A 72,089-nucleotide genomic window follows, 5' to 3' on the forward strand; every position below is an offset into this window, starting at 1 on the left:
TCTTTGGTGGATTATCGCAGTACCCGTAGTCTTTCTGAAATTCCTTCTACTTCGAAACCTAAGAAAAGGGTGGAGAAGAAAGGGGAATGGAGGAAGGAAATTCGAAAAGAAGTTGTGGAAAAGGGCAAGGCTGTTGAAGGACCTGCTAGAAACAAAGGCATCGCAAACAAAAAGAGCGATGGGTGCTGGACGTGCGGAGGACCTCATCTTGCCAAAAACTGTCCGAATCGAGAAAGGGTCAATGCATTGCTTGCTACAGAAAATAATCGGGATGGAGAAGGTCAAGAAGTTGCTGCTGCCTTAGTAAATCCTTTGCAATTGTTGAATGTTATCTCGTTGGTGAATTCCACAAGCAACGAGACTAATCCTCATTCCTTACTGATTCACATTGAAATGAGAATTGGCGACAAAAGTGTAATAGCTATGGTAGATACTGGCGCTACTCACACCTTTGTTTCAGCCAATTTGGTGCATAAGTATGGATTGAAAGTGACTAAATGCCCCTCTTACATGAGGACTGTTAATGCCAAAGCACAAGCCATTGTGGGTATGGCTTATGATGTTCCTATGTCTGTTGGGAACTGGAAAGGGAAAGTTAATCTGATGGTGATTCCTCTCAAAGAATTTGAGATGATTCTTGGGATTGACTTTATGCGGAAACATCGCTTCTTTCCAATGCCTCACTTGGACGGGGTGATGATCATGAATGAAATGTCTCCTGGTTTTGTGAAGGCTGTTCATCCTTATGGAAGAGAAGAAACTCAACGGAAGGCTTCATTGATTTCTGCCATGATGGTCGAAAAAGGGTTGAAAAGGGGAGATGATACTTTCTTGCTGCTATGGTTGAGGTGAAGCCAGATGTGAAGGTTGAAATGTCGGACTGTGTTGCTCAAATTTTGAGTGACTTTGCTGATGTGATGCCATCGGAGTTGCCTAAAAATCTGCCACCACGGAGAAATATTGACCACAAGATAGAACTGATGCCGGGTTCGATGCCTCCTGCTCAACCTCCTTATCGTATGGCGCCGAAAGAGTTAGCTGAATTGCGGAAAAAATTGAACAAGTTACTTGATGCAGGACTGGTTCAGCCATCAAAAGCTCCATTTGGTGCACCTGTTTTATTTCAAAAGAAACAGGATGGAACGCTTAGGATGTGTGTTGATTATAGGGCATTGAACAAGGTGATTGTGAAAAACAAATATCCGGTTCCGTTGGTGCAAGACTTGATGGACAAATTGAACAAGGCTTGTTGGTTCACAAAGCTTGATTTACGGTCTGGTTATTGGCAGGTACAGATAGCTGAAGGTGATGAGTCTAAAACTACTTGTGTTACGAGGTATGGCTCATATGAATTCCTTGTTATGCCGTTCGGATTGACAAATGCCCCTGCTACGTTTTGCAACCTGATGAATGATGTGCTGTATGAATACTTAGATGACTTTGTCATTGTCTATTTAGACGACATTGTTATCTATAGTCGGACATTGGATGAACACATGTTTCACTTGATAAAGGTACTGTCTCGTTTGAGGGAGTACAAGCTTTATGTGAAGATGAAAAAAATGTGAATTTGCTAAACAGGAGATCAAATTTCTTGGGCATTTGGTCAGCAAAAATCAAGTGCGAATGGACCCGAACAAGGTGCAAGTCATTGTGGAGTGGCAAGCACCTAATTGTGTGAACGAATTGAGGTCTTTCCTCGGGTTGGCTAACTATTACAGGAAATTCATTGCGGGTTACTCAAAGAAAGCTGCTCCTTTGACGGATTTGTTGAAGAAGAATGTTAGGTGGGATTGGTTAGAAAAATGCAGTGTTGCATTTGATGTGTTGAAAGAAGCCATTGCCTCAGAACCTATCTTGCGGCTTGCTGATTTTTGAGTTGCCCTTTGAAATTCATATTGATGCATCCGACAAGGCTGTCGGAGGCGTGTTGGTTCAAGAAGGCCATCCTGTGGCCTTTGAAAGTAGAAAGCTGAATGAAGCGGAGCAGAGATATTCGACTCATGAAAAAGAGATGGTTGCTGTTGTTCATTGCTTACAAATCTGGCGTGTTTACTTGCTAGGAACAAAATTTGTCGTGAGAACGGATAATGTGGCTAATACTTTTTTCAAAACACAGAAAAATTTGAGTCCAAAGCAAGCACGTTGGCAGGAATTTCTAGCAGAATATGATTTTGTGTGGGAGCATAAGCCAGGAAAACACAACCAGGTTGCGGATGCATTGAGTCGGAAGGAAGTCTTTGCTGCTGTTTATTCCATTACACGACTTGAGTCTGATTTTCTTGATAAGATCAAGTCAGTTGCTGTGAATGATCCATTGTACATAAAACAATGAATCATGTGAAAGAAGGTACTGTGAGGAGGTACTGGATCGAGGATGATCTTCTCCATTTCAAAGGGGGGAGAATCGGTGTACCACTTGGTGATGGACTGTGTCGTGAATTACTGGATGAGATGCATGATAAACTTTGGGCTGGTCATCCAGGCATTAAGAGGATGATGGCGCTGTTGTCGCGATATTATTTCTGACCAAAGATAGAACAAGAAGTAGAAGCTTATGTGAAAAGCTGTCTTATATGTCAACTTGATAAAACCGAACGGAAGAAAGAGGCAGGTTTGTTGCAACCTCTGCCAATTCCTGAAGAAACATGGCAATCTGTTTCAATGTATTTTATTAGTGGATTCCCTAAAGTCAATGGGTTGGCTTCGATTATGGTAGTGGTTGACAAATTCTCCAAATATGCTGTTTTTATTGCTGCTCCAACGGAATGTCCCTCTAAAGTCGCTGCAGAATTATTCTTCAAAAATGTGGTGAAGCATTTCGGGATGCCAGAGGATGTTGTTAGTGATAGGGATGCACGGTTCACAGGCAAATTCTGGACTTACTTGTTCAATTTGCTGGGCACAATCTTGAAGTTTTCAACGGCGAACCATCCCCAAGCTGATGGCCAAACCGAAAGAATTAACCACTTGCTAGAAGAGTACTTGAGGCATTTCGTGACTGCGAGTCAACGAAATTGGACTGATTTGTTAGACTGTGCACAATTCTCTTACAATTTGCATAAGTCTTCGGCTACAGAGAAGAGTCCATTTGAGATCGTTTTGGGAAAGCAGCCAAGGCTGCCAACGAAGATAGTGCAACAGAAGACTGGTGGGAAATGTCCAGCTGCATACCGTTATGGGTTTGATAGGCAGACTATGATGGATGAAGCAGCAGACAGTTTGAAAGTGGCTCAGAAACGCATGAAAAAATATGCTGATCAGAACACGCGTCCATTGGAGTTCAAAGTGGGCGACAAAGTGTTGTTGAAGCTTACTCCTCAAATCTGGAAGAAGATTGATAGTAGGGTAAGGCATAGAGCATTGGTTTCAAGATATGATGGTCCCTTTGAAGTTATTGAAAAGGTGGGTGAAGTTGCTTACCGTTTGAAGTTGCCGGAAAGAATGAAAATACACCCAACTTTCCATGTGAGTTATTTGAGGCCTTATGTGGAAGATCCTGAAGATCCGGATAAGCATAAAATCAAGAAAGCTCCTCCTGAAGTGCGCAATCAGATTGAGGACGAGATTGGAAAGATTCTAGACCACCGGGTACTTGGGATGCACAAAAGAATAGGCGGACAGAATTTTTAATTCAATGGAAAGGCAAGCCCGAGGCTGATGCAACTTAGTATAAGGGTAATTCATTATGGCAATTCCAAGATCAAATTGAGGACTATCTGAAATCAACCTCGACGACGGCGTCGAGTTCAACAAGTGGGGGTGGTTTGTTAGCCCCTAATAATGAGACTTGACGATTGCTGGGCAGAATTCGTGTCAAGGGCTTGTACATTGCCCCTTGACATGGGTTTGTGGGAATGTTGACAAAGCAATGTGCAAAGCTGGGTGTGTGTCTAAGTTGGTGATGGACTTAGACAAGTTAGCTAGGCAAGGCACCTTGAGTGTTGGCAAGACAGCCTTGGTTCGTGGGCATCGGCAAAGGCAACGAAGGCGCATGGCACTTGACAAAGGCATGCATGGATCAGTGGGACGACTAAGTTTGTGGCAAGGCATGGCTATGAACTATGGGCGAGGCATGGTCCAAAATGATGCAAGGCAGAAGTCTAAGTATGGGCAAAAGCTGGAAGACAAGTGTGCAAAGCATGTGACGGAAGAGGTGTGCAAGACATGTGCTCTGAAAGTTAAAGACATGTGCAAAGCACATGTGCAGCTGACTCAAATGCTGAAGACAAGTCCAATTTCGTGGGAAGAGTTTGAATTTGAATTCAAACAGATTGGTTATACTTGTTTGTAGGAATGTCATGTGCATGACACATTGTTTTAACTGCCCCAACTTCCCCTTTGTAAAACTGCCATTGGCAGGCCCCTTTTTGTATGTGTATTCGTTTTGGGAAGAAGGCAAGTAGCATATTGTGAGCCTTTCCTAACGTGAGTCCTTTTTGTATTCTGCGAGAATAATAAAGGTTGGGTGATTTTACCCGTAATACTGTGTGTTGTTAGATTGGCTAAGTCTGAATAATTCTAAGTGTCAGGCTCTGTGTGTGTGCGAAAAAGTAAGGCTGAGTGGCTGTGTGATTAGCTACTGCCGTGCAGTGTCAATAGTGCGAAAAATTGGCCCTGTAACAATACCCATAATACATATTTCGGAATAAGAATATTTATTAACTGCACTAGAAAATGTAATAGGTTAACAATCTAGCTACATCCAGTTAATTACAACATAATACAATAATTACAACAAGAAGCTAGTCCAGCTAGATCTATTTCCTTTCATCGTAGCCATGTCATTGAGAGGGGTGATATATAGTAATGCCTATGAAGATGCAAAATAGAGTAATAACACAAAACACTGTGCTTAACACAAAATTAGGTTATTAATTTCTTTCAGATAGAGGGCTACAAGATTCTGAAGAAGGGGCAGATACACCTAGTCTCAAGCGGTATCAAGTGACACAACTTTGTCGAATTTTTTATTATATATATATATGTATATATATTGTCACGACCTGGTTTTCCTACTATTGGGATCGTGATGGCGCCTAACTCTTGAATGCCATGTTCATGTGTCAAGATTTATTAAATTCTTATATCCTTTTCGAATTTGAAGTGGTATTTCAACAATCTAAAATTAAATAGAACATATCATTAATTAGATATCATATTGATTTTTATGTTTAGTTGTTAAATTCGTTTAACTTTGAAAGAACACATCGAAGAAAAATTATTATCAGTCTAAAAAGTAACTATCATGTGTTATTAATAAAATTCTCCCATAAAATTATTTTAATAGATCATATGTTTATCAATTTTTTTAATTTTTACTAAACATATATTTACTTATAAAAAATTCAACAAAGTAAGAGTGAAATAATATTCATGTAATAAAAAAAAATCGAAAAACCCGACAAAATCGAACCATTCCAAATTCCAAACCTATATTGTAACAACCCGGCCAGTTGTTTTGGGCTCTAACGCGTCGTTCGACTTTGAGGCAATGAGCAGCTTCACTTCAGGTATTATGACTTGTACGCGTGGTCGGACTTGAAATTCAGAGTGGATTTGGAAAGAGAATTCTCATTTCGGAAGCTTTAAGTTAGTTGGAAGAATCTGACTAAAGGTTCATTTTGAGTAAACGACATCGGAATCGGGATTTGAAGGTTTCAACAGGTTCGTATGATTATTTTGGACTTGGGCGTATGTCCAGATCGGGTTTTGGATGGCCCGAGAGCGTTTCAACGCCTATTGTGAAGGTTGGTATTTTGAAGGAATTTCATAAATTTGGGTTGAAGTGCATTTCAAAGTTATCGATGTCCGTTTGGGATTCCGAGTCTGGGAATAACTCCGTATCGTGATTCTGATGTTGGGAGCGCGTCCAGAAGTGGATTTGGAGGTCCATAGATTATTTTGGGGTCATTTGGAGAAAGTTAGAAATTTGAATGTTTTTGAGAAGTTTGACCGGAAGTGAATTTTTTGATATCGGGGTCGGATTCCGATTCCGGAAGTTGGAGTAGGTCCGTAATGTTGAATGTGACTTGTGTGCAAAATTTGAGGCCAATCGAACGTGATTTGATAGGTTCGACATCGAATGTAGAAGTTTGAAGTTCTAAAGTTCATTATGCTTGAATTGAGGTGCGATCAATGCCGGCTCTAGGACCAAGCGACTGAAGCCGGCGCTTTAGGCCTCCCAATCTTTTAGGCCCCTCTAATTATTAAAGGTAGGTCTTTTGTGTATTTAATAATTTAATGAAAAATATAAAATCTAAAGAACTACTATTTGTTATGTAATTGATGATGACTATATATACATTTCTGGTAATGTACATATATAATCCAAATTATTTTTATTCTCTTTTTCATTCTTATAAAAATACCTTATATTTTAGGTTTTCTATTCTTTTTCCTCCTAAGCTATCTATTTTCATAAAAACAAGTGTTGAAGGGCATTGAAATAAATCAAATTGCACAGTTTTATTCATTCTTTCTCGAGTTGTTAGGCATGGCAGGCAAACCAACAATGAAATTTTGTTTTAATATCAAGTTACAACTTCTAGAATCAATTTTATTAGATTGTTCTAACTTGTTATTCTCTTTTTTTTTTTTTTTTTTTAATTCGAAATTTTTATTATCTTTTTATATTTTACTTCACAGGTCTATATTGCTTTTACATGATTAATTATAAATATATCAACTAGAAAATATGAATCAGGTAATTACTCAAAATTCATGAAAAAGGAAAAATAATTGAATCTTTAATGCAACCTCATAATGGAGCTCTTGATAAATTTTTAATTGACAATAAAAAAGAAATTACGAAATAATTAGAGTGCTCTTTAGAATATGAACAAGTCACTAAGTTGGTAGCAAGTGCATATAGGAAAGGAAAAAATAAAATATTCTAAAACTATTACAAAATATAAACTTTATATAATGTACGAACTTTTGTAAAATATTAAGGCATCTGATTAAAGTTTGGCTTTAGGCCACCTAGTAACTTTAGCCGCCACTAGGTGTGATTCATGATTTCAACGCTGTTTGATGTGATTTGAGGCTTCGAGCGAGTTCGTATCATATTTTGGGACATATTGGTATAATTGGTTAAGGTCCCGAGGGCCTCGGATGGATTTCGGAAGGTTAACGGAATGGATTTCGGACAAAGGGAGCGGCTGGAACTTCTGTTGCAGAAGCTGTTTGCCAGAAATTTCTGATGTGTGGAGCCGATTTTGGAAGCTTATATCTCGTAATCTATATGGAATTTGAAAATTTTCAAAACATTAAAGTTATAGCCCTTTGATTATAGTTTCTATAAAGTTAAACTATTCATCATTTGGACATTTTTACAGAAAGTTATGGTCGATTTAATGAAGGTTGTTAAAGCAGTTTTTGGCTCGAACATTTCGAGACAAGTCGTATCTCACATATGCGACTTATGGGACAGAATATATCTCCAGAGTCCGACATTTTTATTCACGGTTTTGGTCGATTTCAGAGGCATTTTTCACGAGTTTGAGTTGGGTGAAGATTGTGTGTGATTCACCACTGACCAACCACTCATTTTTTATCGAGCTTGAGGGTCAGATTTTAACAAATCAGCTGCATCAATGTTAGCTGCAACAGACCTGCCTGGAGATTTGAGAGACTGCTCCTGAGTTTCACGTTGCACACCTGCTCCAATTCCCTCCTCCTTAGAGATCTGCTGCCCAGTTCCCTTAGTGTCTCGACCAACATCTGTAGCTTTGGTAGCCTTAGGTATATATATTAACTGGAGTCATCATACCTATTGCAGCAACCAAATCATGCTGCTCAACATCTTTACGTGCCCTACTTCCCTCACCAACAGTATACCATTATCCATTTGTGTACTTGTGCCCAAAGCTGAGTACATCCTTGCCAACACTGTAGAAGCAGCTTCCCTACGCGACAGAAACCAAAGCAGTAGTAGAAACAGCTCCTACATGTGATGTCTTGATCAAATTTTCAGCGTGTTCATGAGCCCCTTGAGGAGCTTTTAAAACCTGTGTAGCATCTGTAGGATTAATGTGTTCTCCAGCAGTTCGATCACCATCATTCAAAGCCCTCCTCTCATTCAAAAACTGACACAAACCCTTGTATTTCACACCAGTAATTTGTTCTTGACGTTGAATTTGGTTGCAGAGCGAGGTAAGTCTCTTTTCTGACCTTGTAACAGGGAATTAACCTCATAGGTGAACTAAATTAATATATGCTTCTATTGTGAGACTACGTACGCACGAGGTGACGAGAGTCCCTACGTAGCTACTAGCTATGCTTACGTCCGGGTAGTTTTAGATTTACACCATGCCTTGTTGATATTGTTATTTGACTTATGTTTATTATTTGTCTTGAGAAGAAGCGAGGTTGAGTTTACTTATTAATTGCCTTGAAAAGAGTAGGAATGGAGGAATTTGAGATTTTTAAAGCTTTCATTTGAATTTCTTATTTTTTTTGAAAAAGAATTGAGAAATATTATAATAACTTGAGAAAATCTATGTTCAATCGCGTCGCAACTATGTTTCGCGAGCGGGTAAATTTTCACTACTCTCATGGGAGCGGGCTGTTCGCCTCGGCAGATTTAATAGATGCATCTATGGTTCGCGCCATTCGACCCTTGACAGTGCACAATTTACATTTATATGTTGGATCGGGCCTTACGACCTCGACATGAATTGCACATGATTGAATTGATTGCTTTGAAATTTATAATAAATGATATTGCCTCAATGACCCGAGATAAATTGTTAAATGATGAGAAATAAAGTTGGAGATTTCTTAATTAAAAAAAAAATTGCTTACTACTTCATAATATTGAGCTTACAGCCGTCATATATAATCATATTTAAATTATATTATTGGCATTTTATTTATAACTCATAGTAAGTGTCGAAGTCGACCCCTCGTCATTACTTCTTCGAGATTAGACTGGATACTTACTGGGTACGTGTTATTTACGTACTCATACTACAGTTGCTGCACATTTTATTGTGCAGACACGCACACACACGCGCGCGCGCGCACACACACACACACACACACACACACACACACATATATATATATATATATATATATATATATATATATATACACACAACTTTCGTTTTTGAATCATCTCAAAATTTCTTGTAGATCAAAAGATATGAGCTTCCGAAGTTGACCGACGACCTGCGGATCTTCATGACCGCGGACCGCGGACCATTTTCTGCGCCCAGCACTAAACCACCGCGCCCAGCACTAAAACTTCTGCCCCCATCCATTTTCTAAGTTCAGGAATGTCCGGACTCGCTCAAAACTCACCCGAAACACACCCGAGGCCCTCAAACCTCAACCCAAACATACCAACACCTCGCATAACATCATTAACACCTTGTCGAGCTTTCGAATCACTCAAAACAACATCAAAACACCAAATCAACTTCGGATTCAAGCTTAAGAACTTAGAAATTTCAAATTCCACAAACAACGCCGAAACATATCAAATCAGGTCCGATTGACCCCAAATTTTGCACACAAGTCATAAATGACATAACAAAGCTACTGCAACTCCGACCTTTATAATGGGTCGGGCCTTATGACCTCGGCATGAATTGCACATGATTGAATTGATTATTTTGAAATTTATAATAAATGATATTGCCTCAATGGCCCGAGATAAATTGTTAAATGATGAGAAATAAAGTTGGAAATTTCTTAATTAAAAAAAAGAATTGCTTACTACTTCATAATATTGAGCTTACAACCGTCCTATATAATCATATTTAAATTATATTATTGGCATTTTATTTATAGCTCATAGTAAGTGTCGAAGTCGACCCCCCGTCACTACTTCTTCGAGGTTAGACTGGATACTTACTGGATACGTGTTATTTACGTACTCATACTACACTTGCTGCATATTTTATTGTGCAAACACATATATATATATATTTAGTGGCCTTGTGGGTGCACAACGTGGTTATTACAGGGACTTATGTGAGCTGAATTCCATAGTACGATCCGTAGCCAGCAGAGTCTCCTTCAGAGTATTTATATTTTCTTTCCTGTCCAAATTTGTATTCCGGACAGATGCTGTATCTTATTTTATTTCCTAGTCGATGCTCATGCACTTGTGACACCGGGCTCTGAGGTGATTATGGGTTATTCAGTATTGAAATTTGTAAAAACGTTATTATTTACTTTGTAATTTCCGTCTTCTACTATTTAACTGAAGGAACAAAAATATTAAATAAGAACCAAATTAATTATTTGTTGTTGGCTTGCCTGACAGCGATGTCCGGCGCTATCACGACCTTTTAAGAATTTTGGGTCGTGACATGTATAGTTGGTTTGGTTTGGTTTTAATAAAAATCGAACTAATCCGGTATATACACCCTTAATTACACTTGTCAATCAGAGGAAAGAAAGAACTTCATTTCCTCTTAATAATATCATTCTCTTAATATTATAAGTTTTAAATAATTACTTTGCTCTTCCAATATTACTTTTATTATATAACATGTTATTAGCATGAGACTCTAATTAACTGAGTTTGATTGTTTGCTTAGCCATGTCTAATTTTCTCTCTTGAAGAGATGGATTTTTCTATATAATTAACGAGTTGTTGTTTGACTCTCTCTCTCTCTCTCTCTCTCTATCTATCTATATATATATATATGGCGGATATAGACGTGGCAATAGATGAAATAACTACCATAATTGTTACGGATATAACAAGAAATATTAAGGGCTCTCAAAATAATTTTTCAAGCGATAAAAATAAATAAAAATCATCAATTTGGTATGAAAGGCCGGCATTGAGCACCTCCAGATAATGACTATGGATTGAATGCGACAATGTGTGATAAATATGAATATATACCCATTATATTCCTAAAATTCAATAATTTTCTAATAAAAGAGAGATATAAGTGATATTTGAAAAAAGTTCCCGCTAAATTGAGTGTCTTAGAATCCATGCAATAAATTAATAAAAGTTGATTACAAAAGATCTAATTAAGTCAAATTAAAGGCAAGAGATTGGCTATTAATTAATAAGTAGTTATAATATTTGCCATTTTTTTTGCTATAAAAACCCATATCCTAGAACACTCTTCTTCGTACAAATTATTGAATGTTTTACTTCGTAGAGAGGATGAGAAGTGTTATTCCATATATGAGATACGTTATTAACATGATATCATATCTTATTATTTCCATGCTTAAATACCGTAGTTTTTTTTCTTTCTTCTCCTTAATCTTGATTTCTTGACTTAGATCTGAGTAATTAATTATCTGAAATCTTTATTTTCCAGACATCAAGCTATGTCAAAGGAGGAGAAAGTTAATAACGATGACAATTTTGGGATTCATCTAAATTGAATCAAAGAGTCACCAAGTTTCTCGTGATTACAGAATTCATGTAGGATTAAATTTGAGGCAAAACAATTAATCTTAAGGCTTGCAATTCCCTCATATTCAATCCTAAGTGGATTTCTGTGATAAATAACTTGGTGACTTATTAATTCAATTTAGATTTTGAAAGAAGCACCTTGATCTATTATTGAATCAATGAGTCACCAAGTTTTTCATGATAACGGAAATCCACTTATGGGTGAATTTGAGGTAAAACAATTAATCTTAAGGCTTGTTAATTCCCTCATATTCAATCCGAAGCGGATTTCCGTAATTAATAACTGGATGCCTTATTAATTCAATTTTGATTTTGGAAGAAGCGTGCTGATCTATGATTGATAAAATTCTATGAGCAACATCTGCTGTGTTAACATTCCTCTCAATGACTTGACTGTAATAATAGTGTAGGGAAAATAGATCTAGCTCGATTACTTTTTTGCCCTTTGTTTTTACGTTGTTGTTAACCTATTGTAGAAAACCTTGTCATAGGGCAGCTCATTTTGTCAAAGACTATGTTTTTATGTCAAATCTCATTTTTATGTTAAATCTCAATCTCTCTCTCTATATATTTGTGTGGTTACTATCAGTCAATTGGGGTCCCTTTTTATACGTTAGACGAGATTGTCAGTGACGTACGGAAAAAGTAATGCCAAAAGAAATTAAGAGAACATAAAAAAGAATAAGAATAAAAGAAAGTTTGATTGCATTAATAAAAATGGTTGCAGAAAGACAATATATGAGCTAATTAAAGGAAACGGGTCTTTAAATGAAGCTTCCCTCATTTGTCCTTCTCGAAGATATATCTGTACTTGTTTATAATATTTCATCAATTACTTTAAATTTGAAGGCATACAAAGGAAAAACGGACTTCAATATAGTTCTTGATTTTAGTTAGTTTTGGTTCTTATCAGCTTCTGCTGATCCTAACTTATTTGGGCCTGAGGGTTAATTATATTCTTGTGTTGGTGGTTCTGCATAGCTTTATGATGTACGAATAGACCCCCGGCATCCTTCCCTCCAAAAACTTCCCACCTTGCTCTTGGGGAGACTCGAACTCACAACCTCTTGGTTGGAAGTGGGGGTTGCTTACCATCAGAGCAACCCCTCTTGTCATTGATTCAGTTGTTGCTGCTAATAATTTATCTTTTTTGATTTTCCATCTGGGGTCTCGTATTCATATTGAGATCCGATTAAATTTGGATTTATGCTGAAAAGTTCTACATTGAGGGTAAAGAGCTCCCTAACGAAGAAGATTCCACATTCAAACACCATCTTAGTAGTTTTTCTATTTTCTTCTTTTACTTATTTGGTTGAGAAAGGCTCGGGGGAAGGAAATGGTCCGATGAGAATTGAAGCTTGGAACGTTGAAGATATAATTAAATAAATTTTATGTTCTCTCTAATAATTTTAAATTTTAGATATAATAGAAACAAAATTCAAAATACTATCCAAAGAAGGAAAAGGTAATTCTAAAATCATTGCCTAAGAATTTCCATCTACTTGGCCGATGCAAAGAAAAAAAAACACCTGGCATGTGCAGGAAAAGTTAAACATGCGTATTTAATACGTGTTCTCTATATAATTAAAGTCGAATGTTGTTATTTAGGGTGAACAAATTGTGTCTAGCATTACACACACACGCCCCCCTTTAACATACCCGTGAAAGCTACGCGCCTCCCTCATGGGACCACATGTCGGTGGTGAACTAGCGTGTCTGGACCACCATTCTGACCCCCTCTTGGGATGACTTACGATGATGAAGTATCGCTACAACACCTAGCTAATAATCCACCAAAGCAGCAACAAAATACTCCGACTACTGTAGCTCCTATCGCCATTGATGCTTAATGACAAGAGCTAGCAATTCCAACCAAGTCCTCAGGAAACAACCTCAGCCACTAATAAAACTAAGTTGAGGTCTGAAAACAAAAATCATAGTTCCAACAACACCAGCATTCCACTCCCCATTGAAGATTTCGTCGAACTTTGATAAACCAAGTCGACCCATAGGAACTTCAATTACTGAGCATCAAACACAGATTATCCAAAATGCAATTGTACCTCCTGCCGGTCTAATCAATTCAGTCTACAATCAAAAATAAGATACAACAATCCCTTCATCATCAACTGGTAAGACCCTTGTAATTTCCAAGCCGTCCTTTTTGGCTATTGTACAAACTAGTTTGCCTAACCATTAAGAATGCTCCACCAGTGGAAATTAAGCATGGTACACACTTAGGCAAACCTGCTATATTCTTCAGTGCACAAGACTATTTCGTCAGTCTTGCTCAAGACTGTAAACTAACTATCATTGGGAAATTTCTTAAAACAAAGCCTACTATGGAGGAAATCAGAAAGATCTTTGTCAATCAGTTCCACCTAAAAGCTCCAGTCAAAATTGCATATTTTGATCACAAGTATGTATATCTTAACTTTCCAAACGAGGTGGATTACAATCACATTGCTCCAAAACCGTCATACAATATGGTGACTGCCCAATGAAGATCCTGAAATGGACCCTGGACTTCAAACCTGAAGTTGAGACACCAGTTGTTCTTGTCTGGATTCTAATTCATCAGTTGCGATGACACCTGTTTAGGTGGGATATTATTTCTAGAATGGTGGAAGCTGTGGGCATTGTCATTGCTTCTGATCAAGCCACCTATTCTAAATCTAGAGGTAATGTAGCAAAAGTCAAGGTGGAGATCAATCTTCTAAAACCTAAGATGGATCAACTATAGCTAGACTTCTCGAGATTAGATGGCACTACTGATGATAAGCGGTTGGACATTGAATATGAAGGGGCACCAACTTATTGTTCTTACTGTCAACTACAAGGTCATATTGAGAGCCAATATAGAACCAAAGTAAGAAATTAAAGGACGGGGATTCAAAAAGAGGGAGCTCAGAAGGAAATAATCCTTAAGACAAAGGAGGTGATATATGATGATGGTTTTCTGGAAGATACAAGAAAGAAGAGCAGAAAATTGAACAAGAAGAAGACAACTATGGTAACTAAAGAACCTGTACCTTTACAGAATAATAAATCCACTTACCATGTTAATACAAAAAATCAAGAAACATTCAAATGAGACACATATCAATCCATAGCTCCAAAGACAGAGATACAGGAAACCAACAAAGAAGTTTAGTAGCTAAGGGTGCACAGCCAACAAGCAAAGGAAGTCAAGGAAAGAATAGAGGAAACTAGGGCATCTACAGGACCATAAAAGGAGAAGAGGATAGTCACTGAGATTGAAAATATCCAGGTGGATCTATCCAGATATGATATGTAGAAGGTGAAGCCAAAACTAAAGACAAAGAAAAGCAAACAGAAAGGAAATAGTGATGACAATATAATAGATGGTAAACAAAGTAGCAAAGTGACACCAATCTAAAAAGACAGGATACACGTCCAACAACATGCCCCTAATGCTACAATCCACAATGTAAGCCACAAATATTAACACTAGTCATTGAGCGCCAAGATCCAACACTGTCACCAGCCTCAAACCAGAATCCACCTTCAACAGTCCCTGAATCACCACAGAACAATGATGGAGTTGATAAACCTGTCATAAAGAAGTCTAGAAACCAAATTCCTCATGAAGAGTATCATGATCCAATGGGTCTGCATACTGAGAGTGACGAAGAATCAATAGAGGAAGATGAAGAAGAGAATGAGAGTATAGAAGATGATTCTTCTAATGAAGAAGATGAGGAAGATAGTGAAGAAGAGACTGCTAATCTGCTTCTACAAACTTTCACCTCTCATCAGTATGACCAACCGGAAATGCCAGACAATGTAGATCAAGCATTTGGTGACATCACACATCAACACAATCTCTCCCCTAGAGGTTTGTATATTGGAAGGGGAAGAGGGATGGAAAAATTAGAGGTAGAGTAGGACTTAATCCACCAAAAACCAGGTCTAAGGCCGTGTCAAACATCCCTCCATCCTAATTGTTTTCCATGATTAAGTCACTCATTTGGAATATTAGGGGTGTGAATATCCTTGGTGCTTTTGAGAGATTACAATCCTTAAATAGAAAAGAGAATTTTTTATTCATTGCTTTGCTTGAACCCTTTACAAACCAAAAGAAAATTAAAAAAATTATGAGAAGAATGGGGGTATCACTTTTGTTTTGCTAGCAGCAATAACAAGATTTGGATATTCTGCGAGGAAATCTTAAACTGTGAGATTGTTTTTGAGGAGGAACATGTAGTTACCTGCTAGCTTGATCTTGATGGGAATACTAAATGTTTGGTATATGTGGTCTATGCTAAATCAAAACATGCTCAAAATTTTAAATTTTAGGACTTCCTGAGAGCATTAGCAGATGTTTATTCAATACCTTCGATTGTGGTTGGGGATTTTAATGTGGTTACTGAGGCTTCAGAAAAAAAAAGGGTAGGCTACCTCATAAAGCCCACAAAGTGTCTCCTTTGTGAATTGTATGATAGATTGCTACCTAGTTGACATTGGATACACTGGATCAACCTACACATGGTGTAATGGTAGGGCTCCTAGATACAGGATTTGGAAAAGATTAGATAGAGTCTTGATTAACCATGAATGACTTGATCTATTCCCTCGGACTCATGTCCAATATCTGAGTAGAAATGGATCTGATCATGCCCCCATGCTCATGTCTACTGAAGGTTCCCAACGAAGTTCACAAAAATACTTTAGGTTATTGAACTTTTGGACTGATATACTGGCTTCTAGAAAGTGGTCAAGCGGGTATGAAAAAAAGGTGAATGGAAATTTCATTTGAAGTTGAAAAATACAGTTGTTTCACTATCTGAATAGTCCAGAACTAACATATGAAATATATATTTGTAACTACCAAAAGACTAGAGAAGGAGGTGATAAAATGTAAAGAGGAATGCCTGCAGGTCAATTCTGAAAGAAGTAGAGAGCTACTGAACAAGAAGAATGCTAAAATGATTAAATATTTGAAGCTTGAGGAATCATTCTGGAAGCAAAAAGTCAGCCTGAAATGGGATATTGAAGGGGACTTTAATACTAAGTTCTTCCATCTATCTATAAATAGAAGGAGGAAACTGACTGTGTTAAAGATTAAAAAACAGATGGAACATGGGCTACAAGTGAGGAACAGATCGTCGCCGAAGCCACTGAATTCTACCAACAGTTGTTTTCTCACCGTGATTAAAGGATTAACTTCAATGCATTATCTTGTCTTCTAAAACTAGTCTCTACTAAGGAGAATAACAGGCTAATATGAGAACACTCTGACAAGGAATTAAGAGAGGTGGTCTTTTCGTTGTATACAGATTCATGTCCTGGTCCTGATAGCTTTAATGCTAAATTCTATCAGTGTTGCTGGGATATCATTAAAGGGGATCTTCTTAGGATGGTTAGAGTTTTTTTTCTAGGGATTCTATTACTTACTCACACTTATATGATTATGCTCTCTAAAATTGACAATCCAGTTACCATGTCTGACCTTAGGCCTATCAGTCTTGGTAATGTTTCTTGTCAAATTATTTCTAGACTTTTGAATAGCAGACTTGGTCCTCTGCTACCTAACCTTATCTCACCCAATCAATCTGGTTTTATTAAGGGTAGGTCTATAAGTGAGAATATTATGTTAGTCCAGGAATTGGTGCATAACATTCCTAGGTCTAATAAGGATGGTAATGTAGTTTTTAAGATAGACATGTCTAAAGCTTATGATTGAGTCTCTTGGCCTTTTCTTTGTCAGATTCTTAGAGCTTTATGATTTGATTAACTTTGGATTGATATGGTTTGGAGGATGATATCCAACATCTGGTACTCTATCAATATCAATGGAGTTAGGAAGGGGTTTTTCCATTCCTTCAGGGGACTTAGGCATGGGGATGCCCTATCCTCCTCATTGTTTGTTCTATGTACATAATTACTTTCAAGGATGCTGAACCAACTTCCTGAATAAGCTGAATTGTTCCATATTCAATGGACAAATCAGGATCTGTGATTACACATTTGGCTTATGCTGGTGACACTATACTCTTCACATCAGGAGATATGAAGTCCATCAGACTTATGATGCAATGCTTACACACATATGAGGAGATCTCTGAACAACTGGTGAACAAAGAAAAATCATCTTTCTTGGTGGCTCCTAATACAAGTAAGAATAGTATTGAGGACATCAAACTCTTTATTAGGTTTAAACATAAGCTGTTCTATCACGACCCGGATTTTCCACCGATGGGATCGTGATGGCGCCTACTCTTAAAAGCTAGGCAAGCAACACATATATTTCTAACACATTAATTATTAACCCAAACAGTAATAGATAACAACTAAAGCTAAGCAGATATAAAGTGCGAAAGTTTCATAACAACTCAAAGTTCTAAAACAAGACTACCCCAATGATCCGGTGTCACAATTTCACGAATATCTAAGGATTTTTGCAAACATTGGTTCAAAAGAAATACAACTGTTCTCGAAATGAAAAGAGACAGAAAATCTAAAACATAAGGAAGGGGACTCTAGGGTCTGCGAACGCTGACCGATCTACCTCGGGTCTCCTGTGGACTGAAGGCAGCCACTCAAACTCTACTCACGAGGTCCGTCACCAAAATCTACACAGAAAGTGCAGAGTGCAGTATTTGTACAACTGACCCCATGTACTGGTAAGTGCCGAACCTAACCTCAGCGAAGTAGTGACGAGGCTGGGACACGACAAACAACATAAACCTATGCAGTTAAACAATATACTAATAGAATAACAATAATAGAAGCTAAAAAAAATTAATGGGAAGGGGCAACATGCTATGGTGGTACCAGATTAAGGAATCACAGTAGTAACAAAAATTGAACAATTAGTACACTTGAACCGATAACAGCAAATAATCACAGCAAACAGAAAATGCACGGCATCACCCTTCGTGCTTTTTCTCTCAATCCTCACCATGCAATCAATAATAGAAATGTGCACGGCATCACCCTTCGTGCTTTATCACTCTTCCTCACCATATGAATAATAGAAATAATAACAACCCGACAAGGGCATCTCAATCAAGTAACTTCCTTTCATCATTTCACTTAACAACAGAAATCTCAACTTGGGCCAATACCCAGCCAACATCCAAAACCAGGAAAAATATAGTAAGACCTGCTTAACATGAGTAATAACTAGTTTCAACAGGAACAATACGTATAAAGGAACACAACGGTCATAAGTATAGAACTCACTTGCATGTTATGACCCGACAACAACGTATAGATTCTCGTCACCATACCTATACGTTGTACTAAACAACTAACAAGTAGAAAATAGGGCAAATAATACCTAATTCCTGAAGCTAAGGTTAGCCATAACACTTACCTCGATTCCATGACCACAAAAACCTCAATTACTACTTTACCTCTCGATTCCACCTCAAATTTGCTTATATCTAATCATAATTAACTTAATAACATCAATAAATGCTAAAGAACTCAATTCCAATTCTTAATTATAGTTTTCCCAACATTTTCCCCAAAAATTCAAAATCCAACCCTAGGACCGCTTGGTCAAAACTCGAAGTTCGGACCAAAACCCGATTACCCATTCACCCCCGAGCATATACAAGTGAAAATTAAGCATGGTACACACTTAGGCAAACCTACTATATTATTCAGTGCACAAGACTATTTCGTCAGTCTTGCTCAAGACTGTAAACTAACTATCATTTGGAAATTTCTTAAAAACAAAGCCTGCTATGGAGGAAATCAGAAAGATCTTTGTCAGTCAGTTCCACCTAAAAGCTATAGTCAAAATTGCATATTTTGATTACAAGTATATATATCTTAACTTTGCAAATGAGGTGAATTACAATCACATTTACTCCAAAACCTTCATACAATATGGTGAATGTCCAATGAAGATCCTAAAATGGACCCTGAACTTCAAACTTGAAGTTGAGACACCAATTGTTCTTGTCTTGATTCTAATTCATCAGTTGCCATGGCACTTGTTTAGGTGGGATGTTATTTCTAGAATGGTGGAAGCTATGGGCATTGCCATTGCTTCTGATCAAGCCATCTATTCCAAATCTATCGCTAATGTAGCAAACGTCAAGGTGTAGATCAATCTTCTAAAACCTACGATGGATAAACTATGGCTAGGATTCTCGAGATTAGATGGCACTGCTGATGATAAGTGGTTGGACATTGAATATGAAGGGGCACCAACTTATTGTTCTTACTGTCAACTACAAGGTCATGTTGAGAGCCAATGTAGAAACCAAGGTAAGAAATGAAAGGTTGGAGATTCAAAAAGAGGAAGCTCAAAAGGAAATAATCCTTAAGGCAAAAGAGGTGATAGATGATGATGGTTTTCTGGAAGTTACAAGAAAGAAGAGTAGAAAATCGAACAAGAAGAAGGCAACTATGGTAACTAAAGTACCTGTACCTTTACAGAATAATAAATCCACTTACCATGTTAATACAACATATCAAGAAACATCCAAAACAGACACTGACCAATCCATAGCTCCAGAGATAGAGATACAGGAAACCAACAAAGAAGTTCAGCAACTAAGGGTGCACAACCAACAAGCAAAGAAAGTCAAGGAAAAAATAGAGCAAACTAGGGCATCTATAGGACCATAAAAGGAGAAGAGGATAGTCACTGAGATAGAAAGTATCCAGGTGGATCTATCCATATATGATATGCAGAAGGTGAAGCCAAAACCAAAGACAAAGAAAAGCAAACAGAAGGGAAATACAATAGATGGTAAACAAAGTAGCAAAGTGACACCAATCTAAAAAGGCAGGATACAGGTCCAACAATAGGCCCCTAATTATCACAACCCCAACCTCGGTCATGATGGCGCCCAACACACTGCTAGGCAAGCCCGACCATTCAGCAACATTATGCCAAATTCTTATTCAAATTATAGATAAATATCACAGAGAATTTACTAAGTCATTTCATTCAAGTGTATAATTAATAATAAAATCTGCGGGAGTTCAATTAAAATACCACACCATAGCCCAACAGAATCCGGTGTCACGAATATGAGCCTCTAATACAGAATATCCACCCATTACAAGTCTGTCTAGGAAAAATAGGGAATAAAAGATAGAGATAGATGGGAGAGATCAAGGCTGCGAACGCCATGCAGCTACCTCGATACTCCCGGATACTGCTGCTCAGCTAAACAAATCCTCACTCAACCTGTAGTGTACCTGGATCTTCACACAAGGTGCAGGGAGTAATGTGAGTACTCCGACCCAGTGAGTAATAAACATAAATAAAGGCTGAGAATAAGAAATCATGGAAAAATACAAAGTAAACTATAACTGGCAGTTTAGAACAACAAATAGTGAAGCAACAAGTCAATTAAGTTAGAGTACCAAATATTGAGACAGGTATAACAGATAAAAATAAATGCATGAGTGCAATGCAATGCATATGATGGTACACTCTAGTACCCACTGCGGCGTGCAGCCCGAGCCATCCATTTATTTATCGTCGACGGCGCTCACTGGGGGTGTGTGCAGACTCCGGAGGGGCTCCTACAGCCCAAGCGCAATATCAAGCCATCTCGTGGCATCAAATCTAGGCCCTCGGCCTCATATCAATCTCAGTATAATCACCCAGGCTCTCGGCCTCAATATCAATATAACACTGCTGCGGTGCGCAGCCCGATCCATGCTCAGTCCAGAAATCATCATAAGCCCCTTGGGCATTTGTAAAACAGTAGTTCTCAGCCCGAAATATCATTTAGAAATATCATTTAAGTTTTCAAATCTTAGAAAGATGGCTGAGTTTGCAAAACAGTATTTAAAACCTTGGACTGAGGTCAAATGATATGCAAAATATGCGAAAGCAGTGATATCAATCCCTGAAGGATTCAAATAATTGGCAAGAAGCCTACAATTGGAAACATGACCGAGGATATAAATTCTTTAACAAAATAAGTGAGGAAAACCAGTCAAAAATCCACTAAGGGTTCTATAGGTCGGCACAAGGCCCCAAGCATGACAACAAGCCCAATTCACAATAATAAAGTATACGTCTCAACCAAAAAATGTAGTAAAATATCTCTCGGGACGAACCAAGTCACAATCCCCAACGGTGCTCTACCCCACGCCCGTTATCCGGCGTGCAAGTCACCTCAATATAGCGTTACGATGTGAAATTCCAGGGTTTCAAACCCTCAGGACATCATTTACATCAATTACTCACCTCGATCCGGTCCAAAATCTAGCTCGCGATGCCTCACCAGCACGAATCGACCTCCGGATGCTCCAAATCTAGCCACAATCAGTACATAATCATTAAACTATGCTAAGGGAGCGAAGCCCACTCGAAAATATCCAATTTAACATCAAAATCCCGAAATTGCTCAAACCCGGCCCCCGGGCCCACACTTCGGAATTCGACAAAACTCACAAAATCCGACAACCCATTCAACCACGAGTCCAACCATACCAAAACTACTAAATTTCGATAACAATTCGGCCTCCAAATCTAGAATTTTCGTTTTTGAAAAGTTTACAAATTTTCTCCAATTTCTTCCATTTGATTCACTAATTCTTGATGAAAATAACCATGATATCATTAAATATAATCACTTTTGGATATAGAACACTTACCCCAATCCATATGGTGAAAATCGCTTCGAAAATCGCTTCAATCCGAGCTCCATAGCTCCAAAAATGAGAAAACTCTCGGACTGCCCGAATCATACACTGTCCAGAAATTTTCGCGGTTACTGTTCACGGTACTGTTCATGGGTACTGTATATGGGGCACTGTTCATATGTATTGTACACACGGTACTGTACACGGATACTGTTCATGTTTACTGTACATGGTACTGTACACGGATACTGTTCACACGTGCGAAAAATGCAGAAACTGCCCAGAAAATTGCAGCAGCAGCTTTTCGTTTCACTAAAAAGGCTCTAACTCCATCATACGAACTCGCAATTCGATGATTCTTGTTCTTATGAGTCACAAATAATAATACAAACATAGCCCTTCAGTCGAAACTCAATTCGGAGCTCATTTGCTCATTTCAATACCCATTTCGCTCGTTAAACAATTAACTCATGTTTCATGTCAAAAACCCAATCGCGACTTGATGAAATTAGACCAAACTTTCCAGATCACTCCTATAATTCATTATTTAAATTCTGGAAATCTCGAAATAAAATTTCGATCTCTAGAACTAAAAATGGACCTTTGGATCATTACATGCTTATGCTCAAACGACAAAAATCTTCCAAAAACTCTTCCAAAACTTATCCGAGCCTCATGGGACCCCGACCAAACATGCCAACATAATTCATAACATTATTCAAACCTCTTCCAATCATCAAAACACCTCAAACAACATCAAATTACCCAAAACTCATCGAATTCAAGCCTAATTTTCTAAAAACTTCCGAAATACACTTTCAATCAAAAACCCGACCAAACCACGTCCGAATGACCTAAAATTTTGCACACATATCCCAAATCACCTAACGAAGCTACAACAACTCTCAGAATTCCATTCTGATTTTCGGATCAAAATCTCACCTATCAACCAGAATTCGCCAAAATACTAACTGAACGACTAGAAGCCAACCAATAGCTGAATGACTTTACCAAGAATATACCCGTGGGTGATCCCACACTACCCTATCTCGCATAGGTCCGATAACACAACATAGCTGAAATTTCACAATCCATCTAGTCCATAAACCATAGAACCACACTGCACCTTCCGAAATCATACACAAGATTAGAACTTCACATCCATACTCAGAATAAGCCCGAACCAGCTGTAATAACCCATACCTGCAATATCAGGTGCAATTATCTGATATACCACATAACTCAAACACTCGAAACGATAATTTCTATTCACAGTAGCTGCACATAATAATCGAATATCGATAGGAAACCTCTTAACAACTAAAGCCTCATTCCAACACTTTCACATACTGCCAATGATAAAGGAAACACGCAATAAATCATAACCATTTCCTATGTCAACCATTCATGAAGTCATTTCTCTCCTGGTAATTACCATAGCAAATTTTGAAACGAACCTCAATATTTACCCATCACATATACTGAAATCGAATCCGTTCGCATTCATTAATGATTTCAACGATCTCTTTTGACCAAACACACTACTCAGGTGACATGACACATCAATACATGCCTAAGCCACAACTTGCATAATACGTGCACCAATAAGAAACGGTCCGAACATACTCAAATCATAAAAATGACTCAACTGAGAGAGTTGTACCTCAAACTCATTAGTATTGCCACAACACAAGGCTGAGACCCTGTCTCACATCATAGAAATAGGACACACAAATTTGACCCGCAAGGTCATGTTTCCACACAGCTTTGCTGCAACACGTGATCCTATCCAAATACTACTCCACATGAAACACCTCAAGTCACTATGCTTGAAATCGACAACCATGCTCAATTGATGTCTGGAGCCAAAGGAAATCATTACACCCATGGTGAAACAAATAACACACACCATGCAAACCTGATAGAACATAACCGGTACATTATCCATCGAGCAACACCCAATTACTCATCCCGCTCGACTTTCACTACTACAACTCCTTTCAGAGCCAGACGATCCAGTGCCCGACATCAAATTAATACCGAAATCAACAACCTCGCCCGGCGACATGCCTAGCCATATGAAACTCATCTAAAAAGTCCCCCAACACCGGAACTGAATTAATGATAGCAACCTTTGCACTGACATCCATCACAAATGCCCAATTAAGAAAGCAATCCTTCCCAACCATCCGCTGGTCCTTTGAAATATAAACCACTCTTCTAGAACATAATCCAATGCACTTCATCACTCAACCCGTGGAATTTTCAGTATTTCCCGTAGTGCAATAGTTCAGAATCACTCAACACTAAGACAACCAGTCTGAATTCCGACATCACATCCAAAATCTAACATACCAGCAAACAAAGATCCACTCGAGCCTCCAAATCCCGATTGCCGCTAAACGGTGCCGAATACACACGATCCACCACCACAACCTAGCTTGTACATGCGAACTCCCAGTCTCCAACTCCATATGACACACAAATCATCATACCTGATTCCAGTTTTCACCATGCGAATACATGCACACCTTTGATACCCAATCATTCCACAATAAATACTCTAAAATTTCCATGTGCCATACAAGCAACTCGAATATCAGCAGTCGATCTAGCCTTAAAGTGCCGCAATACTATTGAAGTGCCATCAACTTAATCACATTAGCCTTTTTTTTCTGAAACATATACCTTCTACAAATCACTATGATTAGAAATACAATTTCCTTAATCATCTGAAGATCATTCACCTTAATCATCTGAAGCTCATCCCTCTAATCACCTAAAGCTGCCCGTACTGCCTAAGAATGTTATGAATTTCCATTCAGAACTGAACCATAACCTTACACACGCAAATCTCAATCCTTCACAACATATCGCATATACCATATCATCCTAAGATAACATGAGGACTTCACCTCCCTTCCGAACCATGAACGTTTACGTACTCAACTAGTCAAGAACTTCTATTGATCACATCTAGAAGAAAAATCATTACACATCCCATGCTCTGCATGACATACATAGGTCTTGTTCAAATTCTTACAATACCGACACGACGGATGAGATTTGTATAAATTCATAACACCGCCGAATCAACAATTCATTGGGTCTATACTTCTGGCAAGAACTATCACCTCATTATGAACCAAACAATGGTCTTAGCCCCTTAATTTACTTCATATACTCAGATTGCACTGATCTCGAATTCAATGATCTCGTCTCACCCATTACGAACTGCTCAGGCAATAAGCCACCCCAAACATAATCAAAAGCTGCATATGATGCCCTAATATGCCAATAGACTACCAATTCGAACGTGATACAAAAAAGAAAACGAACTCTGGAAGGAATTACCAATCCCACGCACTAATACGGACTTTCCTTAGAAAACAGGAAACAAGGCATACAAAATAGCATATAGAAAACTATACTCAACATCACACTGTTGCGGCATGAAACCCGATCCAGATAACATACCCATGGCGGCGTGCCACCCGATCCACACATAGATCTCACATAAGGATTGGTGATTTTGGAGGGTTGTGAAGAGGAAATCAAGAGGATTCTTGTTGAGGTAAGATTTTTGAACTTAATACTTGTATCTCTGGTGAATTTGAGTTGACTAAACATGGAAATTTAAGAGATTTAGGGTGAAAAATTGGGAAATTAGGGCTTGAAATTAGAGAGGTAAAATTGGGGATTTGAGGGGACATTTGAGGTCCGATTTTGATGATTTTGATATGTATAGACTCATGAGAGGATAAGGATTCTAGTGTTGTAAATTTTATCTGATTCCAAGATGTGGGCTCAGGGGTCGATTTGACCAATTTCGATATTTTTGAGTTTATTTGATAATTTTCGCATGGGCTTTGTCCCTTTGGCTTGTATTGAAGTTATGATTCTGATTTTGGATAGATTCAGGACAATTTAAGGCTGAGTCGAGATGCATGGGCATTGTGGAGTAGATTTTCGTCCAGTTTAAGGTAAGTAACGATTGTAAATCTAGACCCGAGGGTATCAAACTCCGAAATTTTGTACTGTTTTGATAGCTGAGGTGACGCACATGCTAGGTGACGGACGTGTGGGCGTGCACTCATAGGGATTGTGACTTGGTCCGTCCCGTGGCGACTGTAGAGTTGCATATTTTGATAAATTTTATATGATATCCATGTGTTTTATAAATGAATATGTTAACTTGGGCTGAATGCCATGTTTGGGGCCTTGTGCTGAACTATTTGGACCCTTAGGGATATTTTACTACTTTCCTCACACTATTTGATTTGAAAGCATATCCTCAGTCATGTTTTACCTATTTATTGTTTAATCCGGTTTCATTACTCTACTTCTTAATATATGAAAACTGTGGGGCCGAGTTTCCTTAATTTTCACATATATGCCCGAGGGCAGTGAGGTTAGTGACTAAGAGAGATTGATGACCTAATGGTGAGGATTATATATACGTTATGGATCGGGCTGCACGCCGCAACGACATTTATATATATATATGGATCGGGCTACACGCCGCAATAATATGTTAGATCTGGCTACACAATGCAGCGATATAACGCTTGGGCTGTAGGAGCCCCTCCGGAGTCTACACACCCCCAGTGAGCGCAGTCAAATATATATATTTACGGATCGGGCTGCACGCAGTAACAATTATTATTATGAGATATTTATTGAGCAGGAGTGTTGAGTGTAAGTACTGATTGACGAGAGTTGAGTCACGAGTGACTAAGTGGCTTGCGCGAAGGGCTATACTTATGAGTGATACTTTGCCCGAGGGGCTTGTTTATGAAATTATTGTTTTCACTCTTTTTTATACTGAGCCTCTATTTTAAAATGTTGAACAAATTCTTTAAAGAACTTTCATTGAAACTGGAGTTTTTAAGAGATATTCGGTTATTGAACTACAGATTTTGACTTTGATATTTCTATAGAGATTCTATGATAGAGTATGTACATGATTTTAAATGCTCATCACTGCACTCAACCTTTATTTATTTTGGTTACTTACTGTGTTGTCATACTCACGATTCTCCCTGCACCTTTGTGTAGATCTAGGTGACAGAGCCTTCGAGTGAGAGCTCATCGTTGCTTTTAGAGTTTTATCAGGAGATTGCAAGGTAGCTGCACGACGTTCGAAGCCCTGCCTTTCTCCTTCCTATCCTTAGTATTTTATATTTTAGTCTTATCTTGTAATAAACAGATAATATTGGGTTGTATTTAGTGGATCATGCCTAGTGACACCGGGTGTCGGATGTGTTGATGTATTTTCGTACTTGTTTTCCGCGTATCTTTGATATATTAAAAATGAGAGACTTGGGATTTATCTGGAAAATGAACAAAGAATTTTATGTTGTTAGTGTTGATTCGGCTGGCCTAATACTATGATAGGCGCCATCATGACCAGGGTTGTTTGGGGTCGTGACAAGTTGCTATTAGAGCCTAAGTTACATATGTCTCATGGGTCATGATCCGGTTTAGTAGAGTCTTGCGGATCGGTACGAAGACATATGTACTTATCCTCGGAAGGCTACAGAACCTTTAGGAAAAGCTTCATATTCTTGAAATTCCTGTTGTGCGAGTCTGTTGATTCTGGTACTAAACTTCTATTATTCTATTCTCTCACATATGGTAAGGACACGTGCTATCGGTCAGGACGGACGACCACCAGTACCACTGGTTGGGACCACTAGAGGCCGAGGTTGCGGTCGAGGCTGTGGTAGGGGAAGTGGTGTAGCCTGCACAGCAGCTAGGCCAGCACTTACAAATCCACCAGCCGTCCCAATTCATGATCAGGTCTGTCACGACCCAGATTTCCCACCCTCGGGAGTCGTGATGGTACCTACTAGTGAAAGCTAGGCAAGCCAATCAACTAAACTATTTGCCTTGTTTCCATTTTTAATCTGATAACAGTTAAGAGCCAACAATTAGATAACAACAGAATTGAATAAGCGGGAAGCTGCATTGTAAAGTTTTAATAATACTACTAATACTCATCTATAACAAATCTACCCAAGACTGGTGTCATAACTTCACAGACTGTCTACGAGTACTACAAATAAAGGTCTGAAAGATACAACACTGTCTCTGGAAATACATGAAAGAAACAGGAATAGTAGATAGAAGAGACGCTAAGGCCTGCGGACGCCTGCAGGACTACCTCGGGTCGCCTGAGGAACAAGAAACAACAATCTCACTACGGTCCAAAATCTACAGCACTGGGATCTGCACAAAAAAGTGCAGAGTGTAGTATCAGCGCAACTAACCCCATGTGCTGGTAAGTGCCTAGCCTAACCTCGGTGAAGTAGTGACGAGGCTAGGACCAGACTACCAAATAAACCTGTGCAGTTAAATCATATACAACGAAAATAAAAGCAGATAATTAAAACTAAAGTTGGGCGGGGGAAACATGTTGCGGGGAGTAACAGGTAACAACAGAACAACAATAGATAAATGTAAGGAATGCTATAAATTAATTACTAGCAAAGATAAGGAAATAAGAAGAACAAGTACATATGTAATATCGTTGCAGGCGTGCAACCTGATCCAATCTCATATAGTACCGTTGCAGGCATGTAACCCGCTCCCATTTCATATTGTACCGTTGCAGGCATGCAACCTGCTCCCATTTCATATTGTACCATTGTAAGCGTGCAACCCGCTCCCATTTCATATAATTACCGTTGCAGTCGTGAAACCCGCTCCTATTTCATATATTTCCATTGCAGGCGTGAAACCCGCTCCCATTTCATGTAATTACCGTTGCAGGCGTGCAACCTGCTCCCATTTCATATATTTCCGTTGTAGGCGTGCAACCCGCTCCCTTTTCATATGTTACCATTGCAGGCGTGCAACCCGCTCCCATTTCATATGTTACTATTGCAGGCGTGCAACCTGCTCCCTTTTCATATGTTACCGTTGCAGGCGTGCAACCCGCTCCCATTTCATATGTTACTGTTGCAGGCGTGCAACCCGCTCCCTTTTCATTTATCAATACCAATCATAACAGAATCTCGGCAAGGGAACAGTAATATAACAACAACATCCCGATAATGGAATAATACTATAACAACAATATCCCGGCAAGGGAACATCAATATGACAACAACATGTCGGCAAGGGAACAATAATGATAATACTCATATGAAACACAATAAACCTCAACGGAGTCACAACAATTACAATACAAGACTCACGAGTATGCTTGACACCGACGTATAAATACTCATCACCATGCCTATACGTCGTACTCCACAATTAGCACATAGCAAATAAGACACAACTCCTAATCCCTCAAGCTAAGGTTAGACCAAACACTCACCTCGATGCCACGAACACAATTCAAGCCTCAACTTTCACTACCTCTTGATTCCACCACCAACTCGCTCGTATCTAGCCACAAGTTGCTTAATAATATTAATAAGTGCTAAATGAAACATTTCTAATGCATGGAAATAAGTTTTCTAAAGTTTTTTCCAAAAAGTCAAAAATCGACCCCGGGCCCGCTTGGTCCAAACCCGAAATTCGGACCAAAACCCGATTACCCATTCACCCCCGAGCCCGGATATATAATTGATTTTGGAATCCGACCTCAATTTGAGGTCTAAATCTCCAAATTTCAATATTCTTAGGTTTTACCCAAAATTCCCAATTCCACCAAGAATACCCTAGATTCTAGGATGAAATCTTGTAAAAAGAAGTTGAGTAAAGAAAATGAGTTAGAAATCACTTACTAATGTTTTGGAGAAGAAATGTTGTTGAAAAACCGCCTCTTATGTTTTTGGAGTTTTGAAAAATGAAAAATAACTAAAAATCCCGTTTAAATATACCCCTCTCAGACCCCTTGTGCGGACCGCACAAAAAGGAGTGCGGCCGCGGAGCTCACAATGTTGACTGCAGTGACACGCTTTAGTATTTTGGCCATAACTTTCTCTACAGATGTCCAAATTATGAATTATTTACCTTTCCGGAATCTAGACATGAAGGGCTACATCTTTTGTTTAGAATCATCTCAAAATTCCTTGTAGATCAAAAGATATATGCTTCCGAAGTCAGACTAGTGAAATTCTTCCTCACCGCGGACCACACAAAAAGGGGTGCGGCCGCAAAGGCCCCTCTGCGGTCAGCACAAATCAATGCGGTCAGCACTGGCGGGTTCAGAGATCCGCAACATCTCTGGACCTGCAACAGTAATGTTTTAAGTCTAAAACATCCTGGAACCTACCCGAAACTCACCCGAGCCCTCGGGACTTCAAACCAAACGTGCATACTAACTCAAAAATATCATATGGACCTACTCGTGCGATCACATAATCAAAATAACATGTAAAATCATGAATTAAACATCAAAACTCAATATTTTCATCAAGAACTATCAAAGTTCATAACTCTTCAACCGAAAGTCCAACTCACGTCAAATAAACTCCGTTTTTTACCAAATTTCACAGTTATCCTTTAAATACTATAACAAGCTTATACCAGGCTTCGGAACCAAAATACGGGCCCGATACCAATGGTTTCAAATATTAATTCTTTTTTTCATTTGTTAGATAATTCAGTAAAACAATTTCTTTCAAAAATTGATTTCTAAGGCTTGGGACCTCGGAATTCATTTCCAAGCATACGCCCAAGTCCCATATTTTACTGCGGACCTCCCAGGATTGTCAGAACACGGATCCGGGTCCGTTTGCTCAAAATATTGTCCAAAGTAAACCAAAAATCAAATTTTTAACTTTAGAAATTTCTATTTCTCATCTTTTCACATAGAGGGCTTTCCGAATATGGGTCCGGACCACACACGCAAATCAAGGTGAGGTAAAAAGGAGTTTTTAGGCCTCGGAACACTGGATTTATTTGCAACACAAGTGATGATCATCGAACGGACACAAAAAGGAAGTATATGAGTCAGGAAAAAGATGGGGATAACGGCTCCGCATATCGGACTCGGACTCCTAGGTCGATGCCTCAGCAGGCTGACCTCTCCATTGAACACGAACAGAAGGGAAACTCTTCGACCTTAACTAACGAACCTATCGGTCTAGAATAGCTACCGGCTCCTCCTCATATGACAAGTCCTTGTCCAACTCGACAGTGCTGAAGTCCAACACGTAGGATGGATCGCCGTGATACTTTCGAAGCATGGACACATGGAACACTGGATGAATGGCTGATAAGCTCGGCAGCAATGCAAGTGTGTAAGCCACCTCCCCCACTTGATCAAGAATCTCAAACGGGCCAATGAACCTAGGGCTAAGCTTGCCCTTCTTCCCAAATCTCATCATGCCCTTCATAGGCGACACTCAAAGCAATACCCGCTCACCGACCATGAAAGCCAAATCACTAACCTTACAGTTGGCATAACTCTTTTGCCTGGACTGAGCTATACGAAGCCTATCCTGAATAATCCTGACCTTGTCCAAGGCATCCTGTACTAGATTTGTACCCGATAACCAAGCCTCTCCCGTCTCAAACCATCCAACCGGCGACCGACACTGCCTACCATACAAAGCCTCATAAGGAGCCTGCCATCTAAATACTCGACTGGTAGCTGTTGTTGTAGGCAAACTCTACTAAAGGCGAAAACTGATCCCACGAGCCTCCAAAGTCAATGACACACGCTCGGAGCATATCCTCCAAAATCTGAATAGTACGTTCGGACTGCCCGTCCGTCTGAGGATGAAATGTTGTGCTCAACTCAACCTGTGTGCCCAACTCTCGCTGAACTACCCTCTAGAAACGTAAGATAAACTGCATACCTCGGTCTGAAATGATAGACACGGGCACATCATGAAGATGAACAATTTCCCGGATATAGATCTCAGCTAACCTCTCGGAAGAATATGAGACTACCACAAGAATGAAATGTGCTGACTTGGTCAGCCTATCAACAATAACCCATACTGTGTCGAACTTCCTCCGCGTCTGTGGGAGTCCAACAATGAAATCCATAGTGATCCACTCCCACTTCTACTCGGGAAGCTCAATCCTCTGAAACAAACCACCAGGCCTCTGATGCTTGTACTTAACCTGCTGACAATTCAAACACCGAGCCACATATGCAACGATATCCTTCTTCATCCTCCTCCACCAATAATGTTGGCGCAAATCCTGATATATCTTAGCGGCGCTCGGATGAATAGAATACGAGAACTATGGGCCTCCTCTAAAATCAACTCTCGAAGCCCATCCACATTAGGCATGCAAAATTGACCCTGCAGCCTCAAAACTCCATCATCTCCTAATGTAACCTGCTTGGCACCTCCGTGCTGCACCGTGTCCCTAAGGACACACAAATAAGGATCATCGAATTGCCGATCTCGGATATGCTCTAATAATGAAGAACGAGCGATTTTGCAAGCTAACACACGGCTAGGCTCAGAAACATCTAATCTCACGAACTGATTGGCCAAAGTCCGAACATCCAAGGCAAGCGGTCTCTCACCGACCGAAATATATGCAAGACTACCCATACTGGCTGACTTTCTACTCAAAGCATCGGCCACCACATTGGCCCTTCCCGGATTATAGGATGGTGATATCATAGTCCTTTAATAGCTCCAACCACCTTCTTTGCCTCAAATGTAGCTCTTTCTGCTTTAACAAGTACCGCAGACTCTTGTGATCCGCGAACACCTCACATGACACACCATATAGATGATGCCTCCAAATCTTCAACGCGTGAACGATGGCTTCTAGCTCCAAATCATGAACCAGATAGTTCTTCTCATGAATCTTCAATTGACGCGAAGCATATGCAATAACCTTGCCATCCTGCATCAACACCGCACCAAGTACAATATGAGATGCATCACAATAAACTGTATAAGGCCTTGAACCTGTGGGCAAAACCAACACTGGTGCCATAGTTAAGGCTGTCTTGAGCTTCTGAAAGCTCGCCTCACACTCATCCGACCACTTGAACTGGGCATCCTTTTGGGTCAACCTGGTCATCGGGGCTGCGATAAATGAAAACCACTCCACAAACCGACTATAGTAGCCCGCCAATCCTAAGAAACTCCGAATCCCTGTATCTGATACTAGTCTAGGCCAGTTCTTGACTGCCTCTATTTTCTTTGGATCTACCTGAATACCCTCTAGTGATACAACATGACCCAGGAATGCAACTAAACTCAACCAGAACTCGCACTTCGAAAACTTGGCATACAACTGACTGTCTCTCAAAGTCTAGAGAACCACTCTAAGATGCTACTCATGCTCCTCCCGACTGCGGGAATAGATCAAAATATCATCAATGAAGACTATCACGAACGAATCCAAGTAAGGCCTGAATACTTAGTTCATCAAGTCCATAAAAGCTTCTAGGGCATTTGTCAACCCGAATGACATCACCAAGAACTCATAATACCCGTACCGATTGCGGAAAGCTGTCTTAAGGATATCGGATGCCCTAATCCTCAACTGATGGTAGCTAGATCTCAAGTCAATCTTCGAAAATACCTTGGCACCTTGAAGCTGATCAAGCAAATCATCAATCCTCGGTAATGGATACTTATTCTTGATTGTAACCTTGTTCAACTGTCGGTAATCTATACACATTCTCATCGACCCGTCCTTTTTCTTAACAAACAACACCGGCGCACCCCAAGGCGAAATACTAGGTCTAATGAAACTTTTTTCAAGCAAGTCTTGCAACTGCTCCTTCAACTCTTTCAACTCAGGCGGGGCCATGCGATACGGCGGAATAGAAATGGGCTGAGTGCCCGGAGCCAAATCAATGCAAAAGTCAATATCCCTATTCGGTTGCTTACCCGACAGGTTTGAAGGAAATACCTTAGGGAACTCACGAACTACCGGCACCGAATCAACAGAAGGGACCTCAACGCTAGAATCGCGAACATATGCTAGATTTTTGACCCTCCCCAAGATTGTTCATATTTTAGCACGTAAATATTTAATTTAGGCCTAATATAGCTATTTCAACTTATTTTTACTCTTTTACTTTATATTATTACAAGAAACCGAAAATTACAAAATATAGGTTCATTAATATTTTGTAGTCATTTTAAATCTTGAAAAATACCAAAAATAGTTTTGTTTTAATGGACAGTCTTATTTTAATAATTATTTTACTTAAGTAGGTTTAATTAAAAAATGAGATCGTATTTTTAGGCTCGTTCGCGGAGAAAGAAAAAACATGGGCTCGAGCGACCCATTTTTAAGCCTAATTTTTCGTACCTAGCCCATGATTCCCAAGCCCATTCCTTGAGCCCAATACCCTTAACACCTTTCTTAAAAACCTAGGGACCTAATACAAAAAAGACCTAGGGACTAATTTGCAAAATACACAAAAATACACATTTAGACCTAGACCTATATAATAGGGGTAAGCCTAATCAGCTGAGGGGGACAAAAATACACACACAAAAAATAACGCCTAAGGACACCATCTGAATCCACCGTTTTCCATGATTTTGAGAGCAAAATCCTAAAGAACTAAGGAGCCATTCTTCCATTAGATGGAAAAAAACAAAAATCCAAAAAATGAGCTAACCTAAGGAGAAGAAACAAAAACGCCCAAAGGACCAAAAGAATCAAAAGTTGCCGCGCCGCAAACGACAACCCTCCATAAAAGATCCATCGTCTTCTTTGTTCGAGATAACTCCAGTAGACTCGAGCCTAAGAATTAAAAAGGGCTCCGCAAATCAATGAAAAAAAATTACGTCACTCCTTCACCTCCATTAATCTCCATCCCGTCAGTGAAAGCGATGTCCGTCGTTGAATTTTGTTGCGTTTTCGGTGAGCTTCAGGGTATAGATCGTATCTCGGTCGAGGCTTCCAACCACTGCCTTGGTCATCAGTAGCATTCCATTTCTGTTGAAGGTCCACTTTGAGGTTCATATCTCTCAACTTTGAGTAATTCTATACTGATGAATGCTAATATTTTATTGCTGAAATTTTTGTTGAAATCTGAGCTAATGCAAATGCAAGATCTATTTTTGTGTAATCAATAGATGTTCTGTGTGTAGTTTGTAGATGTTTGTGTTGACATTGAGAACTGCCTACAAATCGATTTAGCTATTTAATGTATGCCAATTTAAATTTTATATGGTTCATTCTTCTTAACAGGATTTAAGGGTCTGATTACGACGTGAACAATAGTGACTTATATTTGTTCCTTGTAATTGTGCAATTAGTGGTGTCACTGGACTTAAGCAAAGATAAAGTTCTTATTGGCATTGGCTGATATTAACCAATTATCTTGGGATAATGAGTTCAATTGTTATTGGATGTTTATGTCGTTGTTATCATGCCTTAGCATTTATTTTAATTTCTCTTTATTGATTGATATGTTTCTTGTTTGTATTTATTTCGTTGTAGTTTTTCCTTTCATTAGTTTAGTAAAAATGCTTAATTGTTGTCCAATGTTTATCATTTATGTAAGATAATGAATGTTTAATATAAATTGTTTATTGGTAAATTGGGATTGTGAAGTTGGGATAGGAGGGTTGCGAATAGAGTTTTGGGTTTGTCTTGATGTTGTGACCCATTAAAATAACAAAGTTAATTGGTTTGATTAGAACCTTGGTGGATGAGGTAAACAAGTTAAGACATGAGGAAAGGAAGCGGCTATCATTTGTGCAAACAATGGTTCCGAATTGTATTTTTGTTTAAATTGATTAAGCCCTCTTTAAATTGAGGTGTGCCATATTAGATAATGCAAATAGCTCATGGCCCTCATTTAACTAATTTTAACTCTTTAGAAATTGAGGTGTGCCATTTAGTTGAATTTCCATGGCCCTCACAAATTTAAAAATGCGTAGTTGCTTTAGGCATGTAATTTAAATTACTTTCCTAAATTCGGATGTGTATTTATATGACCCAAATCCAAATCTCAATAACGTTAAATGAAATGCGTCTTGGACCGCGGGTGCATTTATGTGATGTGGTTCAAGATGTGTTTTAGATGACGTTGAATCTTCCTAAAAAATATTTAAATTGAAGCGGTTATGAAATTAAAATTGAACCATAGGCTAAAACATGTATTAAAATCAGATAATAGGCCAAGAATAACAGTTGAGCGACCATGCTAAAACCATGGAACCCGGGAATGCCTAACACCTTCTCCCGGGTTAACAGAATTCCTTATCCGGATTTTTGTATTCGCGGACTATAAAACAGATTCAATCCTTCCTCAATTCGGGATTTAAAATCGGTGACTTGGGACACCATAAATTATCCCAAGTGACGACTCTGAATTTTTAATAAATTAACTCCGTTTCGATTTTCACTTAAATTTAAAAAAACTCCCTTATACTTCCTTTCTGGCGGTGTAGGAAAAAGGAGGTGTGACAGCTCTGGCGACTCTGCTGGAGATCAAACCCAGAATCTCTGGTTCAGGGTTCAAGATTCGAGCTTAGAATAATTATTATATTTGGCTATGTTTATCTGATTTTATTACATGTTTGGGTCTAATGTGCTAAATGTTGCTTTTTATCGCTTTGATATTATTTAAACTGTATACAAACTGCTACGAAACCCCTCTCTTCTCTCTTCTGAGGAGTGCACGCTGGCGTGACTTCTTTCTATTAGTGTCATATCCCAAATAGAACGAGGTTCGGACAAGTTGCAAAGCCGGATGATTTTTGGTTACCGGTATGCTGCCCCCCCCCGGCTCGAGTTGTCCGCTCGGGTACACAATTCTAGAACAACATACCCAGGTTTTGTACTTAGAATAACCCAGCCTCATGCCGGATCCCTAATAGGAACGCTTGATTGCATCACGTGCATTTGACTTTGGGGACTCAACATAGGGGTTGGGTCCGTCTAGGACAAGTATACCCAAAAAATAAAAGACCATCCTGATGCATCCTATGTGCTACACGTTGCATTTCTTCAAGGGTAAAAGGGTCATTTGGCAGACCAATGATAGCTGAGAGCAAATGAAAAAAAAGAGAAAAAAAGGAAAAAAGAGAGGGTGAAGTATGAAGATAAAGCGAGTAGGGCCCAATTATGTTTTCTGCCACATTTTTGTTAAGAAAAAAAGAGCCTGAAAATTCCAAAAAAAAAAAAAATATTTTGCACTTTTTCATCATTTTTCGAAATTCAGAAAATCAAAAAAGGGAAAAAAGAAAAGAAAATCCAAAAAGAGTTTACATGTTTCATCATTTAAAAAAAAATATTTTCTCTAATTTAGTTGTTTTTTTTAATTCTCGCATGTTTCCAATCTGCCCGAACTACGCATACCTGATTCTCGTCTTTCGGGCGTGATACGTAGGCAACCCACATATGGTCCGATATTCCTAGTAAATCCTAGGTTCCTGGCTTTGCGGGGTCATAGCCAAATTTTGTACTTCTAGCCACCTTTTGGCCAAAAAAGTCATTTTACAAAAATAGCCTCAATTATGTCCTGCATGTGTCCAATAGGGAGTGTTATTGTCTCACCTAGTGTTGGTTTGAGTTTTTTTTCATACAGTTGTGGATCTACTTACTGGGGTTTGAGCATGACAGACACCCATGACCATCCAGTCAGGATCGCTTATTCAGGAGTTGCTCAAGAAGATCTTTCTTTTTTATTTTTTTATGTTTTGAGTTTTGTACAGTAATGTCGAGTTTTTTTGATTATTGTACTTTTTATTTTGTATTTGAAAAAGTGTCATATAAATCAAAAATCCAAAAAAAGGAGATGTTGCGTTCTATATTTCCATTAGAAGTTTTCTTTAGAATCTAATTCTATGAATAAAAAAAATCATTTGAGGTGGTTTTGCTTTATTGAATTAAAATTGCTTTTATATTTAGTATATTAAGATTAAAAAAAATTCAAAAAAAGAGAGAATTTTCTTTTCATACCTCTTTAGAAGTTTTCTTTAAAAAAATAATAAATTCAAAAATCCAAAAATATTTTCTTGTAAGGTTCTTCTTTAGGAAATATATATATATAAAAAGAAACAACAAAAAATATATTCTTTTATTTGCACTAGAATTTTAGGACATTGTATATAGAAGAAAAAAAGCACATTTTATCTTTTGTTTATCTTTAGAGTTTCATCTTTAGGTAATCAAAAATTGAAATTCAAAAATATTTTTATCTTTTCCATTTCTTTTATTCGAAATCTTTTTTCAAGATATCAAATGAAAATTCAAAATATATTTCTTTGGTCTATTCTCTAGATTTCCTTTTTTAAAAAAGAAAAAAGAAAAGAAAGAATCAAAAAATGTTTTTCTCTTGTAGGGTTTTTTCCTTAATTTTCCCATAGAGTTTTTGTTTCAAAAAGAAGAAAAAAAAAAGAGAACAAAAATATTTGCTCGTTAAGTTTGAGTCTAGAATAGGTTATAGAACATTAGGTCTAGAAAAAAAAAAGGGTTTTGCTTCTTTTATTTCTCTTTTCTCATCAGAGTAGTCATCAAGGTAAAAAAAGTAAAAAGAGAACGATAGTTTGTTTGCTTTATTCTCGATCTTCCCGAACTACGCAAAGATCTGATTCATGCGGTGTCATGATACGTAGGCAACCTACATAAGATTCGATCAAATTATTTTTTTTATTACCAAAAGAAAAAAGAAAAAGAAAAGAAAAAGAAAAAAAGAAGAAGAAAAAAAAGGTGAAATTATGGGATGCGAGAAATGAGAAGGAAGAAAAAGAGCGATAATCAGAAAGAAAAAAAGGGAAATAAAATGAGCGAGCTAAGAAGTGCGAGAAAAGAAAAGAAAAGAGCAGATTCAAATGGACAAATTGGGATGATGCCAAGTGACCTTATGACCCTCGAAGTCATTCTAGAACCATTAATTGTTGCTAGGTACATTGCACGCAATGTTATATTTTTGCTGTTAAATGCCCTAACGCTAACGGGATGACTCCATTTTGTTCCTTTTGATATCTTCATAGCAGAAAGGTGGTATGTTTGTGTTTCTCGAAGTAATAACTCCTCTCTACAATATAAAGTCAAAAGGCAATGGCGGACAATGACAAAATTGGGTTGGTTGATACCGGTGCCCGAAAGTAGTTGGTTGAACCGGACACTGGTTTGGCTGATGAGGTAAGGATGTTAAGACAACACATAACGAACATCTATCAGGCCTGGATGACTGGGAAGGCACCACCCCCGTCACCACTTACCTTCCTAGATACTACCCTTACCCAAACTCCGGTCATAGTGCCAGATGATTCCCCATACTCTCCAGATTTTCCCGCTTATCACAGCTTTCCCAACCACCCTAGTAGCTCTATCACTCATCCTCCAATTACCTTTCCCAAAAATTGCCCTCATGTCTTATCCACTATCCCCAATAGTGAACACCCACTCAAAACTCATGATGCCCAATATTACCCCGCAGAGATTGCCCACAAGGTTCCTGACTCATACAAGCATAGCCCTCGGGGTGAGCCTCATGCTGAAAATGAAAAGATCACAGGAAAAGAAGGGTGAGATGAGATATCCAGGAAGCTGAAAAGCATAGAACAGTCCTTAAAGAACATACAAGGGATGGGAGACTAGGTTAATATGTCTTACAAAGAATTGTGTATGTTCCCTGACGTTCGCCTGCCCGCGGGGTTTAAAGTGCCAAATTTTAACTTGTATGATGGGTGTGGAGATTCGGTAGCCCATTTGAGGGTTTATTGCAGTGAAATTAGAAGTATTGGCGAGAGCGATGATTTGTTGATGGCGTATTTCAATAAGAGCTTGACTGGGGCAGCTTTGGAATGGCATAATCGTCAAGATGTCGGTAAGTGGCCTACATTAGGCGACATGGCTCAAGATTTTGTTCGACACTTTCAATACAAATTAGGCATTACCCCAGACCGCTCCTCCCTATCTAAAATGGAAAAGAAGCCGGAGGAAAGCTATAGGGAGTTTGGGCTCAGATGGAGGGATCAAGCTGCTCGAGTTAGCACCCCAATTGGTGAAGAAGAAATGGTTGAGCTTTTCCTACAAGCCCAGGGGTCCACCTACTTCTGTCATTTGATCCCGGCCTTGGGCAAACCTTTCAATGATGTGGTAAAAATAGGTGAGATGGTAGAGAAAGGAATCAAGCCAGGCAAAATCATGAGGTATTCTGCATTGAAAGATACTACAGAAGACATTCAGAACATCTCAGTAAGTCTGGGTGAAAGAAAGAGAAATAGAAAAGATGTTGTTGAGCCCGCCAACTATGGGATCCAGTGGGCATTCCTACTCAATGCTTTCAACCTCAATACCGACCCCATGAACATCCCCAAACTCCATACAATCCACCCTAGTATTATCCGCCGAACAACATCCGGCCATCTGTCCAACCACTAGGTCACTCCCTAGGGTGAGCGCCAGCACTGCATAATGCACTTTTGCCCTTACAGCATTGTCGAGCATCCAACAACCCTAGAAAACTGGGGCATGAAGGGAAACAAAGGCAGAGAAATAGTTTCACGCCAATCGGGAGACCTACACGAGCTTGTTTGAAAAGTTAAAGCATTCTGGCCTGATCAAGCCGCTCCTAGGCTATACTATGGACCCATATGCAAAAGGTTTTGATCCTACTGTACGGTGCATGTACCACTCTAATGTACAAGGGCATAGCATCGAAGAATGTCGTGCTTTGAAAAGGGAAATAGAAAGAATGATTCAAGAAGGGGCAATTGTGAATTCTCTTGGGAACTTGCTGACTGAATATAATGATATTGAAGTTGGTAATGGTTTTGGCAATATTGATGTGGAACTCGGTGGATAAGATGTCGTGCTTGGTAATTGGAAAGACACTCCATCTCTTGGCTAGCTGGGGAGGACGCTTGGTGGTTTATTTTGTTGTCATTTCTGTTGTCCGGGTTGTCTTCAGGGTTGTAATCTGAATATTGTCTTGTGACTCAAACCCTTCTATCCTTTTATTTTTCCTAGTTCCTTTAGTCGTAGTAACTCATTTAGTGTTATCTAGGTTTGTGCCAGGGTTATACCCCAGTTTTCTTTGCTTGTTTTGTTGTTCAAACCCTTTCACCATCTGTCTAATGCAATTTTCTATTTTTTGTTATTTCTAGCCATTTTTGTTTAGTTATCTTCTCCTTTTATAGTTTTTTTCATGCTGGTTCTAGTGAGATGACATGCACGCATAATTCTAGGCCTAGTCTTAAAAGTTAGCCTAATCATGAAGCAAGGAAACAATTTTGAAGATGATAGGGACATTTGAGAGAAGTAAGTAAAGGGATTTTTGAGCATTTAAAGCCCGAACCATGTGAAACTGGGGCAGATAGTTTGGAAAGTTAATGGGACGACAAGAATTTGTTACAAGAGAGTGCGTACCAATAATTTGAATCAAGAAACTTTGAGTTCAAGTGCATCTCAAGTTACAAGATAAAGTCAAGAAAGTTTTCTTCGAATTGACGGAGGATATCCATTGTGAAGAGGGAATCACCCAACGAGGGTTCGGTATTTGAAAAGGCGCTAAAGAAAAGTGAAAGGCATATCAGCAACATCAATGCCGAAGCCGCAAAAGAAATATTGTGCATGATCTTCATTTCAAGTTGCATGTGTTGTACTTGGCATTTTCAGGGATTGAGAGACCCTCTTTCATCTACCCAAACACTTATACCATTTGATACCCTTTTGAGTCTGTACTAATTTCATTGACCTCCTCTCTTTTGGAATCAAGTTAGAGTCATGCGAAAAAAGAAAAAAAGTGTATGCCCCATAGGTTTATTTTAAAAGGGTTCATTCCAAAAGGAAAATTCAAAATAAAGAAAAAAGGGAAAAGAAAAAGAAAAGAAAGAGAAAAAGAAAGAAAAGAAAAAAAAAAGAAAAAGAAAATAAAAGGAAAAGAAAAATAACAACAAAAAAACGTATCTTTGTGAACTATGTTTGACCTGATTCTTGTCACCACAAGATACGTAGGCAGCCTCACGGTTCGGTCATACCAAATAAAATATTTCATAATCCCACGAAATCGTGAGTGGGAAATTCAAAAAAGGGAAAAATAGATTCAAATTCCCCTGTTTTTGAAACTGGGGCAAAGTTTTTAGAATGGATTCCAAAAGTTGTAAATAAATTAACCCCGTTTGTCTTAGTTATTTTTGAGCCTTTATGATATCCTTTCTTTCCAACCTTGTCCAAAAGCCATATTACAGTCCGAAAGCCCTTCCGGATTATCTTTGAGAGTGCTGAGTTTAGACATGCTAGGAGCATATGATGTTTTTACTCTGGTCAATGCCTTGTCATCTACAGCATCAGAGGAAATAAGAAGAAAAGAACAAAATGAGAGAGTCTTATTGGTGAAAACCTTCACAGGAACCATAAGGCGATAGTCAGTTGAGAGAAAGAACAAAATGAGAGAGTCTTGATGGTGAAAACCCTTCGTGCACTACAAGTCGAATAAAGATTGTGAATCAGATAGGATAATCGAAGCATGAAAGCCCAGTTTCATGGCGTAGAGGTACAACAAGAATCCAACATTAGGCTTGCATGACAGATTAGGCCACTTAATCCACAGGTGCATGTCATGGTCATTAGAGTTGGTATTCACACAAGATAGGTTTATACTTTGTAGTTTTCTTGTTAGGAATCATCTCTTTCCATTGTCCTTTACTCTGTTCCTTTTGTCTTGTTTACTTCCTCTTCCTGAGTCTGTTTGGTCAGAACAAGTAAGAAATGACTTCCAAATTTTCCACCAGCTTTCCAATTACACAAAACGGGATCCGTCTAGCACATGAAAGTGTCATAAGTCAGGAAAGAACAAAAAGCGCACCGAGTTGGTAACAATCGACATGCTTTGGGATCCATGTGAAATACAAAGGTTTAGTATATAACAATTCATGAACAATGCAACAGATGGAGGGTGTTAAGTGAACGAATCAAAGGTATTTTCTGTGATAAGATTGACAAAGAAAGTGGTTAACCAGGTACAAACAAGGTCTTCCAAGCATAAATCAAAGTTATCATAGCAAGTGAAGGAGCAATAGAACTCAAGGCCAAGGCCAGTGGTTTAAGTCAAGAAAAGAACAGCATATGCACTGAGGGGGTAGCAATTGACGTGCTTTGGGATTCATGTGAGGCACAAAGGTTTGGTAAATGTCAGTTCATGAGCAATGTAACAGATAGAGGGTATTGGGTCTGAACGGAGAAGAGGTATTTTTTGTGATAAGGGTGACAGAGAAAGTGGTTAGTCAATAAACAAGCAAGGTATTCGAGTGGAAATCAAAGTTATTATGGGAAGTGAAGGAGCAATCGCCCTCAAAGTCAAGTCCACAAACCAACCACCACATTTTAAACTGACAAGATTTTTCTTTGATTGAAACATGGGCAAAAAATTTCATCTATTTCGGAGGAACCCTCCGTAAGGAAAGGCAAGCACCAGACAAGTTTGACAGTAAATTCTCAGGACCCTCCTGGAAAATGGGACCTAGTTTTAAATTCAAAACAATCATGAGTACAAGATCTAACATAAGCCTTACCCCAAAGAAATATAAGTCGGCTTTGAAGTTTTCATTCTTAGGATAGGACTCAATTCGAAATTGTCAGGACTCTCCTGAATAATGGGACTTAGCTTTAAGATTTCCATTAGATAACAAGATTTAGCGTAAGTTCTGTTGAAGGCTATTATAATTTAGCCGTAAAAATTGTCACTTTTAAGATAAGACTTGATGGTTGATTTTCAGGACTCTCCTGGATAATAGGATGTAGTTTTAAGATCCTCTTAGATAATAAGATTTAGCGGAAGTCACACGTTTAGAAGATATAATTTAGATTTAAAACTGTCATTTAACTAGGAGTTTTCAGGACTCTCCTGGATAATGGGATCTAGCTTTCAAATTCTTAGTGATATTTGGTAACATGATTCAGTTAACACTCACTGATGTGCCCAGTTACCAAACTGAGGCAGAAAATTTTCTCTATTTTGTCAAAATCAGGAGCCCACCTGGAGAGCAAGGGAGAACAACACCAGTTTTAAGGAAGGGAAGTAATTCAAGTGTTGGTAATCAAGAGCCCATCTGGAAAACAAAGCAATTCAAGTGTTGGTAATTAGGAGCCCACCTGGAGAACAAAGCAATTCAAGTATTGGTAATCAGGAGCCCACCTAGAGAACAAAGCAATTCAAGTGTTGGTAATCAGGAGCCCACTTGGAGAACCAAGCAATTCAAGTGTTAGGTAATCAGTAGCCCACCTGGAGAACAAAGCAATTCGAGTGTTGGTAATCAGGAGCCCACCTGGAGAACAAAGCAATTCAAGTCGGTAATCAGGATCCCACCTGGAGAACAAAGCAATTCCAGTTTCGGTAATCAGGATCCCACCTGGAGAACAAATCAATTCGAGTGTTGGTAATCAGGAGCCCACCTGGAGAACAAAACAATTCAAGTGTCGGTAATCAGGAGCCCACCTAGAGAACAAAGCAATTCAAGTGTTGGTAATCAGGAGCCCACCTGGAGAACAAAGCAATTCAAGTGTCAGTAATTAGGAGCCCACCTGGAGAACGAAGCAATTCAATTGTCGGTAATAAGGAGCCCACCCGGAGAACGAAGCAATTCAAGTGTCGGTAATCAGGAGCCCACCTAGAGAACGAAGCAATTCAAGTGTCGGTAATCAGGAGCCCACCTGGAGAACAAAGTAATTCAAATATCGGTAATCAGGAGCTCACCTGAAGAACAAAGCAATTCAAGTGTTGGTAATCAGGAGCCCACCTGAAGAACAAAGCAACAATTCAAGTGTTGGTAATCAGGAACCCACCTGAAGAACAAAGCAACAATGTTCAAAGGAAGACGGTTCAAGTTCAGCAATCAGGCATCCACCTGGATAACAAAGGGAAAACAATTCAAGTTTCAAAGGAAGATAGCATAGATTTCAAGGGAAGGCAGTCCAAGTGTCGAAGGAAGACAATTCAAGTATTGACAATCAGGAACTTTACCTGGAGAATAAGAGAATTCACTTCAGAACGCAATTCAAGTCAGCAACAAAAGAAGATCGCGGCGAGAATGCGAGTCAACAGTCCAAGGTGATCAAGAAAAGTTAGTCACGATAAAAAAAAAAAAAAGATAGAGAAAGGCAAGAGGTGAATCCAAATGCAGAAGTTGATGAAAGATGTGAGCTTCTCAAGACATGGTTGAGGTCACAAGCACTACATGTCCAGTCTTGATCCGAAAATCTGAAGAAGAACGAGCTAGCACCTGCAACTAGCAAGCGTCAAGGTTCAAATCCAAAGTCTGCATGAAGAACCATTCAATACTCAAGATCAAGCTTCAGAAGACTTATAGATAGGAATCTTGTAACTCGTAGTTGACAGGCTTAGCTAGTCTTTTTCATTTCTTTTGATTTTGATGTAATAACAGGACCACAGATCGGAACCTCGGCGGAACGGCACCTCGTCCGGCTCTCTACCTTGGCATACTCCATCATCTCACTCACCTCTGAACTACACGTGGCCTGATTCCTTTATAGCTAAGGAAATGTAGGTACACGTGGCCTGATTCCCCTCTCTCTTAGTTTGTCTCTCCAAATAAGGGCCGGGTCAAAAAACCTGTCTAGTCGTTCTTTGTCTGAAAATACTTCGTCTTTCCAGTCAAAGAGGGGCAGCTGTAGACATTTGATTTTTGACCCTCCCCAAGATTTTTCATATTTTAGCACGTAAATATTTAATTTAGGCCTAATATAGCTATTTCAACTCATTTTTACTTTTTTACTTTATTTATTACAAGAAAACAAAAATTACAATAAATAGGTTCATTAATGTTTTGTAGTCATTTTAAATCTTGAAAAATACCCATTTTAGGCCTAATTTTTCGGACCTAGCCCATGATTCCCAAGCCCATTCCCTGAGACCAATACCCTTAACACCTTTCTTAAAAACCTAGGGACCTAATACACAAAAGACCTAGAGATTAATTTTGCAAAATACACAAAAATACACATTTAAACCTAGACCTATATAGTAGGGGTAAGCCTAATCAGCTGGGGGGAGGAAAATACACACACAAAAAAATAACGCCTAAGAACACCATATGAATCCGCCGTTTTCCATGACTTTGAGAGCAAAAGCCTAAAGAACTAAGGAGTCGTTCTTCCATCAGATGAAAAAAAAACAAAAATCCAAAAAATGAGCTAACCTAAGGAGAAGAAACAAAAACGCCCAAAGGACCAAAAGAATCAAAAGTTGTAGTACCGCAAACGACAACCCTCCATAAAAGGTCCATCATCTTCTTCGTTCGAGAAAACTCCAGTAGACTCACACCTAAGAATTAAAAAGGGCGCCGCAAATCAGTGAAAAAAAATGACGTCACTCCTTCACCTCCATTAATCTCCATCCCGTCAGTGAAAGTGAGGTTGGTCGTTGAATTTTGTTGCGTTTCCGGCGAGCTTTAGGGTATAGATCGTAGTTCGGTTGAGGTTTTCGACCACTACTTTGGTCATCAGTAGCGTTCCATTTCTGTTGAAGGTCCACTTTGAGGTTCATATCTCTCACCTTTGTGTAATTCTATACTGATGAATGCTAATATTTTATTGCTGAAATTTTTGTTAAAATGTGAGCTAATGCAAATGCAAGATCTATTTTAGTGTAGTCAATAAATGTTCTGTGTGTAGTTTGTAGATGTTTGTGTTGACATTGAGAACTGCCTACAAATTGATTTAGCTATTTAATGTATGCCAATTTAAAATTTATATGGTTAATTCTTCTTAACAGGATTTAAGGGTCTGATTACGACGTGAACAATAGTGACTTACATTTGTTTCTTGCAATTGTGCAATTAGTGGTGTCACTGGACTTTAAGCAAAGATAAAGTTCTTATTGGCATTGGCTGATATTAACCAATTATCTTGGGATAATGGGTTCAATTGTTATTGAATGTTTATATCGTTGTTATCGTGCCTTAGCTTTCATTTTAATTTATATGTTTCTTGTTTGTATCTGTTTCATTATAGTTTTTCCTTTCATTTAGTTAAGTAAAAATGCTTAATTGTTGTCCAATGTTTATCATTTATGTATGATAATGAAGGTTTAATATAAATTGTTGATTGATAAATTGGGATTGTGAATTTGGGACAGGAGGGTTGGAGGATTTGACCAAAATCATCCCTCTTGTTTCACTCAAACTTTCACTTCATCCTTTTAATATTTCACTTAACCTACAACATCCTTTAAGTTTCCCAAAGGTTGACCAAAAACACCCCTCTGTTAAATTTGCCGTTTATATTTGACGGATATTGTATTCTCACGTGACTTCTCTTTTTCCCTCCATTTTCTCACAAAATTTTCCCTCTTACCTCCTTTTCACAGAACCAAAAGCCACTTTTGGGGGAAAGTTGAGATAGGGTTTCTAGTGGTTGAACAACTTCTTCTTGGGTGAAGTTTCTACCTTTCAGTGTAAATTTGATAATCTTATTGTTGAACCGTGATACACTCCCAACCTGGGTTCCAAATAGTAAGTATCTCATTTTAGTTTTTCTTGGTTTGTTTTAGTTATAGACATTACTTCTTCTTCTTCTAGTCATAGACATTAGTTATATTCTGTCTTCCTCTAAAATGAATGCAAAGGTAAAGGCATAATACCTTAATGTACGGGAGGTTCTGGACAAATGAACGTAAATGTAAAGGCATCAATTATATACATTAAAACAGCAAGGGACCAATTTTAAGAAAGAATCTTATGTTTAACATAAAAAATAGCTTCTTTTATTATTATATAATAAAAATTACTTTATTGGCAGATTCAATGTTCGAAAGTCAAGCAGTATATAGTGATTCTAATAATGAGTCCGATTATAGAGAGTTTGAAGATTCAGATTATGAAGATGACATTTTATTTGATAGAAATGTTGATCCGTCGGTTGAAACATTTTCTGTCAATGCCAATGAAAATACGAGAACAAATGATGATAGTAGAGAGTTTATTAGCCAAGAGTTGCAAAAGCATATGCAAAATGAAGATGGTGACTCAGATTGTGTTGTTTCCAGTGACACAAAAAGCTTGAATAGTGATAGTGATGCATCTAATGAAGATTTTAACTTTCCAAAGCACAATCCGAAAACTGATGGCTCTAATTCTAAGCTAGCATTAGGACAAGTATTTCAAAACAAAAAAGAGTTTAAGGAAGCTGTAAATACTCATGAGGTTAAAAGAGGAAGGACAGTCGAGTGGATTAAGGATGATTCAGAAAGAGCAAGGGGAAGATGTAAGCATCGTCCTTCTTGTGAGTGGGTTATTCTAGCTTCAAAAATGCACAGAGATACAAATTTTCAAATAAAGACTTATAACTCCGAGCATACATGTTTTTGTTGGAATGTCAAGAATAAGAATGTTACTTCCAGTTGGATTGCAAAGAAATATATGGACAAAATCAAATCAAACAGAGATTGGAAGACATCAAAATTCAGAGATGAAGTCAGTAGAGCGCTGGGAGTAGACGTATCTTTATGTCAAGCAAAAAAAGCTAAAAAGAAGGCTATTTCTCTTATTGATGGTAACTTAAATGACCAGTTTAACATGTTGTGGAATTATATTAATGAGATCGTGCGATCTAATCCAGGAACATCAGTTTACATGGAGTTAAAACCAAATGAGACCCCTAACAATCCTTCTAGATTCCAAAGATTATACATTTGCTTTGCAGCATGTAAAGAGGGCTTTAAGGCAGGTTGTAGGAAGATTGTTGGTGTTGATGGTTGTTGGTTGAAAGATTCTATGTATGGAGCACAGTTGCTTGCTATTGTTGGTTTGGATGGCAATAACAATATCTTTCCTATAGCCTATGCCATCGTGGAAAAGGAGTGCAATGATACATGGCAATGGTTTTTGAACTATTTGATGATTGATATTGAAATAGAAGAGCAATATCTCTGGACATTCATGTCAGATAAGCAAAAAGGCCTTCTTGAAGCTTTTGAGGAAGTGTTACCAAATGTTTCTCACAGGTTTTGTGCACGACACTTGCACAATAATTTCAAAAAGGCTGGGTTCTCTGGTCATACGTTAAAAGATGCTTTTTGGGAAGCTGCTAGAGCAACAACGGTTGAAGCGTTTAATGTATGTATGTTGAAGATACTTGAATTGGATAAAGAAGCGCATGAATGGCTTTCTACTAAGTTACCTAGTGAATGGTCCAGATCTCACTTCTCACCACTTTCTAAGTGTGATATGTTGTTAAACAATATGTGTGAGGTCTTCAATAGTTTGATTCTTGATGCTAGAGATAAACCCATTATTAAACTTTTGGACCATAAGACACATACTAATGGCTAGGATTGGAACCAACAGGGATAAAGCTGAAAAATGGGCTTCAGGTGATATTTGTCCAACTATAAAAAAGAAATTGCATAGAAACATGAAGGGAGCTTCTGGTTATATTCCTCGAAAAGCCGACTCATGGAATTATGAGATCCTTGGGTCTACTGATAATGACACTTGGACTGTGGACTTGTTTAACAAGATATGTAGCTGTAGAAAATGGGAATTATCAGGGATACCTTGCAAACATGCTATTTGTGCCATATGGATGAAAAAGCATGATATTGCAGACTATGTTCATGACTGCTACAAGGTTGAGACATACATGAAAGCATATACAACCATATTCCCTATGAATGGGCAAGGTTTATGGCCTAAATCATCTAATCCTAAACTATTGCCACCTTCTTATTTGAAAAAGAAGAAAGGAAAGAAACAGAGATTAAGAAAGAAAGAAGTGGATGAACCCAGAGCCTCGAGGACTAGGATAAAAAGAAAACAAAAATCAGTTGATTGTAGCAAGTGTGGTAGACCTGGACACAATAAAAGAACCTGTTCTTTATATAATGTTGTTGAACCAGAACCAACAAACTACACTTCATTTTTGGATTCTATTATAGTTGAGAACACAACAAATTGGACGCAAGAATCTGCCCCTTTTCGTGAAAAACTTCCGGTGAGATGCATATATCAATAATGTTTGTCTTACTTCACTGTAATGCAATTCATATACATTAAGGTCATTTTATTTCCTTTTCAGGTTAGAAGAGGCCAGTAGCACGGATGTGCCAAGTTGCAGAGTGTCATTGTCATAGATGTGACAATCCTTTTCATTTGTTCATTTTGTAATGACAATATTTATTTTGGAATGACTCAAGTTCATTTTGTAATGTGATGACTCAATTATGATGACTCATTTTTTAATTTCTACACAAAAAAATGCACATTATTAAGTTTCTGCATACCAAAATCTGCATATATTTTCAGTTTTTGCGCGCGATTGTCTACCCAAATACAGGAAAAGGTGTTGAAATCAATTCAAAAGATTCACATTCTGCAAAAAAAAATGTAGGAAAAAGAAATGAGAAGTTTTGATTGATCACTAATCGGAAAGAGATCGGGAAAATCAAAGACGGAAAAAGATGGAACACATTTTTGTTAAGAATGAAGAGGTTGCTAAAGATGAAGGCTCTCCCTTATGGGAAAAAGAGAAGTCACGTGAGAATACAAGATCCGTCAAATATAAACAACAAATTTAACAGAGGGATGTTTTTAGTCAACCTTTGGGAAACTTAAAGGATGTTGTAGGTTAAGTGAAATATTAAAAGGATGGAGTGAAAGTTTGGGTGAAACAAGAGGGATGATTTTGGTCAAATCCTCGGAGGGTTGCGAATAGAGTTTTGGGTTTGTCTTGCTGTTATGACCCATTAAAATAACAAAGTTAATTGGTTTGATTAGAACTTTGGTGGATGAAGTAAACAAGTTAAGACATGAGGAAAGGAAGCGGCTATCATTTGTGCAAACAATGGTTCCGAATTGTATTTTTGTTTAAATTGATTAAGCCCTCTTTAAATTGAGGTGTGCCATATTAGATAATGCAAATAGCTCATGGACCTCATTTAACTAATTTTAACTCTTTAGAAATTGAGGTGTGCCATTTAGTTGAATTTTCATGGCCCTCGCAAATTTAAAAATGCATAGTTACTTTAGGTGCATAATTTAAATTACTTTTCTAAATTCAGGTGTGCATTTACGTGACCCAAATCCAAATCTCAATAACGTTAAATGAAATACGTCTTGGACCGCAGGTGCATTTATGTGACGTGGTTCAGGATGTATTTTAGATAACGTTAAATTTTCCTAAAAAATGTTTAAATAGAAGCGGTTATGAAATTAAAATTGAACCATAGGCTAAAACATGTATTAAAATCAGATAATAAGCCAAGAATAACAGTTGAGCGACCGTGCTAAAACCACGGAACCCAGGAATGCCTAACACCTTCTCCCAGGTTAACAAAATTCCTTACCCAGATTTTTGTGTTCGCGGACTGTAAAACAGAGTCAATCTTTCCTCGATTTGGGATTTAAAACCGGTGACTTGGGAAACCATAAATTATCCCATGTGGCGACTCTGAATTTTAAATAAATTAATCCCATTTCGATTGCCACTTAAATTGGAAAAAACTCCCTTATACTTCCTTTCCGGGGTGTAGGAAAAAGGAGGTGTGACAAGCCAAACACCCCTACTCGACCATACGCCGAGCCTTCATATATGAGCTAACGCTACGGGTAGAATGACCAGGAGTCCCTATCCACTCAAGATGAGGTAGACCGGGTAAGGCTAAGGTCATAGTCTTGGCATGAAAATCTAGGATAGCGTGGTAAAGTGATAACCAGTCCATCCCCAATATGACATCAAAATCAACCATGTCCAATAGTAATAAGTCTACTTAGGTTTCAAGACCCCCAATCACAACTACACAAGAGCGATGAATACGATCTACTATAATAGAATCACCCACTGGTATAGACACATAAATAGGAGCACTCAAAGAATCGCTAGGCATGACCAGATATAGCGCAAAATAAGATGACACATAAGAGTATGTAGACCCTGGATCAAATAGCACTGAAGCATCCCTACTACAAACCAGAACCGTACCTGTGATAACTGCATCGGAAGCCTCAGCCTCAGCCTCAGGCCTGGCTGGAAGAGTATAACATCGGGGCTGGGCCCTACCACCTTGGACTACATCTCTGGGATGACTTGCAGCTAGTTGGCCTCCACCTCCAGTTGCCTGAGCTCCATATCTAACACCTCTACCTCCACCTCTAGGTCTTCTACCTCCACCTCTGGCTGGCTGGGCGGGCTGTGGAACACTCGGTGCCTGAACCATGGCATGGGAACCCGGATGCTGAGAGCTGCTCGATGCTCGAGGACAATATCTAGTAATGTGCCTCGTGTCGCCACAAGTAAAACAAGCCCTCGGCTGCTGGGGTTAACGACTCTGAAAACTCTGAAGCAGAGGTGCACTGATAGGAGCAGGTGATGCACTGTAGGACTGCTGATCAGAATACTGCATGTGAGAACCACAATCACCTGGGGCACTGTGAGAAGCCTGAAGTGCTGACTGAAAAGGCCTAGGAGGATAGCCTCTACCAAAAGAATCTCTGCCTCCAGACGAGGCTCCATTGAATCTCTCTGAATGACGAGGCCTCTTGTCAGACCCCTGAACACCTCCCTGCGACAGAACCATCTCAACTCTCCTGGCCACATTGGCTGCTCCTGGAAAGAAATCTCACTCCCTATCTTCTTAGCCATCTGAAGTCGAATAGGCTGAATAAGTTCCTCAATGAACCTCCTCACCCTCTCTCTATCGGTGGGAAGTATGATAAGAGCATGATGGGCAAAGTCGATGAATCTGGTCTTGTACTGACTGACAGTCATAGAACCCTATTGGAGACACTCGAACTGCCTCCGGTAGATCTCTCTCTGAGTGATAGGGAGAAACTTCTCCAGAAATAGCTGAGTAAACTGCTCCCAAGTCAAAGTTGGCAATCCAGCTGGTCTAGCCAAGCAATAATCTCTCCACCAAGTCTTGGCGGATCCAGATAAGCAAAAAGTAGCAAAGTCGACCCCATTGGTCTCCACTATTCCCATGTTCCAGAGAACCTCATGACAGTTGTCTAGATTATCCTAGGGATCCTCAGAAGATGCACCACTGAAAGTAGTAGTGAAGAGCTTGGTAAACCTGTCCAATCTCCACAAAGCATAGGTAGACATAGCTGCTCCATCACCGGTTTGTGCCACCACACCCGGTTGAACTGGTCCAAATGGCTGAGCTATTGGAGTTTGGAACTGGGGAGCCATCTACTCCAGAGTGCGAGTAGTAGGAGTCTGAGCTCCTCCTCCAGCCTGAGAGACGACTAGTGCTACAGGAAGCAAGCTTGCGTGGGTGACACTCTCCATAAGGCCCACTAGACGGACCAGAGCATCCTGGAGTACTAGGGTAGCAATAAACCCCTCTGGGACCTGAGCTGGGCCCACCAGAATTGTTAGGGCCGGAACCTCATCATCAAAGTCAGCCTGAGGCTCCACCACTGGTGCTGCTACTCTGAGCTGAGCTCTGCCCCTACCTCGGCCTCTAGCACAACCTTGCCCTTGCCCTCTGCCCCTCGTGGGAGCTGCTGCTGGGGGCTCGGACTACTGATTAGCGGATGAGGAAGCGCGTGTTCTCGGCATCTGCGAAAGAACAGGGTAGAAATCCAATTAGCATTGAGAAACCAAACCACACGACAAGAAAAAATAGATGTGAAGTTATTCCTAACTCTGTAGCCTTTGGGGGATAAATACAGACGTCTCCGTACCGATCCCTCAAACTCTACTAAGCTTGTCTGTGAATTGTAAGACCCATGTAACCAAGAGCTCTGATACCAGCTTGTCACGACCCGGATTTTCCACCCTCGGGAGTCGTGATGGCGCCTACTAGTGAAAGCTAGGCAAGCCAACCAACTAAACTATTTACCTTGTTTCTATTTTTAATCCGATAACAGCTACGAGCCAATAATTAGATAACAACAGAATTGAATAAGCGAAAGGCTGCATTGTAAAGTTTTCATAATACTGCTAATACCCATCTATAACAAATCTACCTAAGACTGGTGTCACAATTTCACAAACTGTCTAGGAGTATAACAAATAAAGGTCTGAAATAAATAAATACAACACTGTCTCTAGAAATACATGAAAGAAATAGGAATAGTAGATAGAAGGAGACGCCTAGGCCTACGGACGCCTGCAGGACAACCTCGGGTTGCCTGAGGAACAAGAAACAACAATCTCACTGCGGTCCAAAATCTACAGCACTGGGATCAACACAAAAGAGTGCAGAGTGTAGTATCAGCATAAATGACCCCATGTGCTGGTAAGTGCTTAGCCTAACCTCAGCGAAGTAGTGACGAGGCTAGGACCAGACTACCAAATAAACCTGTACGGTTAAATCATATACAGTGGAAATAGAAGCAGATAATTACGACTAAAGTTGGGCAGGGGAAACATGCTACAGGGAGTAACAGGTAACAACAAAACAACAGTAGATAAATGTAAGGAATACTATAAATCAATTACCAGCAAAGATAAGGAAATAAGAAGAACAAGTACACATGTAATACCATTGCAAGCGTGCGACCCGATCCCATCTCATATAATACTGTTGCAGGCGTGCAACCCGCTCCCATTTCATATAGTACCGTTGCAGGCGTGCAACCCGCTCCCATTTCATATTGTACCGTTGCAGGCGTGTGCAGGTGTGTAACCCACTCCCATTTCATATAATTACCGTTGAAGGGGTGCAACCCGCTCCCATTTCATATAATTACCGTTGAAGGGGTACAACCCGCTCCCATTTCATATGTTACTATTGCAGGCGTGCAACCCCGCTCCCTTTTCATTTATCAATACCAATCATAACAGAATCCCGGCAAGGGAACAATAATATAATAACAATATCCCGGCAAGGGAATAATACTATAACAACTACATCCCGGCAAGGGAAAAATAATATAACAACATCCCGGCATGGGAACAACAATATGACAGCAACATCTCGGCAAGGGAAAAATAATGATAATCCTCATATGGAGCACAATAAACCTCAACGGAGTCACAACAATTACAATACAAGACTCACGTGCATGCTTGACACCGACGTGTAGATACTCGTCACCATGCCTATACGTCGTACTCCACAATTAGCACATAGCAACTAAGACACAACTCCTAATCCCTCAAGATAAGGTTAGACCAAACACTCACCTCAATGCCATGAACACAATTCAAGCCTCAACTATCGCTAACTCTTGATTCCACCACCAACTCGCTCGTATCTAGCCACAAGTTACTTAATAATATTAATAAGTGTTAAATGAAACATTTCTAATGCATGGAAATACGTTTTATAAAAATTTTCCAAAAAATTCAAAAATCGACCCCGGGTCCCCTTAGTCCAAACCCAAATTTAGACCAAAACCCGATTACCCATTCACCTCCCAGCCCGGATATATAATTGATTTTGGAATACGACCTCAATTTGAGGTCTAAATCCCCAAATTTCAATATTCTTAGGTTTTACCCAAAATTCCCAATTTTACCATGAAAACCCTAGATTCTAGGATGAAATCTTGTAAAAAGAAGTTAAGGAGTAAAGAAAATAAATTAGAAATCACTTACTAATGTTTTGGAGAAGAAAGGTTGTTTGAAAAATCCCCTCTTATGTTTTTGGAGTTTTGAAAAATGAAAAATAACTAAAAATCCCGTTTAAATATACCCCTCTCATACCCCCTGTGCGGACCACACAAAAAGGAGTGCGGCCGCGGAGCTCACAATGATGACTGTAGTGACATGCTTTAGTATTTTGGCCATAACTCTCTCTACAGATATCCAAATTGTGATATCCTTACCTTTCCGGAAAGAAGACATGAAGGGCTACATCTGTTGTTTTTGAATCATCTCAAATTTCCTTGTAGTTCAAAAGATATAGGCTTCCGAAATCAGACCAGTGAAATTTTTCCTCACCGCGGACCACACAAAAAGGAGTGCAGCCGCAAAGGCCCCTCTACGGTCAGCACAAAATCAATGAGGTCAGCACTGGCAGGTTCAGATATCTGCAATATCTCTGGACCTGCAACAACTATGTTTTAAGCCTAAAACATCCCAGAACCTACCCGAAACTCACCCGAGCCCTCGAGATTTCAAACCAAACGTGCATACTAACTCAAAACATCATATGGACCTACTCGTGTGATCACATCATCAAAATAACATGTAAAATCATGAATTAAATCTTAAAACTCAACATTTTCATCAAGAACTCTCAAAGTTCATAGCTCTTCAACCTGAAGTCCAACTCACGTCAAATAAACTCTGTTTTCACCAAATTTCACAGTTATCCTTTAAATACTATAACAAGCTTATACCGGGGTCTGGAACCAAAATACGGGCCCGATACCAATGGTTTCAAACATTAATTCTTTTCTTCATTTCTTAGATAATTCAGTAAAATAATTTCTTTCAAAAATTGATTTCTAAGGCTTGGGACCTCGGAATTCATTTCTGAGCATACACCCAAGTCCCATATTTTACTGTGGACCTCTCGGGATCGTCGCAACACGGATCCGGGTCCGTTTGCTCAAAATGTTGACCAAATTCAACCAAAAATCAAATTTTTAACTCTAGAAATTTCTATTTCTCATCTTTTCACATAGAAAGCTTTCTGGATATGGGTCCGGACCACGTATGCAAATTAATGTGAGGTAAAAAGAGGTTTTTAGGCCTCGAAACATTGAATTTACTTGCAACACAAGTAATGACCCAAAAGGTCATCACAAGGTCCCAGTTGCTGACGCTCTAGCAGGACCAGCTCAGGCACCGGCCATGCCGATTGTTGTTCCATGCCTTCAGGAGGCCCTGGCTCAGATTTTATCAGTGTGCACTAGACTAGCTCAGGCGATCTCAGTTACTACGGTCGCAGCTACTTCTCAGGTAGGGGGAGGCACTCAGACTCCTGCTGCTCACACACCTGAGCAAGTTGTGCACGGACTTCAGTACCCGAGGGCACCTCCAGCCCAGCTGGTTGCACCCGCTCAGGATTATGTGGTACCAGTTATGCCTGACGATGAGCATCGTCGATTTGGATAGGTTTGGTAGACTTCAGCCTCTAACTTTCATTGATGTAGAAGGCGAGGATACCCAGGGTTTCTTGGACAAGTGTTAGAGGATGCTTCAGACCGCGGGTATTTTGGAGACCACTGGGGTCTCGTTCAATACTTTCCAATTTCAGGAGCTGCCTTTACTTGGTGGGAGGCTTATGAGAGGCGTAGGCTTTTTGATGCAGTGCCTCTTACCTGGTGGCAGGTCTCCGCTCTCTTTTTGGAGAAGTATGTGCCACAGTCTCGCAGAAAGGAGCTGCATAGGCAGTTTGAGCAGTTGCGTCAGGATGATATAACTGTGACGTAGTATGAGATGAGATTTTCAAAGCTAGCTCGTCATGCTGTTTGGTTGGTTCCTACATCAGAAGGTTCGTGGATGGCCTCAGATATCAACTTCAGATTCTCATGACTAGAAAGAGGGTGTCAGGTGCTACTTTTGAGTAGGTTGTTGATATTGCTCGAGAGAATAAGTTAGTTCGTCTCCAAGATCGAGATGAGTGGGAGGCCAAGAGGTCTCGTGGATCTGGTAGTTTTGGTGGCGCTCCTTCGAGAGGCCAGTTTCAGCACGGCAGAGCCGTCCATTCAGGAATGTTCAGTTGACTCGCCTAGTCCATTGTGGGGCATCGTCGGGCCATGATTCTCACAGTACTCATCAGGTCCATTCATCACTTAGTGCCCTTCCAGCCTTGAGTTCGTCCCGTGCTCCATCAATTCAGGGCTCTTACGTACCAGGTTCTTTTGCTAGTCATCCCGGTGCTAGGGGTTCCCTTAAGTCCCCGTCTCCAGCACCTGGGAGTTGTTATGAATATGGAGAGTTTGGGCATATGAGGAGGTATTGTCCTCGTCCTCATGGGGGTCCAGCTCAGCAGAGGAGTCAGCCCTTGACTTCAGCTCCAGTTACTTCACCACCCGCTCAGGCAGCTAAAGGTTGGGGTCAGTCAGTTAAGGGTTACCCTAGAGGGGGAGGACGATTCGGTGGTGGTCAGGCCCATTTCTATGCACTCCCAGCTAGACCAGATGTTATTACTTCAGATGCCGTGATTACAGGTATTGTCTCAGTTTGCTAACAGAGATGCATCTGTGTCATTTGATCCTGGTTCCACTTTTTCATATGTGTCATCATATTTTGCTTGTTATTTGGATACGCCTCATGAGTCTCTTGTTTCATCTGTTTGTGAATCTACTCCGGTGGGCGAAACTATTATTGTGGACCGTGTATACCAGTCGTGTGTGGTGACAATTGGGGGGGGGGAGTCTGGAGACCCGAGTGGACCTTTTGTTGCTTTGTATGGTGGACTTTGATGTGATATTAGGCATAGATTGGCTATCTCCGTGTCGTGCTATATTGAAATGTCATGCTAAGACAGTGATGTTGGCTATGCCACGGGTGCCATGGATTGAGTGGAAAAGTTTGACTAATTTTGACCCCAATAGTGTGATTTCATTCCTGAAGGCCCAGCGGATGGTTGAGAAAGGTTGTCTCTCATACTTAGCCTTTGTGAGGTATGTCAGTGCAGACACTCCTAGTATCGATTCTGTTCCAGTAGTGAGGAATTTTCTCGATATGTTTCCTGCAGACCTGCCGGGCATGCCACCAGACAAGATATTGACTTTGATATTGATTTGTTGCCAGACACTCAGCCTATTTCTATTCCACCGTATCGTATGGAACCGCCAGAGTTGAAATAGTTGAAAGAGCAACTTCAGGAACTCCTTGATAAGGGGTTTATTCGGCCTAGTGTGTCTCTTTGGGGTGCGCTTGTTCTATTTGTGAAGAAGAAGGATAGCACAATAAGGACGTGCATTGATTATAGGCAGTTGGACAAAGTTACAATCTAGAACAAGTATCATTTTCCTCGTATTGATGATTTATTCGACCAGCTTCACGGAGCGAGAGTGTTCTCCAAGATTGATCTCCGGTCAGGGTATCACCAGTTGAAGATCAGGGACTCGAATATTCTTAAAACGACTTTTAGGATCCCATATGGTCATTATGAGTTCCTTGTGATGTCTTTTGGGCTGACCAATGCCCCTGCAACGTTCATGCATTTGATAAACAACGTGTTTCGGCCTTATCTCGACTCGTTTGTGATTGTTTTCATTGATGATATTCTGGTGTACTTGCGTAGTCAGGAGGAGCATGCTGAGCATTTGAGAGTTGTGTTGCAGCGATTGAGGGATGAGAAACTTTATGCAAAGTTCTCCAAGTGTGAGTTTTGGTTTAGTTCAGTGGCTTTCTTGGGGCACGTGGTGTCCAGTGAGGGTATCCAGGTTGATCCGAAGAAGATAGAGGTGGTTCAGAGTTGGCCCAGACCGTCCTCAGCCACATAGATTCGGAGTTTTCTTGGTTTGGCTGGTTATTACCATCAGTTCATTTAGGGATTTTTATCTTTGCATCACTCTTGACCAGATTGACCCCAAAAGGGTGCTCCATTCAGGTGGTCGGATGAGTGTGAGGCAAGTTTTCAGAAGCTCAAGACTGCCTTGACCACAACTCCAGTGTTAGTTTTTCCATCAGCTTCAGGGTTATATATAGTGTATTATGATTCTTCGAGAGTTGATATTGGGTGTGTGTTGATGTAGAAGGGTAGAGTGGTTGCTTACACTTCTCGTCAGTTGAAGCCCCATGAGAAGAACTACCATGTTCACGATTTGGAGTTGGCTGCATTATTCACGCGTTGAAGATTTAGAGGCATTATCTCTATGGTGTGTCTTGTGAGGTGTTTACTAATCATTGTAGCCTCTAGCACTTGTTCAAGTAGAAGGATATCTATTTGAGGCAACGAAGATGATTGGAGCTACTAAAGGATTATGATATCACTATCTTGTACCATCCGGGGAAGGCTAATGTAGTGGCCGATGCCTTGAGTAGAAAGGCAGTGAGTATGGGCAGTTTGGCATATATTCCTATTGGGGAGAGACCTCTTGTTGTTGATGTTCAAGCCCTTGGCCAACCGGTTCGTGAGGTTTGATATTTTGGACCCAGTCAGGTCTTAGCTTGTGTGGTTTCTCGGTCTTCCTTGTTTGATCGCATCAGAGTGTGCCAGTATGATGATCCTCATTTGCTTGTCCTCAAGGATAGAGTTCAGCACGACGATGCCAGAGATATGACTATTGGTGATGACAGAGTATTGAGGATTCAGAGCCGGATATGTGTGCCCAATGTGGATGGGCTTTGGGAGTTAATTGTAGAGGAGGTTCATAGCTCGTGGTATTCCATCCATTCGCGTGCCACGAAGATGTATCAGGATTTGAGACAGCACTATTGGTGGAGGATAATGAAGAAGGATATTGTGGGATTTATAGCTCGGTATCTCAATTGTCAGCATGTGAAGTATGAGCATCAGAGACACGGTGCCTTGCTTCAGCGGTTAGATATTCCAGAGTGGAAATGGGAGCGGATCACCATGGATTTCGTAGTTTGACTCCCATGGACTTTGAGGAAGTTCGATGCTATTTAGGTGATTGTGGATCGGCTGACCAAGTCCGCGCACTTCATTCCTGTGTGTACTACCTATTCTTTGGAGCGTTTAGTAGAGATTTATATTTGAGAGATTGTTCGCCTGTATGGTGTTCCAGTTTCCATCATTTCAGATAGAGGCACTCAGTTCACTTCGCAGTTTTGGAGGGCCGTGCAGAGAGAGTTGGGTACTCAGGTTGAGATGAGCACAACTTTTCACCCTCAGATGAACGGGCAGTCCGAGCACACTATTCAGATATTGGAGGACATGTTGCGCACTTGTGTCATTAATTTTGAAGGGTCATGGGATCAGTTTCTACCACTCGCGGAGTTTGCATATAACAACAGTTATCAGTCGAGTATTCAGATGGCTCCATATGAGGCTTTATATGGGAGACGGTGTAGATCTCCAGTAGGATGGTTTGAGCCGTGCGAGGCTAGACTTTTGGGGACAGACTTAGTACATGATGCTTTGGACAAGGTGAGAGTGATTCAGGAGCGGCCTCGTACAATGCAGTCAAGGCAAAAGAGTTATGCGGACAGGAAGATTCATGATATATCTTACATGGTTGGGGAGAAGGTTCTATTGAAGGTTTCACCCATGAAGGGTGTTATGAGATTTGGGAAGAATGGTAAATTGAGTCCCCGGTTCATTGGTCCTTTTAAGGTGCTTCGGAGGATTGGGGAGGTGGCTTATGAGCTTGCTTTACCACCCAGCTTGTTGAGTATGCATCCGGTATTTCATTTTTTTATCCTTTGATCTCAGCACGGTTCAGTTGTACGGTGATTTGACTTATGATGTAGAGCTAGTGGCTATTTTGGAGTGTCAGATTCGAAAGTTGAGATCAAAGGATAGCTTCAGCAAAAGTGAAATGGAGAGGACTGCCCGTGGAGGAGGCTAACTGGGAAACCGAGCGGGAGATACGGAGAAGATATCCTCACCTATTTGAGGCTTCAGGTATGTTTCTTGACTTGTTTGAGGATGAATGTTTATTTAAGAGGGGGAGGATGTAACGACCCGGTCGGTCGTTTCATGAGTCATAGTCCCATTCTTTCTATTTCTTCTTCTTTATATGTTTTCAGTTGTATTTCATCATACCGTGTTGGTTTTTCTGTGTTCGTATTGGTCATGGAGTGAAATGAGAAACTTAGTCTTTTACTTAGAAGCTTAAGTTGGAAAAGTTAACCGGAAGTTGACTTATGAGTAAATGATCTCGAAATTTGGTTTTTATGGTTCGGATAGCTTTGTTAGGTGATTTGGGACTTAGGAGTGTGTTTGGAATGTCATTTGGAGGTCCGTGGTAGATTTAGACTTGAATTGGCAAAATTGGAAATTTGGCATTTTCGGTTGGCGTGGAAATCTTGATATCGAGGTCGGAATGGGATTCAGGAAATTGGAGTTGGTCCGTCATATCATTTGTGATGTGTATGCAAAGTTTCAGGTCATTCTAATGCGGTTTGATAAGTTTTTGGATCGATTGCGAAATTCGGAAGTTTGGAAATCCTTAGGCTTGAATCCGAGGGTGATTTGGTGTTTCGATGTTGTTTTGAGTACTCCAAGGGTTGACATGAGTTTGAATGATGATAAGTGACTAGTTCGTATTTTTGGTAGAGGTCCCGGGGGCCTCGGGATGAATTCGGACGGTTGTCAGAATGTTTGGTACTGAAAATGAGCAGCTTTGGCTACTGTGTTCTATCATAACCGCACCTGCAGATTGGGGATCGCAGGTGCGAGCCGCAGAAGTGGAAGGGTGATCGTAGAAGAGACATTGGTGGCAGGAGCGAGGTCTAGACCGCATCTGCGAGCCCGCAGGTGCGAGACCTGGGTCGCAGGTGCAGCGTCTCAAGAATTAATGAAAAACTACAGATGCGATTAAGTTGACCGCAGGTGCGGTCCACAAAAGCGAAATTTTGATGCAGGTGCGAAAATGCCTGGGCAGAAACTATATAAGCATCCTTCACAAATTTTTGCCCATTTCAACCATTTTTTAGACAGGATTGGAGCTTTTGGAGGGTTTTGAAGAGGAAATCAAGGGGATTCTTGTTGAGGTAAGATTTTTGAACTTAATACTTGTATCTATGGTGAATTTAAGTTGACCAATTTCGGGATTTTTGTGTTTATTTGATAATTTTCGTGTGGGCTTTGTCCCTTTGGCTTGTATTGATGTTATGATTCTGGTTTTGGATAGATTCGGGACAATTTGAGGCCGAGTCGAGAGGCAAGGGAATTGCGGAGTAGATTTTCACCGAATTGAGATAAGTAACGATTGTAAATCTAGACCTGAGGGTACAAAACCCCAAAATTTCGTACTGTTTTGATAACTGAGGTGACGCACATGCTAGGTGACGGGCGTGTGGGCGTGCACCCGTAGGGATTGTGAGTTGGTCCGTCCTGTGGTGACTGTAGAGTTGCATATTTTGATAAACTTTATATGATATCCATGTGTTTTAGAAATGAATCTGTTAACTTGGGTTTGAATGCCATGTTTGGGGCCTTGTGCCGAACTATTTGGACTCTTAAGGGTATTTTACTACTTTCCTTAGATTGTTTGATTTGAAAGTGAGTGTCATGACCCGAATTTTCCACCCTCGGAAGTCTTGATGGCGCCTACTAATGTGAGCTAGGCAAGCCAAACCTTTAATCTAGTTACTTCATTAACCAATTATTTCTTCTTAACAAATATCAGACGATAATGTTGTAACAGCGGAAATTCAAATTTAATCAGAAGACAACAATAAGATTTATGAAAACTGCATCTATTATAAATACTTAAGCCCTAACCACCCAAAACCTGGTGTCACAGACCGTCTAAGATTGCTACATACAAAGTCTGAAGAAATAACAGTACACTGTTTTTGAATAAAAGGAAAATGAAACAGGAAATAGGGACAGAGGGAGACGCCGGGGCATGCGTACACCTGCAGGTCTACCTTGGGTCTTCGGATGGATTGAAGGAATCCTCCAAGCTACTGTCCAGAAGCTGCTCCGGGATCTGCATATAGTGCAGAGTGTAGTATCAACACAACCGACCCCATGTGCTGGTAAGTGTCCAGCCTAACCCTGACGAAGTAGTGACGAGGCTAGGACCAGACTACCAAATAAACCTGTGCAGTTCAAATATATATGCAGCGGAAAAGAAATATAGAAATAAACAAATAAAGATAGGAGGGGGAAACATGCTTCGGGGAATAACAGTAAAACAAAATATCAAGAGAATTATAAAGGAAACAAAATCAACCACTAACAAGAATAGGGAAAACAAAGGCAGATTTCACTTTCTTTTCACATCTTGTTGTTGGCGTGCAACCCGATCCTATTTCTTTTATCTCGTGGCAGGCGTGCCACCCGCTCCCATTTCATGTATCTCGTGGCAGGCGTGCCACCCGCTCCTATTTCATTTATCTGGTGGCAAGCGTGCCACCCGCTCCCATTTCATTTATCTTGTGGTAGGCGTACCATCCACTCCCATTTCATTTATCTTGTGGTAGGAGTACCACCCGCTCCCATTTCATTATGTCTTGTGGTAGGCGTACCACCCGCTCCCATTTCATTTATCTCGTGGCAGGCGTGCCACCCGCTCCCATTTCACTTATCTCGTGGTAGGCGTACCACCCGCTCCCATTTTGTTTATCTTGTGGTAGGCGTACCACCCGCTCCCATTTCATTATGTCTTATGGTAGGCATACCACCCGCTCCCATTTCATTCTTGTGGTAGGCGTACCATCCGCTCCCATTTCATTATATCTTGTGGTAGGCGTACCACCCGCTCCCATTTCATTTATATCTTGTGGTAGGCATACCGCCCGCTCCCATTTCATTATATCTTATGGTAGGCGTACCACCCGTTCCCATTTCATTATATCTTGTTGTAGGCGTACCACCCGCTCCTAGTTACAAGCCAACAATAATCACAAGGAATCCCGGCAAGGGAGCAATAATATCAAACAAACATCCCGGCAAGGGAACAATGATATCTCAACAATATCCCGGCTAGGGAACAATAATATCAAACAAACATCCCGACAAAGGAACAATGATATCTCAACAATATCCCGGCAAGGGAACAATAATATCAAACTAACATCCCGGCAAGGGAACAATGATGATAATAACATATAAAGCGCAATAAACCACAACGAATGCATAACAATTATAATATAAGACTCACGGGCATGCTTGACACCAACGTATAGATACTCGTCACCATGCCTATACTTCGTACTCCACAATTAACATGTAGCAAATAAGACACAATTCCTAATCCCTCAAGCTAAGATTAGACCAAACACTTACCTCGAACTTCCACGGCCAACTCAAGCCTCAAACACTGCTTTTCCTTTTGAATTTGGTTCCAAATCAATTGTATCTTGACAGAATTGGCTTAATAACATCAATAAACGCTAAACAATCCAATTCCAATGCTTAATTATAGCTTTCCCATCATTCTTCCCACAAAGTCAAAAATTAACCCTGGGCTCACTTGGTCAAAATACGAGGTTCGGACCAAAACCCGATCACCCACGAGCCCGAATATATAATTTGTTTTGAAATCCGACCCCAAAACGAGGTCAAATTCCCAAATAATCAAAAAGCCCTTAATCTCATGTTTTAGGCCTAGAAATCTAGTGGGTGTTGATAAAAATGGAAGAAAACGAGCTTAGGATTACATACCTATGAAGATATGGTGAAGTTCCTCTTCAAAAATCGCCCAAGAGGTGTGGAGAAGATGAAGTTTATGAAAAGTGGTGGAATTCCTTTAATGTATTCTGTTTTTGAAACTTAAAATAACTGGGCGAATTTGGTCTTCGCGTTCGTGACAGGCTCATCGCGTTCGCGATGAGTTAGCCCTTAAAGACCTTCGTGTTCGTGGAAATGGGCTCGCGTTCGCGGAGAACTAACTCCTCGAGCCTTCACATTTGCGTAGGTATAATACCCCCCCTGCCCAGGCTCATAAGCCATCGCGTTCGCGTAGGTATAATACCCCCTGCCCAGGCTCATAACCCATCGCGTTCGCATATTCTGGGTCTCATTCGCGAAGGGTATCCCCCCTTAGCCTCGCGCTCGCGTCACCAGCTTCGCGTTCGCGAAGAAGAAATTTGGCACCTGGGAGATTTGCCTTATGCGTTCGCGAGTGTGCCCACGCGAACGCGAAGAGAAAAATCCCTGAGCACTGAACAGCAATAACCTACAACTTTTATGAGTTCAAAAACCTTCTGAAACACACCCGAGGCCTCGGGGCTCCAAACTAAACATACGTACTGACTCAAAAACATCATATGAACTTATCCATGCGATCAAATCGCCAAATTAACCCCTTAAACAACGAATTAAACCTCAAAACCAATGAAATATTTTTAAAAAATTTAAAACATCAAATTTTCATTTAATGTATGAATCATGTCAAAAGGATTCCGTTTCTTACCAAACTTTACAGAATTATCTTAAATCACATATAAGACCTGTATCGGGTGTCGGAACCAAAATACGGGCCTGATACCAATATGTTCTAATCAAAATTCATTTTCAAATCCTTTAAACAATTTCAAAAAACAATTTTCTTTAAAAATTCATCTCTCAGGCGTGGGACCTTGGAATTCGATTTCGGGCATACACCCAAGTCCCATATTTTCCTACGGACCCCTTCAGAACCGTCAAATCACGGGTCCGGGTCCGTTTACCCAAAATGTTGACCGAAATCAAATTAACTCATTTTATAGTCAAAATTTATCATTTTTCACAGATTTTCACATATAGGATTTCCGACTACGCGTACGGACTGCGCACACAAATCGAGGTGATGCTAAAAGAGGTTTTTAAGGCCTCGGAATGCAAAATTTCATTTTAAAACAAGTGATAACCTTTTGGGTCATCACATTCTCCACCTCTAAAACAACCGTTAGTCCTCGAACGGACAGAAGAAGGAAGTACCTGAGTCGGGAAAAGATGGGGATAACGGCTTCGCATATCAAACTTGGACTCCCAGGTCGATGCCTCAAGAGGCTGACCTCTCCACTGAACACGAACAGAAAGAAAACTCTTCAATCTCAACTGACGAACCTGCCAGTCTAGGATAGCTTCCGGATCCTCCTCATAAGACAAGTCCTTGTCCAACTGGACAGTGCTGAAATCTAATACGTGGGATGGATCACCGTGATACTTCCGAAGCATGGACACATAAAACACTGGATGCACGGCTGACAAGCTTAGCGGCAACGCAAGTCTATAAGCCACCTCTCCCACTTGATCAAGAATCTCAAACGGGCCGATGAACCTAGGGCTAAGATTGCCCTTCTTCCCAAATCTCATCATGCCCTTCATAGGCGACACTCGAAGAAATACCCACTTACCGACCATGAATGCCAAATCACCAACCTTGCAGCCTGCATAACTCTTTTTCCTGGACTGAGCTGTACGAAGCCTATCCTAAATAATCCTGACCTTGTCCAAGGCCTCTTGAACCAGATTCATACCCAACAACCGAGCCTCTCCTGGCTCAAACCATCCAACCGGAGACCGACATCGCATACCATACAAAGCCTCATAAGGAGCCATATGAATACTCGACTGGTAGCTGTTATTGTAGGCAAACTCTGCAAAAGTCAAAAACTGATCCCACGAGCCTCCAAAGTCAATGACACAAGCTCGGAGCATATCCTCCAAAATTTGAATAGTCCGCTCGGACTGCCCGTCCGTTTGAGGATGAAACGTTGTGCTCAACTCAACCCACGTGCCCAACTCTCACTGAACTGCTCTCCAAAAATGGGAGGTAAACTGCGTACCTCAATCCGAGATGATAGGCTCGAGCACACCATGAAGACGAACAATCTCCCGGATATAGATCTCAGCTAACCTCTCGGAAAAATAAGATACTACCATAGGAATGAAATGCGCTGACTTGGTCAGCCTATCAACAATAACCCACACTGTATCGAACTTCCTCTGAGTCTGTGGGAGTCCAACAACGAAGTCCATAGTGATCCGCTCCAACTTCCACTCAGGAATCTCAATCTTCTGGAACAAACCAACATGCCTCTGATTCTCATACTTAACCTGTTGATAAGTCAAACACCGAGCCACATATGCAACGATATTCTTCTTCATTCTCTGCCACCAATAATGCTGCCGCAAATCCTGATACATCTTTGCGGCGCCCGGATGAATAGAGTATTGGGAGCTATGGGCCTCCTCTAAAATCAACTTTCGCAGACCATCTACATTATGCACACAAACTCGACCCTGCAATCTCAAAACTCCATCATCACCTAAGGTAACCTTCTTGGCACCTCCGTACTGCACCGCATCTCTAAGGACACACAAAAAGGGATCATCATACTGTCGATCACAGATATCTCCAATAAAGAAGAACGAGCGACCGTGCAAGCTAACACCCGACTGGGCTAAGAAACATCCAACCTCACAAACTAATTGGCCAAAGCCTGAACATCCAAAGCAAGCGGCCTCTCACCGACCGGAATATAAGCAAGACTACCCATACTGACTGACTTCCCACTCAAAGCATCGGCCACCACAGAGGCCTTTCCCGGATGATATAAGATGGTGATATCATAATCCTTCAACAACTCCAACCACCTCATCTGCCTCAAATTCAACTCCTTTTGCTTGAACAAATACTGAAGACTCTTGTGATCCGTGAACACCTCATATGCCACGCCATACAGATAATGCCTCCAAATCTTCAACGCATGAACAATGGATGCCAACTCCAAATCATGAACTAGATAGTTATTCTTATGAATCTTCAACTGCCGTGAAGCATAAGCAATGACTTTGTCATCCTACATCAACACTGCACCAAGTCCAATACGAGATGCATCACAATAAACTGTGTAAGGCCCTGAACCTGTGGGCAAAACTAACACTAGTGCCGTAGTCAGAGCTGTCTTGAGCTTCTGCAAGCTCGTCTCACACTCATCTGACCATCTGAACTGGGCACCCTTCTAGGTTAACTTGGTCATCGGGACTGCGATGGTTGAAAACCCCTCCACGAACCGACGATAGTAGCCTACCAATCCCAAGAAACTCCGAATCTCTGTAGCTGATGCTGGTCTAGGCCAGTTCTTGACTGCCTCAATCTTCTTCGGATCAACTTGAGTACCCTCTGCTGATACAACATGACCCAGAAATCAACTGAACTCAACCAGAACACACACTTCGAAAACTTAGCGTATAACTGACTATCCCTCAAGGTCATAAGAACCACTCTAAGATGCTGTTCGTGCTCCTCCTGGTTGTGGGAATATATCAAAATATCATCAATGAAGACTATCACGAACGAATCCAAATAAGGCCTGAACACTCGGTTCATCAAATCGATAAAAGTTGCTGGGGCATTTGTCAACCCGAATGACATCACCAAGAACTCATAATGCCCATACCGAGTGCGGAAAACTATCTTAGGGACATCGGATGCCCTAATCCTTAACTGATGGTATCTAGATCTCAATTCAATCTTTGAAAATACCTTGGCACCCTGAAGGTGATCAAACAAATCATCAATCCTCGGCAATGGATACTTACTCTTGATTGTAATCTAATTCAACTGCCGGTAATCAATACGCATTCTCATCGACCCATCCTTCTTCTTAACAAACAACACTGATGCACCCCAAGGCGAAACGCCGGGTCTAATGAAACCTTTCTCAAGTAAGTCTTGCAACTGCTCCTTCAACTCTTTCAACTTAGGTAGGGCCATATGATACGGCGGAATAGAAATGGGCTGAGTGCCCGGAGCCAAATCAATGCAAAAATTAATATCCCTGTCAGGTGGCATACCCGACAGGTCTGAAGGGAAAACCTCAGGAAACTCACGAACAACAAGCACAGAATCGATAGAAGGAACCTCAGTACTAGAATCACGAACATATGCCAAATAGGCCAAACACCTATTCTCGACCATACGTTGAGCCTTCACATAAGAGATAACACTACGAGTAGAATGCCTAGGAGTCTCTCTCCACTATAAATGAGGTAAACCCGGTAAGGCTAAGGTCACAATCTTGGCATGACAGTCCAAGATAGCGTGGTAAGGTGATAACCAGTCCATCTTTAATATGACGTCAAAATCGACCATGTCCAAAAAAGCAAATCTACACGAGTCGCAAGACCTTCAATCACAACTATACATGAACGATGGACTCGATCTACCGCAATAGAATCACCCACCGGCGTAGACACATAAACAAGATCACTCAAAGAATCACTAGGCATGACCAGATACAGTGCAAAATAAGAGGACAAATACGAGTACATAGACCCTGGATCAAATAACACTGAAGCATCTCTATCACAAACCAGAATCGTACCTGTAATAACTGCATCAGAAGCCTCAGCCTCGGGCCTGGCTGGAAGAGCATAACATCAGGGCTGGGCCCCACCACCCTAAACTACATCTTTGGGACGGCCTACTACTTGCTGGCCTCCACCTCTAGCGGCCTGAGCTCCACCTCTAATACCTCTACCTCCACCTCTAGTACCTCTACCCCCACCTCTAGGTGGTTGGGCGGGCTGTGGAACTCCTGGTGCCTGAACTATGGCACAGGAACCTTGATGCTGAGAGATACTTGGTGCTCGAGGGCAATACCTAGTAATGTGCCTCGTGTCGCCACAAGTATAACAAGCCATCAGCTGCTGGGCCTGACGACCCTGGAAACTCTGAAGTGGTAGTGCACTGATAGGAGCTGGTAGTGCACCATAGGACTGTTGATATGAATACTGCATTTGAGAACCACGGCCACCTAAAGCACCGTGAGAAACTTGAAGTGCTAACTGAAAAGGCCTAGGAGGATGGCCTCTACCATATGAATCCCTACCTCCAAGTGAGGTACCATTGAATCGGCCTGGATGACAGGGCCTCTTGTCCAACCCATGACCACCTCCCTATGACAGAACCATCTCCACTCTCCGGGCCACATTGGCCGCCTCCTGGAAAGATATCTCACTCCTAGTCTCCCTAGCCATCTGAAGACGAATCGGCTGAATAAGTCCATCAATTAACCTCCTCACCCTCTCTCTCTCTCAGTGGGAAGTATGACAAGAGAATGACGAGCTAGGTCGATGAATCTGGTCTCATACTGGGTAACAGTCATAGAACCCTGCTGGAGACGCTCAAACTGCCTCCGATAGACCTCTCTCTGAGTGATGGGGAGAAACTTTTCCAGAAATAGCTGAGTAAACTGCCACCAAGTCAAAGTTGGCGATCCGGCTGGTCTAGCCAAATAGAAATCCCTCCACCAAGTCTCGGCGGATCCAGACAAGCGAAAAGTGGCAAAATTGACCCCATTAGTCTCAACTATCCCCATGTTCCTGAGAACCTCGTGACAGCTGTCTAGATAATCCTGGGGATCCTCAGTAGATGCACCGCTGAAAGTAGTAGTGAAAAGCTTGGTAAACCTATCCAACCTCCACAAAGCATCGGCACACATAGCCGCTCTATCACCGGTCTGAGCTACCACACCCTGCTGAACTGCTCAAACTGGCTGAACCGCTGAAGTCTGAATCTGGGGAGCTACCTGCTCTAGAGTGCGAGTAGCATGAGTCTGGGCTCCTTCTCCAGCTTGAGAGATGGCTGGTGCTATAGGAAGCAAGCCTGCTAGGGTGACACTCTCCATGAGGCTCACTAGATGGACCAAAGCATCCTGAAGAACTAGGGTAGCAATAAACCCCTCTGGGACCTGAGTTGGGCCCACCAGAACTACTGGGGCTGGAACCACATCATCGATATCAACCTGAGGCTCCACCGCTGGTGCTGCTGCTCGGGGCTGAGCTCTGCCCCTACCTCGGCCTCTAGAACGGCCTTGGCCTCGCCCTCTGCCCCTCGTGGAAGCTGTTGTTGGGGGCTCGAGCTGCTAGTCAGTGGGTGAGGAAGCGTGTGTTCTCGCCATCTGCGAAAGAACAGAGTAGAAATTCAATTAGCATTGAGGAACCAAACCGCACGATAGGAAATAATAAATGTGAAGTTTTTCCTAACTCTGTAGCCTCTGGGGATAAATAGAGACATCTCTGTACCGATCCCTCAGACTCTACTAAGCTTGTCTATGAAGTGTGAGACCCATGTAACCTAGAGCTCTGATGCCAACTTGTCATGACCCGGATTTCTCACCCTCGGGAGTAGTGATGGCGCCTACTAATGTGAGCAAGGCAAGCCAGAACTTCAATCTAATTACTTCATTAACCAATTATTTCTTCTTAACAAATATAAGACGATAATGTGGTAACATCGGAAATTCAAATTTAAGCGGAAGACAACAATAAGATTTATGAAAACTGCATCTATTACAAATACTTAATCCCTAACCACCCAAAACCTGGTGTCACAGACTGTCTAAGATTGCTACATACAAATTCTGAAGAAATAACAGTACAATATTACTGAATAAAAGGAAAATTAAATAGGAAATAGGGATAGAGGGAGACGTCAGGGCCTACGGACGCCTGTAGGTCTACCTTGGGTTTCCGGATGGATTGAAGGAAGCCTCCAAGCTACTGTCCAGAAGCTGATCAGGGATCTGCACATAGTGTAGAGTGTAGTAGAAGCACAACCGACCCCATGTGCTGGTAAGTGTCCAGCCTAACCCCGGCGAAGTAGTGACGAGGCTAGGAGCAGACTACCAACTAAACCTGTGCAGTTCAAATATATATGCAGCGAAAAAGAAATATAAAAATAAACAAATAAAGATAGGAGAGGGAAACATGTTTCAGGGAATAATAGGTAAAACAGAATATCAAGAGAATTATAAAGGAATCAAAATCAACCACTAACAAGAATAGGGAAAACAA

At 40.3% G+C, this 72,089-nt stretch overlaps 2 protein-coding genes across 2 annotated transcripts in view; both read left to right on the plus strand.

The window, feature by feature from the left end:
* The window catches only part of LOC138874127 (uncharacterized), a 966-nt gene extending 114 nt beyond the window's left edge, over nt 1-852 (plus strand). The window contains exon 1 of the mRNA XM_070152630.1: nt 1-852. This exon is cut by the window's left edge and continues 114 nt beyond it. Within this exon, the coding sequence (XP_070008731.1) occupies nt 1-852 (852 nt within the window).
* Nucleotides 853-39,772: 38,920 nt separating this feature from the next.
* Nucleotides 39,773-49,140, plus strand: LOC138874128 (uncharacterized). The gene is made up of 2 exons (XM_070152631.1): nt 39,773-40,058; nt 47,609-49,140. The coding sequence occupies exons 1-2, from the start codon at nt 39,773-39,775 to the stop codon at nt 49,138-49,140; spliced, it is 1,818 nt and encodes a 605-aa protein (XP_070008732.1).
* The last annotated feature ends 22,949 nt before the right edge of the window (nt 49,141-72,089 follow it).

This window comes from Nicotiana sylvestris, chromosome 7 (assembly GCF_000393655.2).
Source record: "Nicotiana sylvestris chromosome 7, ASM39365v2, whole genome shotgun sequence".
Taxonomy (NCBI): Eukaryota; Viridiplantae; Streptophyta; class Magnoliopsida; order Solanales; family Solanaceae; genus Nicotiana; species Nicotiana sylvestris.

What these genes read in the sequence shown, in the direction of transcription:
- LOC138874128 (XM_070152631.1), top strand. Translation starts at nt 39,773, where the DNA reads ATGGAAAAGAAGCCGGAGGAAAGCTATAGGGAGTTTGGGCTCAGATGG. An exon ending in GAACATCTCAGTAAGTCTGG is followed by an intron (nt 40,059 to 47,608) that starts GTGAAAGAAAGA and finishes CTTTATTGGCAG; the next exon opens with ATTCAATGTTCGAAAGTCAA.